General features: G+C 40.5%; 6 protein-coding genes across 9 annotated transcripts in view; 2 read left to right on the top strand and 4 right to left on the bottom strand.

The window, feature by feature from the left end:
• keap1a (kelch-like ECH-associated protein 1a) overlaps positions 1-694 on the bottom strand; it is a 17,841-nt gene extending 17,147 nt beyond the window's left edge. The window contains exon 1 of the mRNA XM_015006854.2: positions 369-694. The gene's annotated coding sequence lies outside the window, so the exon portion shown is untranslated. The remainder of the gene's footprint in view (positions 1-368) is intronic.
• Positions 695-12,365: 11,671 nt separating this feature from the next.
• On the top strand, positions 12,366-34,724 carry crlf1a (cytokine receptor-like factor 1a). Of its 2 annotated transcripts, none has more exons than XM_015006858.2 (9): positions 12,366-12,951; positions 21,082-21,360; positions 23,232-23,361; positions 23,526-23,695; positions 27,879-28,036; positions 30,096-30,170; positions 31,455-31,548; positions 33,539-33,721; positions 33,882-34,724. In XM_015006858.2, exons 1-9 carry the CDS (start codon positions 12,879-12,881, stop codon positions 33,896-33,898), a joined length of 1,179 nt encoding a protein of 392 aa, XP_014862344.1. In that variant the 5' UTR covers positions 12,366-12,878; the 3' UTR covers positions 33,899-34,724. The 2 variants fall into 2 exon arrangements, with proteins under 2 accessions (XP_014862344.1, XP_014862343.1); XM_015006857.2 differs by having other exon boundaries at positions 12,367-12,951; positions 33,539-33,717.
• Positions 34,725-38,186: 3,462 nt separating this feature from the next.
• Positions 38,187-41,426, top strand: odf3l2a (outer dense fiber of sperm tails 3-like 2a). Its single transcript, XM_015006862.2, has 5 exons — positions 38,187-38,244; positions 38,848-38,958; positions 39,120-39,242; positions 40,379-40,520; positions 41,081-41,426. The coding sequence occupies exons 1-5, from the start codon at positions 38,196-38,198 to the stop codon at positions 41,424-41,426; spliced, it is 771 nt and encodes a 256-aa protein (XP_014862348.1). The 5' UTR covers positions 38,187-38,195.
• Positions 41,427-41,444: 18 nt separating this feature from the next.
• On the bottom strand, positions 41,445-47,998 carry ebi3 (Epstein-Barr virus induced 3). Its single transcript, XM_015006863.2, has 6 exons — positions 47,762-47,998; positions 46,638-46,752; positions 46,441-46,543; positions 44,706-44,823; positions 44,378-44,541; positions 41,445-41,873 (listed from the first exon to the last, which is right to left on the bottom strand). Exons 1-6 carry the CDS (start codon positions 47,853-47,855, stop codon positions 41,718-41,720), a joined length of 750 nt encoding a protein of 249 aa, XP_014862349.2. The 5' UTR covers positions 47,856-47,998; the 3' UTR covers positions 41,445-41,717.
• Positions 47,999-48,117: 119 nt separating this feature from the next.
• LOC106929740 (rab GTPase-activating protein 1-like) lies at positions 48,118-55,290 on the bottom strand. 3 transcript variants are annotated; one of them, XM_015006860.2, is made up of 8 exons: positions 54,821-55,290; positions 52,820-52,894; positions 52,612-52,722; positions 52,026-52,130; positions 51,849-51,932; positions 51,662-51,733; positions 51,300-51,545; positions 48,118-48,528 (listed from the first exon to the last, which is right to left on the bottom strand). In XM_015006860.2, the coding sequence occupies exons 1-8, from the start codon at positions 54,929-54,931 to the stop codon at positions 48,295-48,297; spliced, it is 1,038 nt and encodes a 345-aa protein (XP_014862346.2). In that variant the 5' UTR covers positions 54,932-55,290; the 3' UTR covers positions 48,118-48,294. The 3 variants fall into 3 exon arrangements, with proteins under 3 accessions (XP_014862346.2, XP_087858590.1, XP_087858591.1); XM_088002464.1 differs by lacking the exon at positions 54,821-55,290 and adding an exon at positions 53,874-54,746; XM_088002465.1 differs by lacking the exons at positions 51,662-51,733; positions 54,821-55,290 and adding an exon at positions 53,874-54,755.
• Positions 55,291-58,454: 3,164 nt separating this feature from the next.
• LOC106929739 (protein FAM163A-like) lies at positions 58,455-62,038 on the bottom strand. The gene is made up of 2 exons (XM_015006859.2): positions 61,274-62,038; positions 58,455-59,531 (listed from the first exon to the last, which is right to left on the bottom strand). The coding sequence occupies exons 1-2, from the start codon at positions 61,364-61,366 to the stop codon at positions 59,160-59,162; spliced, it is 465 nt and encodes a 154-aa protein (XP_014862345.1). The 5' UTR covers positions 61,367-62,038; the 3' UTR covers positions 58,455-59,159.
• Positions 62,039-70,201: the final 8,163 nt, after the last annotated feature.

Raw genomic sequence — 70,201 nt, 5'->3', positions numbered from 1 at the left:
TGATGGAAAGCACAGGTTACAATTAGTGTGTGTGTGTGTGTGGGGGGGGGATAATAATGGAGCATTTGTTATATTATTTTAAAATTAATAATCTAATCATTCATTTATGGGGACATTTGGAGCCACTTATCTCACTGCAAAGATTGTTTTAAATCGTCAACAAACCGGAGTGAGTAAGTTTCAATTTTTAGGACTCTACGCCCGTTCAGGAACCCCTCCCCCATAAACTAATAGGATTTTAAATGTGGGATAAGAGTTGCTATGAGTCGTATCACGAGTGCTAACACCCGAACTGTCGTAATTTAACACTGATTTCTGGTTTTCTCCCGAGCGTCAACACAGTGTGTGAAGCAGCTGTAGAAACTCACCAGCTGTCAAACTCCCCGGGTCACAACAACAAAACGCGGCGGTCCGCATTCACACCGAAGCAGGGTTCGGGTGGCTGTCCGAGCGAAGGATGAGCTCTCCTGTGGCAGGCAGGTTGCCGCTTTCTGTCCCCTTTTCTCTCTCTTAGAGGAAACTGTCCGTCCCATGCTACGTCAAAAAAGCAGAACTGTGCTCGGTTCAAAGTGCAGCAGCAGCAGCCGTAGTTTCTGAGGGCAAGCCGTTCGACGGGATGCGTTAGAGGGCGGGAGGAAATTTCTACACCTCCATGACTCTGCAACTTTTCACAATGAGAGAACAGCCCGCAGTAGGTAAACAGACCGGGGCAGCATTCCTCAAACTGAAACTGAACTGCGCACTAAAGACTTGGCCATTCGTAGCAGCTACACGGCTGGCAAAAGCGGATCATGCAAAGGGGGAAAAAAACCCTTGTCCATATTACACTCATTTTCCACGTTTTATCGAGCAGGAAATTCAAAACAGAATCCCAGACGAGACTGAAAGACAAGCTTTGGAGATGACTGTTTGAGATATTCATTTTCCTCCAATGACTCATCATGACTCACTTTTCTAGACAAGGAAATCTTTTCAAAACATAAAATGCAACAAAACATTAAGATGAATAACTAAAGACATTGCAATACCCATGTAAGTTTAGTATAAACACACTATGTTGCTTCTCACTAATATGTTCTAATAAACTGCAGTAAAATTTGTTGTAACATGATAAAAGTGTAATAGTTAAATAGGCGTGAATGATTTTGCAAAGCCTTCGTGTTTGTGTATAGTGTCGTCTTTTCCTTCCTGTGCAATTCTGCTCGAAAAATAGAAACAAACTCGCTTTCAGCACAGTGAGCCTCCTCCACTTGACTCTGATTGTCTCCGGTCGATTTTTTTTAACCGGGCCAATCGGTGAACAGAAGGAGACGTCAAACGATGACGTCAATTTTCTGCGCCGTTTTAGAATCGTGCTCTGCCTGTAGTTTTAGCGATGGAGTAAACCATTGTCAACGCTTCCAAATATTGAATTAACATTTAAAGTCGCCTTTTCGAGAGCCTAGACCTTCTGCCTGAAGCAAGGTGCTGTTTTTTTTATTTATTTATTTATTTATTTATTTATTTATTTATTTATTTATTTATTATCAGGCCAGTGTGTGTACTGACTTAAGCAGCATACACGTTAAAGCTTTTCGTTACTACACAATTATAACTCATTCCTATTGTTTTGTCTGAACCATTTCATCCTGAGCAAACCCCCATGGTACTGAAGTAAACAGAGAACAGAGCAAACAAATTAATTGGGAAAACAGGAATAGCTGATAGCAATAAATCAAGCTTAACAAGTTAAAACACAGCTTCCTGTGTAATCATAGTTTTTAATTTATGATGGATTTAATCAATGATCTAAGCGGACATAACAAACTTTGAAGTGCCAGTGAATCTTGCCAGGGCACGTTTAAATTGTTTGGCTGTACATTCAGACACCTAGCTTCAAACAAACCCGACTTGCAAGACGCAAAGTACAGACCAGGCTTGAGCAGTTACTTTGATATAGTGCATAAAGGAGTTTGCAAAAAGGCTCAAGAAAAAAAAAAAAAGAAATTACTACCAGCTGTGAACATATTTTGTTTGGCATCAATACATTCACATCACTGTGATGGAGCATTTAAGCGCTAGTGAAGATGTCAGATGAGCTGACTGCATATTTCTGCGTATAAATTCGACTACATTTTTCGTAGAGTGCATTGAGATGATATTCGTTGTAACACTGTGCTACACAAATAGACTGAAATGAACTAAAATAATAATAAAAAAGGCTTCGATTGCATTAGACTTATATTGCAATCGCGAACCAGCTCCTTCTTGTTTGCCTTGAACACAGAAACACACGTAACACACGTCCCTCTCCCGCCCACCTATTCTCATCTTACCCTCTGCACAATGGGTGCAAGACAGAGGTTCCTCAGAATGCCTCACCTACTTTGTGCATGTGAAGCATTTGTTTTAATGTTTAGCAGGCATGTATTTTGTCAATGCAATGTGATTTTAACACAATTTAGACCATTTATTGATTTGAGGCAACTGTGGCTCTTTGGGTAGAGTCGTGGTCTTGTGATCGTGACGGTTGTAAGTTCGATTTCAGCTTGTTCGCGTCAATGTGCCCCGGGGGCACGAAACTTGACCCCAAGCCTACTGAACTGTGTATCAGTGGCTAAATGTGTGTGTGAATGGTCACAATGATTGGGAAAATGCTAGATAAGTTCAGTAAATGTACAAATACCGAATTTCAATGCTGGCAAACTGCATGAGTACGATTAAGCATTTTATTTGCTTAGTCGTGCAACTCTAGAAGCGGATCTTGCTTCATGTGTCAGAATGAAAAAAATAAACAAACAGGTTCGATCGGATTTAGCTCCCATGAACAACCATAACACCAGAAAATATTTACTTCCCATGCAAGTATCAGGATGGTTTTGAAAGTCAAATTTATGCAATCCAGAGACAACCAAGGGGAACTCCAAATTTAATGTTGTTATTTTTTGCTGGCTCAGATAATTATCTGTAAATATTGTCCTCTTATGAAACACTCTTAAGCAGAAGTATCTGCCCTGCATATTAACCTGTGGTAACAATTTCTGATTTCCAGTAAAACTTTTATAAAATGGTCATCAGCTGAGATGCACAGCATTTATTACGCTAAAAATAAAACTGTTTTGAACTGAGCCCTGACTGCAAAATAAAAATATCTCCACTTAATGTCAATATGGAGAAACATCTTTATCTGATGTTCCATCCTGAAGAGAAAGGTTCATATCGGGCTGAATTTAAATTTCACAGGTTGGTCTTTTCTCACAGCAACTTGTCCTTTTAACAGCTGTTTGTGGAGCAAGAGGGGGAGGGGGGGGAACAGAGATGTGTTGACAATATTCGTTTCTATTTGTTCCCAAACAAATGGAAACGCACATAAAAAAATCACTCTCTGGCATTATTACTCAGAACAAACTTACCGGCTAATTGGTTTCACCTTTAACCAGGCCGGGGATCTTCCTCCTCGCTGCGCCACACCCTGTGAGTCAGGCAGGCAGACAGAAAGAAAACCCTTTCCAGATAAGATATCAGGGTGAGTTGTAACTTATCTGTGCGTTGAGATATAAAGCTTTTCATCTTATCGTGGCCTCTTTAATGCAGCTTACAAGGCTGCATGTTCCTACTGACCTGATCCTCCATTATCAGAGTCCGGTGTGTCCTTTGGGGTGTACCGGGACAGGCCTTCTCTTGTACATATATGAAAATATCCCATGTTGATTTAACTTGTGACAGCTCCCCGAGAGTAACTCTGGCGTTTTTCTATGAATGCCTCAGTGATGAGCCACCTCTCACCAATCAGCCTGGCTACAGTCACCAAAGGTGTGGTGCAGGAAACGTATCGGTGTGCACACACACACACTCCCAAATATCTTTGGTGCATATTTTTTCTGGGTCCGGTAGACTCGAACGGTCAGACTTCTTACTGACTTGGCAGGTTTCAGATTTATAGGGCAAGGAAAGAACCTCTCAGCAAAATACAACACGTGAACGAGGCGCACAACAAACACACATGCAACAACGTGATTGATAAGCCGATAACGTGTTGTTCAACAGTGACACAGCAACTGTGTTCTATTTTTTTATTATTGAGGAAGCATGCGAATGCAAAATTAACCCAATAAAAACGTGTTGACTTGCACATTGACAAGGACAGATAAAGGATTAAGAGATTCAGCATAAACAAAACAAAAAGCAAACAACAGCCACGCTCTCAATTTTATGCAACTCTCTCAACTACTTTTCTAACCGAGTGTTTTCTGTTTTATTATTTTATGCATGTGCTTTAATTTCAATTTGCACTATTTATGAGCAGGTCTGTGTCCAGTTTACACCTGGAAATTATATAAAATCTATTTTAGTGGAACGGGAAGGGAAGGGCAAAGTGCAACTGCACAGTGACACAGCACTATTCACTTCTGTCATGTACACAAAGGAGAGAGAGAGAGAGAGAGAGAGAGAGAGAGAGAGAGAGAGAGAGAGATCAGATCTGGTCTTCCTGCTTGCCTTCCTCACACATGAGCGCCATAATCCTCTCATTCTGTGGGAAAGTGCTGCCCTCTGCTGGTCAAACAGGGAGTCACAAGGAAACGTGGGGATGATCACATAAAAAGACAGATCTCACAAAGCCGTGATGAAACAGGAGCACAAAAGCTTGAATCTCTCGTGATAAACATATTTACTCTGTTACTTTTCTGTAGTAGTTACAAAATGTATATATTTTTTAACAGTTTTGGCTTAATTGCTGCTCTGACTGCATGTTGTTCTTCTTTAATGTCCTTATTCTCCAGTTAACGATTAATCAGTTTCTAAATGAGTTGACAAATAGTTCAGCAATTGCTTAATCGAATGAATTGTTTCAGGTACAATTTATGTATTTATTTATTTTTCTCCACTGTTTCATGAATCATTTATTTTATATTATGTTATGTGAGAAGAAGGTCATTGTACTGTCGCAGCGACAATACAAAAGCTGCCATACCTGTTAGAGATTTACAACCTGGAGGATCGATTGAAGAAGATTATAATTTTCATTTTGTGATTTATTTTTTTTTTAATTCTACTGATTCATTGATGCTCATCACAAGAAAAACAACAACAACAAAAAATAAAACAGGACATTGGGTCCAGATGAGACGAGGCTGAAAACAAAGGATAGAGAGGGAGAAACGCAGACGAAGAGATAGAGTAAGAGCATGGTTGATGTACATCTGTCATGCATTATTGCAGCAAATGCCAGCGCTGCTATCCTGGCTTTAGAAAGTATGTGAGGAGGGGGTCGATGGGTCCGTCAACCCCCCCGTCTAATTCCTCCTCCTGTCTGCCGCTTCTTTTTAATGATTGGAGGCGCACAAGCAGCAAGCCAAACGCCTTCTCTCTCTCTCTCTCTCTCTTTCTCTCTCTCTCTCCCTCTCTCTCTCTCTCTCTCTCTCTCTCTCACACACACACTTAAAAAAACCTCAGTGCTTTTTCTCTTGCACATAGAACATACTCGCACATATACACACTGTCTATCCCCCTATGAATTCCTCAGGAAGGAGTCGGCCCTCTTCATTCCTCTGGACACGACTTTCCCTTAACAAGGTACTGATGGTCTTGACCTCCTCTTCAAACAAACCCTTCCCTTCAATCAGCGAGGATTGTGGAGCTGGGGCTCAGCTGAGGCCTGTGGGTATTGCAGAGGAAACGTCTTGATTCTCCTTGATTACTCCCTCCCTCTTTCTTTCGCTCTTTCTGTCTGTCTCTCCTCAGTCCCTCGCTTTCTGCCCCTGGTCTCTCGGCTCAGACATCTCAGCCTCGGGGACCGCCTGCTTTAGCTTTCGCCTGTCTAATAACCTTTCACTGTTTTCTCCTGCATTTCTCTATCTCCACCCTTTTCCACATCCAGGCCTCTTCGAAGTGTCCCATTTGTCTTGGTGACACACACGTCTTTTGTTAACAGAACGTACTAGACTCAACAACTTGGTCACTTAAGATGAGAAAAGTTGTATTGCATCCCCTGGTACTTTTCGTAGCGTGAGCCAACTTTAAATTGAACCTTTTTAACTTTTCAAACCCAGAACACTTTTGGAAGCCAGCCGGGATGTTTTTTATTTTTTTTAATTTAGATTCAATTTCCCATAAAATGCTTCAGTCGGATAGCAAATTAAATTTATCGACACATTTGAACTAGTCTGCTATAAGCAGATTGGGCAAGACAACTTCAAATACTTAAGTAAAGGAGCATTCCAAAAGTTGCATCCAATTCAAAACTGCAGTCCATCTTTAATGACTACGGCAAACTCAAAAGTACATCATAAAATTCTTTATAGGGGGAAATATTTGAGAATAAATCCAATCCAGCCAATCGACGACTTTGATGATGTTTCACTGCATGTCAAGAGAACTGAGGTCACTGCTTTGGACAAACAAAGTTCTTCACTGTTCCCGAGCTACAGTTTGAAGATTAGTTTCCAAATGTAAAGTTAAATGAACAGTGACTACGCCGGCTGGTGGCAGGAAGCAGATGGTCAAAAATAATCAAATGTCTGCAAAAAAAAAAAAACAGTTCAGAAACGCTTGGTTTCAGTTTCCACATGCAATGCAGATGGACTCAGTGCCTAAACTCTAAGGAATCCATCGCTGCTCGTCTAAAAGCATGGGAACAGTAAGCTGCAATAAAGAACATCTGCTGAAAGGAGCACCGTGAGTACAGGGAAGCATGGTGGTGGCTCAGTGATGCTCAGTGATGCACCTGCTTGGCTTCCTCTGACACTGGAAACCCGCAGCATGCAGAATAAACCACTGGATCTTCTCTTTGTGTCTGAGTGGCGTTTCAGCCCAGGCCGGTACCGGACTCCGGTCAGTCTGACCAGCTTCAGCCAGCAGTTTCATCACATCTTTCACGTTTGTTCTAGGCTTGACATCTATGTTCTCCTCGTGAATGTGTAAGAACAGCTACTCCAGCATACTTAAACATGTTGAATTTTACTTGCTTTTTAATTATTATTTTGTTGTTGTTGTAATTCTTAGCTTAAGAGGATCGCGTCATATTCCATAGTGCATTTTATTACGTGAAGAAAAACCCAAATCGACCTGCCTCCAGCGGTTACCAAGGCTTGTGAAACTTTCACAAACTTCCATCCGACACTGTCCAGGCCGTCCGTCCCCACAGAGCTGCGTGGCAGAGAGACGAAGGAGTAATGAAAACGTAAAGCTTACATAAAACCAGAGGAAGCTGCTTTCCTTTCCGTCAGGCTGCTGCTTCTCTCCGCTACATCTAGTCTAGCTCGGGGCCGTCTGTAAACACAGATCAAAACACTTCATCATTGCTTCATCAAGCGATGACGATAGCTAATGAGAAGCTCCTCATTTGTTTTACTTGTTTCGTCTTTAATGTTTCTCACATGTGGATGAAGGGAGAAGCTTCGAGCGCAGACGTGTGTTTCGGGAGGGTATATGTGCTAAAGTCATACTCGCTAATATCTAGGCTTTTGTGTGTTTCTTAAAAGCCGTGTAAACTGGAACCTTTTTTAAAAATACACACACACACACACACACACACACACACACACACAAAATCGTACTCTTGACTACTTGATGCAACGCATCTCCTTACAAAAACATTCGTGCTTGTCTCAGTTTTATTTTATTAAACTTTTATGTGACAAACCAACTCAAAGTGTGAATTGTGAACCGGAAGGAAGCGTTACATTGGTTTTAAAGTCTTTTACAAATCAAAACCTGATAAATGTACTGTGCCTCAGACAGTTCAGTCTGAACAGAACTGTGCAAAATCCAGCCGTAGGAATGAATTTTTGACAAGCCCCAATTACAATTCAACAATTGCTCAGATTTAGTCTGCTAGAGCATGCTTTTATTTTTTGTGGTAAGACTTTCATTGACTAATTCAAATCTTCTTAAACTGTAAAGTGTTAGGTGTAGCATATTTGTCTTTTACTTGCCACAATGTTTGTTTTTTTTTGTTTTTTTTGCCAGTGTACATTTAAAAAGCATTCATGGTACATTTATTTAATCTGGCTGAGGAGTGGCCCATTTCCTGTTTACGTCACATTGACGTAAACACTCACTTACAGATGAATTTAATATTAACGTCTGATAGCTGTGTTCGTTTTATTAAATATTGTATTTTTTGGTAGATTATGCAATAAGTTTTCACTCGAGGACTTGAACCCACCATTGAGTTCAAGCCTTAATTGTCTCTAGGTTTTTCCTTGACCTGTCTGCTGTGTTCCTCGGTTTTTATGAACAAACCCAATAGCAGCAATTGATTTTTGTTCAGGGTAAAAAAAAAAAAAAGACAACAAACTTCACATTTTTTTGTTCTCTTTTTGCAGAAATAAATGAACTAGTAACTATTTTCAGTTTCCATTTATTCCAAACGAAATACGCTGAGGTTTGCATTTGTAAAGTGACATTATTATACGAGTGCTTTTGTAAGGCTCTTTAAATAAACTCTTTGTGAGAAGTTAATCAGTTCACCGCTGAACTGATGAATCTGGGGTCCAGTAAGAGATTTTACAATTTACAAATTTTCATAGAAGGGCGTCGATTTTGTGTTTAATCGAAGTGACAAAGCTGAGAGTTTAGATGTTGTTGCTCATAAAAACTACCTCCATTTTCAACAGGTGGCTTCAGAAGAGGCCTATTCTCAGACGCAACGTGTCCCAAATAGAGAGAAACACACACATTTACCCTTCGGTGACAGGCGTAGAGAACAAACCGCAAAGAGCAGGGATTGAGCAGAGGACTCAGCAGCTCTCCGCAGGGCGCCTGCATCTCAGACACGTGGTTTGCAGCGAGGCTGCGCTCAACATGCTGTCTGTCCAGAGAACTGACTGAGAGATTCACTGTCCTCACATGACTTTCATTACGCCGGAGAAGGCTTCATCATCGAGATTCGGCTCTCGCTGTCTGACTCCACCACTTATTCCTCTCAACACTTTGTCCTCCGCTCCCCGTGTGATGTTTTGAATTAAGGACTTCCTGCCGTGGCATTTAATGTAGCACTCTGCCGGTTATTTTTTTTGAACGTTTCAATACGTTTGAGACGTTGGATGGGTTTGGTTTTTGTTGTTTGTTTTTCAATTTGCAGTGCGAATGTGAAAAAGTATTCACACCCCTTCGATATTTCTACTTTGTCACGTAGCAACCACAAAGTTTTTTAGGATTTCTTGCGATAGAACAAAACAAAGTAGTCTACAGCTGTGGGAAGGAACAATGAAATACTGCATCCCACAACACACACTCTTCACAAATGTCACTCTTTGACCTCAAAGAGTGACATTTTTGCCTTATTTTACCAACAAACATTCTTCCACACACACACACACACACACAAAATCCTACAGCATAATGCTGCCACCACCATGCCTCAGCATGCCACTGTGGGGATAAATATCTACTTTCCTGCCACATGCGATGTGAGCCGCATCAGAAGTTAAAACTTGATCTCATTCAACAAGAAAACTTGTCCAAGTAGGACTTTTAATGGCTTCTTTCGACTATCATGACATTCTTCTTGCCACTTTTTCATTAATTTTGTCTTGTTGTGCTCCTTACCCAATTTGTCAAGTTTGACCCTGATATAGCCTCCATATTAAATTAATGCCAAGGGGGGTCAAATGGCACTTAAAGCCAATGTTGGGGTTTCAAAATAAGCAAATGTATACCATAATTGTATGCAACTTGTATTAGGTGTGTAAATAGTTTTGTGTGATACTGTTTCCAAACCAAAAAGTGGGATTTTTATTTTCTTCTTTTTTAAAGAGAGGTTGTTTTTTTTTTAATTTGAGGCATAAATGAGGACAGCAGCTGAGACAGGGACACACTGGCCCAAGATGGCGACAAATGCTCACCATGAGTCCTCTGTTCTTTGTACGGCATCGAGAACCGGAAGAAAGAGCAAAAATAACGGGAAAGCGACAAAAGAGCCATGACGACGTCTCATAAATCCTTTCACATTTACTGTAAAGCAACAGCCGGACGCGAGTGGGAACCACTAACCCCGACAAGAGCGTCCTTTGAGCGAGGAGAAACGGGGGACATTGTGGGCCGGGACCTAAAGGTCACCACGGCTGTGAGTCCGAACGCTTTGCCCTGGACTCCCGCTGAGTCACCGCTGCCTTTCGCCGACAGACGACGACCAGGACTAATTTGAGTTTGCCCGAACTTGTGCATCAGTCAAATATTAGTCACAGCTTTCCAGCTGGAGGGAGAACATGAAGAGAGCTCCTGTTGTCCGGACACAGTCTGCATTTCTCAGTCGGAGTGTGACGTGACATGACTGTGCTTCCTCTCCCCTGCTGTGTTGGCTGGTTGGCCCAGGACTCCCACAGCGATCCTGACTGGTTTCCCCTGAGCTAAGATATTAAAAATAAATAGATAAATAAACTCTTCTTCTGTGGAAAACAAAAGTTTCCTCTGTGAAAACAAAAGTTGTCTTGTCTTCTTAAGATTTTTATCACAGGCACCAGTTATTATCTGATGGAAAAACAAGAATGCTTCTCTCCCCGTTGCTCTTCCCCCCTGAGCAACAACCCAATATTTCACATCTAAGTCAAACCGAGGAATTTACCAGCTTGGCTAAAAGCTTCACAGGGAATTGGCCAATAATAACACAGTAAAAGTATTTAAAAGCTTAGGTTTTTTTTTTTTACCTTTCTCAGGTTATGACCACTCTCCAATTGATTTAATTGGGATTTTGTGAGAGAAAACAAATGAAAAGTAGTGTAAATGTCGAGATAGGGTTGCACAATTTAAATATATATATTTTTTGTCATTTTTGGCAGAACTACCCTCACTTATAGCTAAGGGTCTTTTGCGGTACATTTTTACCAGCTTCACACACAAAAAGAAAAAAAAAAAAAAGCTCAGATTGGATAAAGAGAATCACTGAACATAAATTCTCAGGCCTTGTCAAATATTCAAATTTTTTGTGCAAGGTTTGGACTTTGACTGGGACATTCTTACACCTTAACAAGAATGTGCAATCACTGATTTGTTGCTCTGTTACAGTCAAACTCACTCCACTACTTATTTAGTTGTAAGAACATAAATAGGTAAACATATAAAAGTGTAGCTCTTCTTTTTCAGGAAGTGGTTAGTTTAGACACAGACTGACGTTTTCAAGCCTTTATTTCTGTTAAATATGATGATTTAAGATTAGAATATTACATCAGGCCAACAAAAACATTTTAAGATTAATAAAAAAATTGCATGATTAGTGAAAAGTATGTTTAATTGCTGCTTAGAGGTTTTTATTTTTGATCTGACAAAACGTCCCACTGGAATTGGAGAGAAAAAAGTGAGTAATCGTGTAAGAGAGTGTTTCCTCTCTAAACCAAACCAATCTGGCTCTTTTGTGTAAAAGTGATTACTCCATACGGATGACTGACTGGTCATCAAGTGTTTTCGATAATTACTGTTGCAGAATTATTCTTTGCAGAATTATTCAGTCACTTCGGAGGATTCGGAGGATTTGCTGATGTGCTCTGCATCCTTGTCCTGCCGCACGACCCAAGCGGGTTTGAACTTCAGGTCACACACAGACTGAACATTCTTCTTCGTCAGTACTTTCTGGTAGAGAGCAGATTTATGGTGCTGCGGTCTACCGACTCCCAGTGCCTTAAAATGGCTTCATAATCCTTTCCAGAGTGGTAGATGTCAGTGTTTTTCATTTGTTCCTAATGTTTTTTTTTTGTTTTTTTTTAGATCGCCGCCTGATGTGTTGATTTCTAAGATCTTTTGACCTACTTTGCGTCGTCAGAGAGGATATATTTAAGTTTCTTGAATGTAATCATAATTGGTTTGATGGTTTGAAACGTATCAGGGGGATGGAGAAGCAGGAAGAGAAACAGTGTGCTTGGCAGGACATATTATTTTCAAATCACTCTAGGCCAGGGGTGCAACTAGAAACTTTCTGAGGAGTATGCAGATACATTATAGCTATAACCCTAAACCTCTGTTATTGATCATATTTACACATGCAAGTTGCAGTAAATACAGAAATAATTCTGGCACCCCCTCTAAAGCGGCATCCTTGTGCACATATAGGCTTTTTTTTGCGCCTATCTATAGGAATGTGATCATAAAGAACAACCCATTTTGACAAATTAGAGACTACATTTGTTAGAAACTGTGGGGGTTTTATACTGTTTCGAGTTTTAGACCAAAAATAATCAAAGGTGGCGATATTCCTGTTAAACGTCGTGACTCAACAGCCTCCTATTGTGAAAAGGTGTAGAGCAGAGAGAGACCCGAGGCTCGGAAACTATCACAGACAGAGTGATTCAGTGAAAGTGAATGGTTCTGACTCCTACCCATCACTGAACTGGGGGTGGGAAGGGGGGGTGGGGAGGAGGGGAGAGGCTGGAAAAAAGGGCAGGGAGAAGGACGGGAAGAGCGGGGGAATGACTGGTGACCGTGAGGGAAGAGAGAGAAAGACACAGAGGGAGAGAGAGAAAGGGGAGGGCTGTATGATTTAGCTGCAGGAAGCATTAAGAAGGAAAAACACTGCAAACGGGACGTGCAGCTTTCACTCTTTCAGTGTAGGGACGGGTTCCGTTCTGGCTCCTCAGAGGAGAACTTTTCCCACCGGGTCACACTTTGTTTCAGCTGCGCTCCCTCCACTCTGGAGACTTGTCTTCTTGATACAATCCGGGATTTATTTATTTGTTTTTTACTGCTTTTCCCCTCTGCCCCTCTCCCCTCCTCCGTCTCCCTGCGCTGGGTGTAATTTGTGTGGAGGCTCGGAAAAGAAAAAGAAGCAGAAGAAGAAGCAGAAGAACAAGAAGAAGAAGAAGAAGAAGAAGGCGACACCACAACAACAGGAGGACACGGGATCGCTTCGGGAATACCGCTTGGAGTTCTGGAGAAGGGAGGGAGAGAAAAAAACACAACCCCGCATAATGAAAGCCGCCTTGGGATTCTGCTTGATTTTCCTCACGCTGCACTCTCCCGGTGTGCTGTCCCTGTCCACACGTAAGTTGCACACAGATGTCCACCGATGCGCAAAGTTCCGCTCCTGTAGCGGGGGGTTTCGGCTTCTCTCTCTCTCTCGCTCTCTCTCTCTCTCTCTCTCTCGGGGCTGCTTCATCCGGATCCGCTCATGTCCAAGTGTGGGCAGCAGATCTGAGCTTGAAGCGGCACCGCGAGGAGACTGGGTCCTGAGAGCCAAACCTGTTGCAGAACTGGATTACTGCGCTGTTACATCACATGTTAAAGTCAGTAAACATTGGGATTTCAGCTGCATTTCACTGACGTGGAAAAGTAAAAATATATATGATTATGCAAGACGCCCACTTTCAAATAGGATTCAATATTTTGGTGATAATAAGTATGTATTTGACTGTTTTTCTTTATCAGTAAGTTATTATAATAATAACAGTGTTTACTATAAGCATGAGCCAGTTTGATAAGCTGTATGATAACCAAAAAACAGCATATATGTAACGGGAGAAAAAAAATAGGGTAAGAGTGGAACAATACATCCAGGTCAGACTGTACATGACACCTGGTGAGACAAAAATATCACAAATTTTTAATGGAAAATGAGGAATCCCAGTTCTTTTTCAACATTAACAAACTTTTTAAAAGTACAAACTGTTTTTTTCTTCCTTTCTTTTAAAAAAAATAATTTCTAATTGTTTTTATTAGTACATATATTGCAGATCAAAGGCATTCTGAACAACAGAAAAGTATTATGTTCTGACAAATAAGATAAAGATGAATCCCTATTTTAAATCTAGATTTTAAAATGTAGAATCCATTGTAGTCCTTTCTCAATGAAAGCTGTGCAGCAGCCCTTTAATGTGATATTAATCTGGACTGAAGCAGATGAAAAATGATCCACCTTCCAGTGAGGATGTTAAGCATCTCTGACATCCTTGTAGCCATAGATGCAGAAGTTTCAATTTAATTCACGTCAGTTTATTGCAGGACCGACACACAACACGTGTCATCTCTGGGGATTTTACAAGAAAAGGTCAATTCAGTCTAACTACACACACAAACTGATCCTAGCTATGAAATCACTGCCTCAAGATCAGTTCAGTATTCGAGTTGAAAAGGTTTTCTGTGGAAGGAAACCTGGCCAGCCGACTGCATTGAGTCGTCGGCTTGCAGCATTCACTCCTCCTGGACGAATGCATAGCGCCAGCTGAAAACGGCTCGCCCTGTGTTGTTGACTTTCCTGCAAACACAGAGCGCCTAGACTAGACGCAATGCTGGAAATATTCGATTTGCAGATGATAGAGAGGCAAAGGGGTGATCCGAACGAGGCCCTCTCACCAGAAACACGTTAAACTCATCAAAATTCAAGAGGAAGCATGCAAAAAGCTGGTCAGCAGCTATAAGAGTTTAACTGGTGTGATAGCGAATAAGGAGGGTAGAAATTATTGTGGATGTCCTTTTTTATATAGAAAATGTGAATAAAAACAGATTATTATACATTTTTAAAATTGATCGTCCTTTTATACTTTTTTTCAAAAATGTTCATCTCATTTACTATTAGAAATTAACTTCTTGGTCGAATAAAAATGATTATAAATGCATAAATAAGTCATAACAATACAGACTCGTTGCTGGAAAGCCTTAAAGTGATTTTTTATTTTTTCATATCAAAAAGGTGCAGAATTCTTTTTAAATGGCTTTTTCTTTTTTTTTTTACTATCTTGTCCAAAGTTGTATTTACTTATTATTGAGGCATTTCAATGAGTTTCACTGTTTTCAGGGACTAAATTGACCCGAGTGAGAAACAGCAATAGTTACAATTCAACACTGACCTTGTAGATAAAATAACTCGTAGCAGCATATCGAGGCGGCAGGTGCAGCTCCAATTCTTCCCACCAAAATAATCCGACACGATGAATAATTCAGTCATAATAATGTCATATTTGGCGTTCATAAGAATTTAGATTTTTTTTTTTTTTTTGCTTTGTGCTTTTTGCATCGTACTGGAAGAAAAACAAAAAAAAAAGCGTCACAGCATCCTCCTTTCAGCCAGCTGACCAACAGTTTGCAGCAACAGGCTCCTTCACTCAAGGCTCCAGCCAGCTGGGGAAAAGTCGTCACCGAGGCAGTTTCTCTTAACGTCCGATTTAAAAAAAACAAAAAAAACACTAAACCATCCGGCTGAAAATTTTAGAGCTACAGAAGTTGCAACTTTCGAAACAACTTCTTAAATTAATCGGCCCAGGCCTCCTTGGGACCCTTCCTGCCTGCGCTCCGTTTGATTTGTGGATACGTTTGGGGGGCTGAGGTATGGGGACAAATGCCATTCTGTCTGCCTGACAGCCCAGATTATTGATGTTCTCCTGCTGCAGTTGCATTGCTTGTATCCCATGCGGAGAGCGAGCTCCCCTCCAGGGAGGCTGGATTTCAACAAGTCAGGCCATAATTCGTTTAGCACATGGCGAGCATGGGGGCTTTACGGACCGCAACAAAGCGGTGACATCACTTGCTCGGGATTTTGGAGAATGCGGGAGCGCCAGCTTAATGCACAATAATGTAAATAAATCATAGTTATGTCCGGCTCAGCCGCTAAGAGGCTGGATTAGCTTTAATGGTGAGCTCACTAGCAAACAGCAGCTCTTCAGACCCTCATCCCTTTTTTTAAAAGGCACAATAAAAGGAAGGATTCGGGGCTTTAAAGGGAATAGCAAGCAATGAATGTAACCTTTGCCTCTGCTTATTCCACAACGTTAATGGTCGTTAGCATTTAACACTGTTATAAAGGGCAGTGAAGCCCCGTCACACAATCTGCTACCAGCATTAAGTTGTTTAAATGTTCGTGTTTTATTGCATCCCAGGGCTGAAGAACAAATATCGCAATTATCACAGTGCCTCGCAAAAGTAATCACTCTACCTACGCTTTAAAAGCACCAGCTTCAGTGGATTTTATTGGGATCTAAACCAACGCAAAGTTTTTCTTTTTTCAGTAAAAAAAATAAAAAATTATTTAGCTCCCTGAATTAATGCCTTGCAGATAAATAAAAAAGAAACGGTGATAATAAATAAAAAAGAAACTGTGAAAAGCAATTAAGTCCAACCAAAAATTCCCAAGTCTATTCAAGCTTGAACTTTGACTAGGCCATTCTAAAGCTGAAATGTGCTTGTTCTCAAGTTACTTGCAGCATCAAACTGGGTTGCTATCACTGTGTTCCTCAGTCTTCAGGATTATGTGGACTCTATTTACTAATCAGGTCACTTCTAGAGACAGCTGGGTGCACTGTGTTTTATTTAGGGGTATCATAGTTAAAGAGCTCAAATACAAATGCAAGCTGCACCTTTCCGAGTCCAACAGACTGAAGCTATTTGCCGTTTTTCTTCCATTTTAGGCATTATTTTGGTCCATCTTATGAGATTCTAAGAAAGGGGGGGAAATGGTCTCAAAGCAATTATGTAACCGAAATACGTCACATTTTGTAAATTTCTTTCGCCTCAGGTTAGAAATAAACACCATTATATGATTCTGTAAATCAAGAAGAAATCAGCTCTGCTGCTCCTTCCTCAGCCTCTTCGCAGACAATGTTGCATGGCTCATTGTTACCAAATGTTGCGTGACTTCCTCAAAAATCTCCAAACGGCTCATGTGCATCGGTTGTCAAAGAGCCCAGAAGAAAGCTCCCTTTCAGCTGCTGGATGGACGAGCGCAGAGTCGCTGCTTTACTGGTGGGAACAGCGAGTACGACGTACCTTTGAAGACCACCGCAGACTAGAGTCTAGCCACTCGGGACTAGTGCAGTTGGCAAGTCGTGGAACAAAAGCAAAGGCATTTTCTCATTTCTCAGCCTGAATTCCGTCACCCATTATCACGATGTTGGACTCATCCTCGGGCGTGATGAGAGCTTCCGTCTCTCCAAACAAATCATTTCGTACAAGCCATTTCCTCCAGTGAACGTGTCGGGGAGAGACAATAAACAGCAGTAATTGTGTCTCGCTTTGCAGTGTTTGAACTGCGAAGGAGAGGGGTGTTAAGAGGGCTTCGCACTCCGCTCCGGGGCAATGTCCCGTCCTCAGTGCCTGGAATACATAAACACCGATTGTTATTCAGCTGGAGCGGGGTATTACTGGCTAATCATGGCCGCCTTTGGTCCACTGTATCCAGTGACAAAGACAAACAGCCCCTTTGCATCGGCTTGTTTGTGTTCGTGTGTGAGCACGCATGTATGGAAGCGTCGTGTCGAAGGCCTCGAGAGGCGGCAGTGATACTAACAGAGGAGTGGAGTTACAGATGAGCTGGTGTCTTCAAAGGCGGCTCCGCCATGAAAGACCACACAATGTCTGTCAGCGTAAGGTGGCTGGCTGCTGAATAGACGTGGCCTCGGGTGCAGATTTTGTAGTGGTCTGACAGTGTTGACACTCTCGCTTGCAAGCTGCTCAGTCATTTCCTCATAGAAACCCTCTCAGATGCGTTCGTATTGGTTTCTGCATCGGTTGGAAACTTTTTTTCTTTTTTTTGTTAGAATATTGCTGCTTTAGAAAATAAAATCCTTTCTTCTCATCTTTTCTCCTTGATCCTTCCTTTTATCGGGCGGTTCACCTGAGAGATCAAAAGCTTCTTTATTTTAAGTGCGATTAGGATGTGGGATTACCAATTTTGAGCTGGACTCTCTTTAAATGTGAACCTAATAGTACTAAAGAAGTTGAATGACTATGTTTTAGCACAAAATAGTTCACTTTTTGTGCTTAGTGCATCAGAAACTGCTGATTTGCAGTATTATGGTTCCTTCCTCGTGTAGCTTTTTGAACAGTTCTGTATGAAGAGATTGGAGTCGGACAGCAGAGAGTTACTGCTCACCGAACCTTAATGCGTGGGTCTATGGCAGCCATTTTCCTCATATGCGTTTTGGTATTTTTGTCCCTGACGCAATCTGAGTAATTTAACGTAAAAATGTTAATATCAATTCCATGTGTACAACTTTAAAAAGCTAGTGCTGTGGTGGTGCAGGGGTTAAGCACAGCCCACATAAGGAGGCCTTGACGTGGCTGTTGCAGGCTTGATTCCCAGCCTGGTGACCTTTTCCACATGTCTTCCCTCTTTCTCTTTACCTACTTTCTTGTTTTAGCACTTTCAAAAAAAAAAAGGCCACTAGAGACAAAAAAGCTAGATTCAGAATATACTAAAATAAGACTAAATCTCATCACTTACACCAGGGTTTACCCCAGTGTTTTATAAGCCTGGCGGGCCACCAGGCTTTACTTGTTCCCCCACCAGGCTGAGCGTTGCTAAGTTGTTTTTAAATGTTTGCATTTTTTAGGACCTTATAATTGGTGTTCAGGTATTAATCTTCCAATCTTTTAATAACACATAATTATCAAGTGATTTTTTTCAAATTTCCTGTCAACTTTAAACATTTTTTTAACTCAAAAAGACAACGGCCCACTGGGTTTAGCAAGTTTTGTGGGGGAAACCTTGTTTACACTTTCTTATCAATGATGTTTCTGTCTGACGTCTCCTATCTGCCATTTTTGACAGATATTTTGTCATGTGACTGTAGTTTTTGCAAGGCAGTCTCAAAATGTCAAATGTCTTTTATGTCAGTGGTTTTGACAAAATGATCCAAATCAAAGGTGTTTTCAGTTTTTCTCTGACATATACGTCATATGTTACGTTCTTGATGAGTACCATGTAAAACCAAAGATTGAATGAGGTCTAAATGTTTAATTCTATGGTTTTTTTCCCCCTTCACATCATTCTGAAGAAAAGATGTTCATTAAGAACAACAGAATGGTGAGTCGGGGTTTTTTTTCATTAAAAGACGCATTTCTGCAGGTGATTTCCAGTGGATAGTAAGACCATCTTGAATTGCCTTTCAGCTGGAAGTTAGTCTGAAAGTGGCACACACAAGAGGTGTGGACAAAGTGTTATTGGTATTAGAGGCAACTGTGAAAACTTTCTCTGCAGGCCAAGCTCATCTGCATTCAATAAGAGGAGCAAAAATCACTAACAGAACCGTAAAACAGATGACCGGACTCTCTATGATCAGGACTTGTCTGTGTGTCTGTGACAGCAGAATCTGAAAAGGTCCTGGGTTATGTTATGTTCCCACCAAAGTTAAACTTCTGCTAGTAGGTTTAACGCCGCCGTCTAGATCTTTTAGTGTTTCAGGGGCTGGACTCCCGCTAGTTTTTGTGACCAACCTTGAGTGCTAAAGCAGAACCAACTTATAAAGACATTGCTTGGTAAAGCGCCCAGGTGTTCCCAGCATTGCCTTTACTACATCATTTGGTGTAAATGGCCTGAAGATGAGTGAGTCTAAAATTTACAATTTACTTTAAATTGGTTTATTTTAATAGACACTGAGAAGTATGTTGAGCAAAGATGGAATCTTGCTTTAATGAACAGCAGCAGTCAAGTTTTGGGTTGTTTAAAGCTTTGGGATTTAGTCACTTCCTTCCTGACGAGGCATGCTTTAGCCTAATGAGACAAAAACCAAGGCTGAAAATTAAATGAGTCATAGACTTATTTAAGAGGAAGATGGTGTCATTATCTCCATTATAACACCATTTCCTCTTTGCCTTAAACACCGTTAATAGTAGATGAGTGATATATTAAGCCTACTTAAAACATCATAACATGCTGGATTATGCGTGTCCTGGCCAGAAAAAACAGAAAAGAGCAAGCAAGATGTAATTTCTTTGCTGGAAGCAAACTACTTAATAGACGACTTCAAGACTCGCAAAGAAATCAGCGTGGCCACCACTGGATCGATGTTGATTGTCGCCACCATTTCCATTTTCACAAAAGGTCTTACCTCAGGTGATTCACAGGTCCAAGATATAAAGTGTACAAACCAGAGCCACTTTTTTGTCAGATAAATGGAAAGTTATTAGCAGAAAATCCAGTTGAATTCAGAGACGTTGCAGTCAAAAACACAGCAGCCTCTCACTTCCCTGTTTACCTGCCTCATATTTAGTCATATCTTTAAAAATCAAGTCTTGTCGTTCAACTTATGTAGTATTAACTGGGAAAAGAAAACCCCAAAAAACCAAAACAGTGACATCCTTGTTTCATTTAAACCATAGCAAGATAACAGCTGTGCTGCGTGGTCTCAGTCTCTGCACACCACATTATGTTCACACTCCCTCCATCAGGTTGGTCAACTGGTTGCCTCATTAGCATTTCCAGGTATCTTCCATTACAGTAAGTCTGACATGATTGAAGGTTTTCCCCAATTTCCACTGGAAACTGTAAAAACTACACCCCTGCAACGCAGCAGCTGAGAAAGTGAAAGGCTAAAGACACTAAACCCGCTGACCGTGTCGCCGTCTTTCTGGCTCAGCCTTAACAAGAATCGATTCGGTTTCTTTACAGAGTTCATGGAAAAGTTGACGTTACTTTATGGTTACCCTAAACGATGATGAAAACCAAAGTCTAAAAAGCTGTCAATTAGACATAGACTCCCTTTTGCTATACCATGTAGCTTAGCTACCAGTAGCATCGAACTTCTTACTTCTACTTTTAGCCGCAACTCAAAGGCTCATGACTGCCACCACCTGGGCATAAAGAGTTGTGTCAAGGACGTAATAAAAGACAGAAAAGAAAACTCTTCATATGGATTCCCATAGTGATGCGTTTCTGGAGTCCAATTTCTTTTCATGTATTCACGTGGCTGAATACATGAAGTCAGGAGGAAAATTCAAATGATAGATGGATAGAAGTACTTTATTCATCCCAACCGGGAAATTACTGTGCAGTTGCAGCATACACATACACACAGATTAAATTACAATATGAAAAATAAAAATAAGATAAATGCATAAAATATAAAATGTAAGATGTAAGATTCTGTACAGTATGAACAGTGAAAATTAATAATCTGTACAGTCCGTACAATAGTGCTTTGTAAACAAATGTCGGTTTACGTAAAATTTGGGCTAAAACATCAACTTATTTTTTTCTGAGCAAAACAAAGGATTTGTCAACTTTAAATAGCCACAAAAAAAAAAAAAAGATTTCCAACGACATTCTTTGAAGGTTTATTATAACAAATTGACTCTGTGTTATTTCATGTTAAGTCCAAAGCCTGTTCCTTTATCGCCCCAACACAATAAGCTGTCTCCCTCCTAACATACACTAACACCATCAAACTGGCTTCTCTCTTGCAGATGTAGCAATCGTTTACCCCCAGGACCCTGTGCTTCGCATGGGGTCCAACCTGACCGCCAGCTGCTGGGTCCACCCCGAACTCGGGGTCCACGCCAACTCTCTTTTCTGGACGCTGAATGGTCATCAGCTTCCCAGCTCCCTCTACCGAGTGCTGAGCCCGACCAACCTGAGCGTGACCCTGGCCGGGCTCAACGCCTCCAGGCAAACCTCTGGCGACAACCTCGTCTGCCACAACCACAAGGGGCACATATTAGCTGGCTCCTGTCTCTATGTTGGGAGTAAGTTGAAGTTTAAGACGTGTAACATTTGAACAGTTGTGTCTACATCTGTTTGTTTTTTTTATTATTTATTTTAATGCTTCGTTGTATCTGCAGAAGATTTCTAAGTAAAATGCTTGGTGGATGAAGAAGAGAGCAGATTACTGGATGGAGCAATACACAGAAGAGATGAGGGGAGTGAAGAGGAAATGGGAGTAAAAGGGAGAGCGAGGAAGTAGTGGGTAGATTTTTAAGTGTCCCTGCACAGCTGAAGTAAAATTTTATGCTTTTTATGACCACCTTTAGACCCAGTAAGAGGCCTCAGTGATGCTTTGACCATCTGTGTGGTCCACTGTTGCTGCAAAGGCTTGACAATTTACGGACGAAGAAAACCACTTGTACTTTTGCACTTGTATGAGCAAGCACCTATCAACCTTTCCGGCACTTCACCTCATTTTCTCATTTGCCTCTTAGGAGGTTTAATGTACAAGCAACATTTGAGCACAAAGAGATTGACGCTGTGATGGAGGGGGGATGTTTTTAGGTCAGTTAAAGAGAAAAAATATGTTCTCTTAGTTGGACAAAGTCACGTTTGTGTGTCCTGTAGTGACCAAGGTAAACAGCCTCGTCGGTCTGGATGTCTTTGCTCTACAGAAACGGGAAAATGAGAAATGTCTCCTGTTGCTCAGTTGACTTTGTGAAATAAATGCTGAGACAAGCAGCAGCTACTGTTTTGAAACACCTTACTTGTTGAGCTGCAGATCATTTCGTCCTGTTACCATCTGATATTTTGGCCATGCATGTGATTTTGTACCTGAGGAACAAGGGTTTAGTGTAATACTTTGTAAATCTACTACTAGTAACGCATTAGAAATAAATGAAGTTAAATTAATACCTACAAATGTGAGGCTTGGTTTAGTCGTTGATCTTAATCTCTCATATTTCCCCCTCAAGGGAGGTGCGACATAAAGTCTTAACGAAATATTCAGTTAAATTATATGTCATTTATGAATATCGACATTTATCTCTATAATTCAGCCAAATACTGCACTTATAACGGTAAGAGAAAGGTTGATACACATGCTTAAAATACATGTTTATGGGTAAGAAAAGGCAAATTTACTCAGAAGTCTCGTTTAACATGCATGTATTTAAACATTTTTTAAAATAGCTTTAAATGTCTTCAGAAATCCTTTAATTTGTAGGCGATCGTGCGACTTCTCCCTACGTCGATGCCCGTTTGTGCTCCTTTCTACCTCTTTAAAATAGCTTTCTTTAATATCCAGTGTTTTAAAGGACACGCCTTTTTTAGGGAAAGAAGAAAATTGAATTGTGTTTCATTGTAAATAAAAAGTGAATGTGAAAAACTATGGGGGACACCAAATGATCAAAGCAGCAAAGATTCAGAGTATCAAACTGAGCAGAATCTGTGCTACAAAGACAAATTAGACTTATACATTTTTCAATCACTGCAGCTGGTGGTTATTTTTGCCGTTTGATCTGTGGATGTAGTAAACTGCGGACTACGCTGTCATTCCTTTGTTCACGGTTTTCACTGAGGAGGAGGAGGAGAAGAACGATGTCGGACTCACACAGCTCAGATATCCACTGGCTTTTTCTCAAACACATTAGCAGAGTTGAAGCTGATATCATAATTTCTGAGTGACACTGGCACTCCGTGTACTCTGTGTTCCTCGGAGAAGGTGACCATAACTCTGATTTGGACAGTGCACATGTGTGCACATGCGTCCACACACACACACACACACACACACACACACACACATGCACTAATTAACAAAGAGGAGTTAATTTTACCTCTTCGCTGACTCGTTTATCCTCTGTTTTATCTCCTTTTCTTACCTACATGTTCGCCACTTCCCGTCTTCCAGTGCCTCCAGAGAAACCAGTCAATCTGACCTGCTGGTCCCGGAACACCAAAGACCTGACGTGCAGCTGGGCGCCCGGAGGAAAAGGAGAGACAAACATCAGCACGCTGTACAAGCTAAAGTACAAACTCAGGTGCAGAGACACACTCAAACCTCACTGATGATGACGAGATTCAGAAAGTTTGCCTGAAAAATGCAAACTACATTGAAATAAAAGTCTCAAAGCAACTTCTTAAAAGTCTCAGATGACGGAGGAAATAAAAAAAATAAAATCCCGTATCATCACTCCCCATTCAGATGGTACGGCACCGAGAAGGAGTGCGAGGATTACAGCCACACGCAGCCGTACTCCTGCAGCATCACGCAGGACCTGCACCTCTTCACGCCGTACGAGATCTGGGTGGAGGCCTCCAACCGGCTGGGCCGAGCGACCTCCGACGTCATCATCCTTGACATCCTAGATGTGGGTGAGTGAGAGAAGCGACACGCATTGACCCTCTTGCTTTGTCTGACGTTGTCTTTGTGCCGTCTAGCCTTACGCCCTAGATAGCAGAAAAGCTTTTTAAAGTGAACAATATCTCGCTGCCTTTCCTCTCTGCAGATGCTAGATGTACTCAAATAAATCATTGGTCTCCTGTGGAATAGCATTTTGTTTTTCCCCTCTGGGTAAATTTAATCAATCATCTTAATTACCTGGTAACTCTTAATTAAATTAGGTGAATGATTAAAGTTGATTGTCTAAGTGGGAGTGCCTTGTTGTTCCATGAGATTGTAAGCGGTGCTAAATAGAGTCAGGGCTCCAAGCAATCTGAAACCTCCTCTTAGCACCTGCCTCATGTTTGAAATCATTACAAAATCCGAGGTGCAAATACGTCTTAATGTTATTTGCTTGTTATTTGTTAATAAGCCGGCAGCGATTTGAATGCTTTCACCCTTTAACCTCGCCTCGCCTAAGCAGTTAACTTGACAAACCTGAGAGCGAAAACGTTGTTTTAACTTAATGTAGCTCTTAACATAATTGTACAAATGAAAGATGTGTAATGATGTAGTTTGCCTAAAGGGCTTCTTTTCTTTTTTTCTTTTCGGCAGACATTCAGAGGAATGTGAATGAGCGTTCTCATTTGTCTTTTAACTGCCTGGAAAGCTTACAGCTCTGCGTCATGCAAGGCTCTTAAGAGCACCTTCTTGATGCGTTTCATCAACTTGTGCAATATCAAAAAATGCTAAGTAGTGGTGCCAGTGACGGGGGGGGGATGCTTTAGTACAGCTTTTACTTGTTCTAGAAATGATGTCTGATCCTGCTGAAGTATCGCAACAGCAGCTGTGGTCCAAAGTGGTTGGAACGATTTTAGCTTTGGAAATGAAAATAAAACAAACAAAAAAAAAAACTAAATGAACCTGCAGAACTTATTCTTTTGATGTTCGTAATTAATTTTTTACTGATACTTTTATGGACAGTAAACGATGGTAGATTTTTACATGCGGGCGGGGGGAGGGGGGGACTGAATTCAGTTTTAAACCTGCTGATCAGCGATCAAACATCTCTAATTGATTGGGACAATAATGTGGGACATCTTAAGTGTGTGTCCATTTCATGATTTCCAAAGATCAACACATGTTTGACTCATTTTAATGTCGTTTTGTTCCGTCTTTCTCATTTGAACGAAATGGCCATATTTATACCCCAGGGGAACAAAAAAATAAAAAATTAAATGTCCTGAACATCCGGATCAACTAAAAAAGTGACGTTTATGTGCTTATACAGGGAATGTGCCATTGAGGCATTTTTGTAAAACATTTTTTTTAAACACAGGATTAAATAAATGTAAGTAACTTAAAGGGTGGATTTAAAAAATGTTTTCAGTGTTAGATTATTCTTCTGTAATTTGCTTATTCTTATGTATCTTTATGAAGGGTGAACAACTGAAGGCATCCCATTTATTTATAATTCATCAGATCTGTTTTGCTTTAAAAAAAATCAAATATTTTAAACACAAATATGATCAGGTCTCCATAAAAATATCTTTCAGAATTCGATACCAAAATAATTTCGTTAAGTTCATACGAGCGGTAAGAAAGGAAAACAAATCCAACTGCTCCGATTTTCCACATAACGTTAATATGTTGGGGCACATCACATCACGTCACGCCGTGATCTGATTTCTCATAAAGTGCAGCATTAAACGAGTCTCTGTGGCTGCAGTGTCACGGCAAAGTTTTCATCTGACTTCATACTGATGGGAAGTGAGTTGCATTCCCTTTTAAAGCTATGCTATGTGGTCAGTTGCCGAGCTTACAGGAGCATGCAACAGGATCAAATGCTCCCACCGTGCCAGGCGTGCGCTCCGACCTGGACATTCATGCTTTTTTTGTTCTGACTCTCGTCAGAAAAAACAGCAAAATCCGTCTCGTCTCATTGTAAAGCGCCCGAAGATGACTTTTTGTTTCGCGCTGGCTTTGAACTCGATTCAAAGCCAGCGTCTCTTCTGACGAGCTCATTTTCTCTTTACTCATGCTTGGTGGACATAAACACAGAGAAACACTCGCGCACCCACGCACCCACACACACACACACACACACGCACACGCACACACACACACACAGACTGATGGAATGTTCCATGCTGATCCTCGAACCTAATCCTGTCTCCAAGGCAGCTGCAGACCCCGAGGCCTGAGCAGCCCGGGCTTTGAGGCTTTAGGTCTTGGACCTGAAATAATACAACCTGATAAGCTTGGAATTCCTCACCTTGTTCTCTGCTGACACTCTCTGAACTTTTCTGGGAAAAACGTCCTGAAAGAATACAAAGTTTCTGGGCCGGACTTGCCAGCGGCAGGGAGACGAGCGTCCATCAAACGTTAATCCTATTGTTCTTGTTAATGTATTCAAGCACACACCTGTTTACACGCCTCGAGGGCTGGGCCGGGCCCCCGCACAGAAACAGAGGGGCATCCTGGGAGTGGGCGTTTTCTCGATTCGTGTGAGTGAGTGCTGTGTTTGGGTTGTCTCTCGTGTCTCGTTTACCCAGCCTTTTGCTTTTCATTCGAGCGTCTTCCACGGCAAAAGCAGGTCATTAGGAAACCACACCTGCGCCGAGCTGGCGTGAGTCACTCACACCTACGGTCGGGTCCAATCAGTCCTGAAGGCGAGGTGGAAACTCCTACGGGTTTCCCGCATTCCTCAGTCGCCGGGAGATAGAGAGCTAGAGGAAACTTGCACACGTATAACTTGGAAATGATGACGTGTTGCGGGGTGACACAACATATACAAACACTGATTCATCTCCAGTGTGTCATGTCTCAAGTATCTGCATATACACTTGCACGAAATTTGCGAGGTTTTGGTAATATCTTACCTGCAGTAGATACCTCTCTTGTCAGCTTTGGTCACTGTCTCATGTTCTGGAGGCCGTAGCTAACGGCTCTGAAGAGAAATACCGGGGTGAGAATTTGCCTCTAACTTCCTGAATCAACTCCAATCTCAAACAAACCATGTAAACACTTTTTTTTTTACTTTTAAACCTTTGCTATAGTCGCATTAAGCAGTTATTTACACAGAAATCAATGATTAGTTACACAGGAAATTGAGGTTGGAGGCAGTGCGCCCTCCATGATCTTCCTGAGTGAAACAAGTACCAAGGAGGGAGCATGTTCTGTCAGAGTGACCATCTGATGTAAATGTAACGTTTTGAAAAAAACAAACAAACAAAAAAAAACAATTATGGCGGTTTAAGTAAACTCAGTTTTAGTTGTTCTGATGCTGCAATTGTTCTGAATGGGTCTCTGACTGGACAGGTTTTACGTGCTCAGTTGTGAGTTTTATTGATGGTGTGCAGCAACTTTTTAACTCCGATTCCCAGGCAGAGTTCAGTTTTATTCGGATCTCATCTGTGCAAGCCACCAAAAACTACAGTGGAGATGATAAACGTCGGCCTGTGCCAAAGCGAACACCGCTGAGCTACGTTGCACATTTAAATTTAAATTGAAATAGTAGTCTATTGTGCCGACCGCCTCTGGGCTGTACATTAGAACAGTCTTTATGATTAAAAGTCATTCTTTATAATATTCAAGGTTTCAGGGGGAAAAAAATTGAGAGTCTTTTTTATGAGACAAAACATTTTTGGGTCTCATTAATCTTCAGAAAAAGAGTAATGATAGCGATTTTAGCTCATTGATTGAGTTCATAGTTTCTGCGTTTAGAGACATTTCATCCATTCATTTTGAGAAAATCTTTCTTGGCAGGCTCAACGATTTATACCTTAAAAATATGCCACCAACATATTCATTTAACAGAATACACAATTGTTTGTTCTCAGATTAACTCATGCGTTGAGCATTGTAATAACATGTTAATATCTCAATTCACATACAAAGTCCTGCTGGTTTTGTGAGCTTCCAGCTATGCAATACACACACACACACACACACTTACACACACACACACACACACACACACACACACACACACACACACACACACACACACACACACACACTTTAAGGCCTGTTTCTGCAACAGCTGTAACCAGATCCTGGTCAGATCGTAGGGATTCTCCAGAGGCCTTCTCAGCTCTCTTCACGATCATTTTCCTTTTTCTTGTTAGATGCTGACAGAATAGTTATGTTGTTCTCCGTTTTCTCTCCTGACAGTGACCACAGACCCTCCGTCAGGTGTGACCGTCAGCCGCTTGGGCCAGCTGGAGGACCAGCTCAGCGTTCGCTGGGAGGCGCCGCCGGCTCTCAAAGACTTCCTGTTTAAGGCTAAATACCAGATCCGCTACAGGCTGGAGGAGAGTCAAGACTGGAAGGTAAAGAACATCTCACATTTTATATATTTATAAAAAGAAAGCTGCATTCAAATTACGGTCTGTTTTGTCTTATTTTACCAACAGAGCAGTGATCATTATCAGTATAGACATGTATTTGTATTTTTTTGTTTTTATTATTATTAATTTAATATTATAAATACTATAGATAAATATTCCTTTTGGGTGCGTAAGACTTAGTAAGATCAGATGAAGCAGTGCAGGACTGTTGGGTGTTGAACTGAAGCAGTGAAGGAAACAGAAATCTGTGTAATATTGGTAGATATCAGTTATCAGATGATAATATTGACCCCAAATGAACAAAATCATCTTATATAATATTAATTTTGTAACATGCTTGCAAATTTTCCCCATGTTAGCAACTTATGCATCCAAACCCTGGCAGATTTTACTTGTAGTTAAGTATTTGAATGAATTATGGATGTAAATCACCTCAAACCCCGGCCCACAAATCTCACATAGTTTAATTGAACGCATGTGAAATATGACAGAGTGTGAAATCTGTTCAAACCAGAATAACTCTCGACGATGTCGTGTTTAAAGTACGACATAAAAAGGTCAAATTCACGTAAAACGTTGTCGAGGCAGATACAAACCATCCCCAAATGATAAATAGTCAGTTTTAAACTCCTTAAACAGTGTTTTGTCTGGTAAAATCTGATGCCCTAAGCTGTAGAATAGAATAGAAATATCCATTTACATTTTTGAAATTCAGGTGTGCAAACAGGAGTTTACAGACAAACAGAAAACAAAAGAATGAAAGATTGTACAATAAGGCAAGCTGATCAAAGTTAATGTAATATATCTTGTATGAATTACCTCCAGCTAATCCTAAACCTCTGGCGATCTCTGCTGTATTACAGGAATTACATCAAAAATTTTCCCCAGGTTTATTTTCAATTAAAAAATACTCCTACAGTAATATTTATTTATGTCTTCATTCCAAGACGGATAAAATTAAGGGGCATTTTTTTCACGTAAGCTGCATGAACTAAAGGGCTCAGGGCCTTTTTTTTTTGTAGAAATTGCAGCATTGTTGTTTTAAAATGCTGCAAAATGTGCGTAAACAGGCCCAAACAGAAACGCAGCGGCACACTGTTTTTGATGCGGGACGGTTTTGTAGAGAAATCATTTTCCCCAGGATAGGAGGGAAGATTCTCCTGTAATTAGGGAGGAATTACAACGCTGTAATATAAGCAAGTCGGTACCTGCAAAGTGGAAATGTTAAAAAGCAAAAAAAAAAAAAAAAAGGAGGCGGAGGAGTGGAGAGGCGCGGTGATACCGATACGAAGGAGGAGGGAGGAGGAGAGGCCCGAATCCAAGTGGCTTGAAGGGCTGATGGTGGAAACAAAGCGCCTCTGAAGCGGCCCTAATCATGAGGTCATGCTGGGGAGCGGAGGGGATACATCTCAGCTGTTAATGTCTTCAATATGGCTGCAAAGACGCTCAGCTGTAACGTCTGCCTCAGTTGGCCGCCTGTGCGTCACATCATTAGCTCTCCAATGCCTGTAATTTACATGTTCTGCTTTCTGTTGGAGTCCTCCTTAACAAGTGTTTACAGACAGGATGTCAGAGAGAAAGTGGGGGATTATTAGGCCAGATTATTAACTGCAGCATGTGTGTGTGTGTGTGGGTGTGTGTGTGTGCGTGTGTGTGTGCGTGTGGGGGTGTGTGTGTGTGTGTGCGTGCGTGCGTGCTTCTTTCTCCTCCCATTTAAAGTATCTCGCTGTCTTCAGTCCTTGTTTGTGCGAGTACCTGTGTGTGTGTGTATGTCGGAGTATCCGAGTCTGTAATAAATAATAGGGAACAGATTTTAGCCAGCAGGCACGGTTACGTTAAAATACTTTCATAAACATGCTGATCAGGAGCCGCTAAACAATGTGGTGCACATGCATGTTTTGGCCTGTGCATGGTTTGCGGTTGTGTTTTCTGCATCTTGATTCTGCTTTGTGCTTTAGTTTTTGCCCATTGGTATTTAATACTGTGGTCGGACCTCCAGCGCTCAGCTCCTCTGTGTTTGTGCCTTTCTTCCGCTGCCCAGGTGATGAATGATGTCGGGAATCAGACGTCGTGCAGGCTGGCTGGCCTGAGACCCGGAACGGTGTATTTCGTGCAGGTATGGCGGGTTTGTAGCAATGCACTTGTGGCCAAGTGTGAGCGAAACTCTACACATCCTCCTGGTGAAGCTCCTGGTTTTTGGCGACTAAACCAGTCGATAACGCGATACATCATTCATTTCCCCAACTTTCCACAGCTGGTGTCACGTACATCCTGAACAATTCAACTTAAAATCTAACAAATATGTTTGAGGTGGAGGATTTAAAGATAGCTGCAGTAGCATGTCAGCGTTATTACGCACGCCGTTAAATGTCGGGAATTAAGTTAGCGCTTAGCTGAAACCCCTTTTGATTTAATTTCAGCGTGCCACACCACCAGTTTGCAAAAGTTTGTAAAAATCTGTCCGTTTCTCTCTTCAGTCCCACATTTGTCCTGTCAGATTTATTTCTAGACTCTGGTTCATCCAATCACAAAATTGTAATTTCCTCCTGGTGAAGTCATTTCCTTGTTGGTGTGGATGAGCGCTTGGACTTTCTGTGATGCTAAATAAATAAAACCCTCTTCTTCTTCAGGCTGACACCACGCATTTTAGCAATTTGGGTCAAAACTTTGCTGTTGTTTGTAGCTGCTCACAATTGTGAACACTTTGACAAAAACATGCACGTCTGAAGAAATGTAATCCCAAATCACGATGCTCTCACCGCCATGTTTCATCCTGCGTATTGATCATGCCAGAGTCACTTCTAATAAACGCTGCTTGAAGAAACGGTTCTCCCCGCTGAAACCGCCATTTTACATATAATTAAAATATTAAATTGCCAACATGTCTTCTTTTTTCGAACATCTATCATCCAATAAAAGACACCAAGCAAATATACCCAGCCCAATTAATAATCCCTTAAGTGGTATAAAATTTGTTTCTGAGACGGATTTTTTTCAAAGAATAATACCCAAAGCTCTATTTTTTTTTTTTTTTTTTTTTTTTTTTTTGTGGAACTGAACTTTTATTTCAGGTTCATCAGATTCTCCAAATTCTGAAATTAATTCAAAAGATCAGGTTTATTATTTTTTTTCCCTTTAGTTGGTTTGTTTGTTTTCCGTTTCAGGAAATACAAACCAATCAAAATTTAGTTGCATTCAAAAAGCACATCTACGTAACATTAAAGATGGAAAAAAAAACAAAAAAAAACTTTGGAAATGATTTGTAATGGTCTCAGCTTTTCATGTAGGGGAAACAAACTAAACAAAACAAAACTGGATTTTAGCAGGGGTGTGTACGCTTACGAGAGCCATTAAAGGTTTAGCGACTGGCCGTTGTTAATTTGCGTCGTATTTTCCACAGGTTCGGTGTAACCCCGTGGGAATCTACGGCTCTCGCAAAGCTGGGATCTGGAGCGAGTGGAGCCACCCCACAGCTGCTTCCACACCCCACAGTGGTGAGAATGATCACACACACACACACACACACACACACACACACAGGCGCGCTGTCAAGGGTCTCCTCACAAGAGCTTTTTTTTTTTTTTTTTTTCATTCTGTGGGATCATTTTGGCCCATAAAGAAGCAATTTTTGATATCACAGTGTACCGGGCCCCCAGCAGCTCTCTGCGGCCGTCGCACAGAAACAGATAATTGCACTTTCAGTCTTCCAGTCTGTTTTCTTTTGATTATTTTGTCATATTTATTTATCCAATATAGTTTGAGCTCGTCAGGGAAATGACAAGAAACAGACCTACTTACTGCGTTTTAACAAAAGCATCATTTTCTGGCAAAGAAGAGATGAAAACTGTCAGGAATCCTTGAGCACTTGTGCTGTTTGCCATCCTGGATCCAGTTAGGTCGCTCCAGACGCAGGAATACAGTAACTGCTGTATAAAATGTTATCATAAACTGGCCACAAAAAAGACCACAGTTATGAAAACAAAACCCTGTTCATAAAAACTCACATTTTTCCTGCAAGGGTTTCGTCGGGGGAAGGCTCAGAAAGTATTTATTACGGCGCGAAGAGACAAAAAGGTCCTCTGTTAGTGGGAGAAATAAGTTCTTATTGTTTTCGTCTTTAGCCGTTGCTCCCGTCGGCCCCGCTGCCCTTTCCATGCAACTCTTTGCAGCGCAGCGAAATCTTTTTGCATCTAGGCCTGCATTTTTACTTCACTTACTTCCTGACTTCGTTATAGACACAGTTTAAAAGCTTCAGTGACAAATTATTTGAACTTTTTGGATGATTTACCTCAAGTAAAGCTTGTGGCATCAGGGATTTCACCAAGTTGATGCAGACTGGTGGAACTGTCATGGCAATGAAACGAACAGTCACACTCCAGTTTCTGGTTTTGGGAATTTGGATTATTAACCCATTTATGAATCATTGGCAAAAATAGATTTCCTAGTTTTGATTTATAGCATGAGAAGAGCAACTGGTTGGACAGATTTGAAGTGTCCTTTCTTGACATTAGGGAGGTGACAGACTAACAAGCATGCAGGAGGATCTGACAAGAAGTGGGTGAAAGTCAGGAGTATATAATCTGCAGGTATAGGAACCAGGTGAGGTCATTAAATGTTGAGACGGAGCTGCGAGGCTGACAGGAGACTGAAGCAGATGATCGTCACCAGTGGTCACCGCTCAGAAATCTAGTTTTGTCCTTTGTCGACTGGTCACGGATTGCTGCCGATGAGGAATTTTATTTGCGCCGTCTTGTTGCCGGTAATGCAATGAACATGCCAAACTCATGAAATCACTTCAACTAAGATACAAACAATGAATAAAATAAAATAAAAAACCCTGTGATGTTATTCTTGATAAAGCGTGATTTGTACCCAGTTTCAACATGTTTCGACAAATGATTGGTTCTATATGAGCTACTGAGGGCCATCTGCTGCACTCTACTAAACAACTAGAGTCAACATGCAAAAAAAAATGCCTTTGTTTACTTTGGTATCATTATGGTGTGCTGTGAGCTTTTTGTTTGGTGATGATTTAAAATAAAATCAAAATTCAGTCATTCTCACTTTGAGGACATCTAATTTCCTACTTTGTTGTTGTCTAATTTTGATTTTCACACCAATTTGAGGCTAACATAAGTTTCTTACTGTATCTACCATTAGCAGATAATACGAACAATATCCTGTGGTAATGTTGGCATGGTGTGAGATTGTCATCAAAGGATAATTTTATATAAAAATAGCACCATAGCACAGCATTACCCAAGAATGTAAATTCGTAGAACATTGTATAAACAATCATGCCTGGTGTAGCGTTAAAATTTCCCCATAAAAGCAGCACGTTTAAGATCACTCTTTTACGACTTGCTTCAAAGAAAAATAAACAGAAAAATGACTCAATGCAGGCAAGTTTTTTTTTTTTTAAAAGTTGTTTCTCAACATTTAATCTCCAAATCTCTTCTCCTACCCCGATTCCCTGGGCCTTAGAGCGACTGATGTCCTGTGACTCAAAGTCCAGCGGCGACTCCAACTCCACCCTGCGGCGGGAGCTGAAGCAGTTCCTCGGCTGGGTGAAGAAGCATGCCTACGGCTGCAGCAGCATGTCCATGAAGCTGTACGACCAGTGGAGGGTGGACATGCAGAAATCGCCAAAAACTCGCAACCAGGTAGGTAAGCATCGCTAATGCCGAGCAGAAAGCATCCGCAAACACACACGTCCTCCATGTAAACGCGAGCGGGCCGTGCACACATGTCCCGCGTACGCAAACACAAACAAACTGGGAATGATTTTCTAAATGCTGATTTGTAACAGACTGTGTCTTTAATTTAGGTTCTCCAAGGGGATAAGTCGTAGCACATGCCGGCCCTGCAAGCAGAGACGAACTGAACGAATGCAGTTTGTATTTTATTTTTTGTTTGTCTATATGTGTGAATGTGTGGGGGAGGGGGGGGGGGAACGAGAAATAAAAAAAAGCGACTGCATTCTCATATTGGAAATGTAAAAGACAATTTGCTCCAGAAGAAATCCAGAGGGGAATTAAAAAAAAAAAAAGTGGGAGACGCTTCGTTTCTGCATCTTTTCCAGTCGATTTGAGCTCGTCTAAACGGTGGAGCTGTTTTCACTCGTCGCGGACGAGAAAGAAACTACGTGGGCGCAAGCGACATTGTAGCATGAAGATGTCGGACAGCGGTGAAGACATTTGACGTGCATTTGGCCTGAATGTGCACAGGAGAGATGAAAACTAATCCGATTTCCGCTGAAGTGTTGGCTAAAGCGCCTAAACGCGTTGTTAGTGGCATTTGGGGCGCCATCTAGTGGCTAGTCAGCGTCCACTAATTCTCTCTAAATGATCCCTTCTCTCACATCCCAATGTAAAAAGAAACATGAACAGATTATGATTCAGTATTTTAACAAGTGCGTCGCTATGTTAGGTTGATAGTGTGCCAAACTGGTCCACCCAGGATTTGTCTGTTTCTGAGTGCCAGTATGTGACTGATGGTGTTTGTGTCGGCTGCGGAAAGCCTTTATTTTTGTACTAAATTGTACCAGCATATTTAAAGTATAAAGCTATGTTTTATAATTCTTAAGTTAAATTTAGTCAGTAAAGACTGTACAATGACTGAAGTTGTTATCAATCTCTAATTGTGTTCTATAAAAATGTTGACAGAAAAACACGTGGTCTGATTTTTGTGTGCGTGTGTGTGTGTGCGTTCGTGCGTGTGTGTGTGTTGAACGCTTGAAATATACACAGTTCAATGCAGATCAATGCAATTCATCACATTCTAATTTCAATTTCTTCCTCCTTAACCCTGTTTAAAAAAAATACTAACATACTGCTGCTTTTAAACTACTAAATTTAGTACATCTTCATTCTATATTGTTATTTCTATGTATGAAATCGAAATATTTGCAAATAAAATATAATTATTTAACTTTCATAATTAATTTGTTGAATTGCTTTGGGAGCAGCATGAATAGCTGTTCTTAATAAAAGATGTTTGATCATGTTGTGTTTTTATTTTATTTTACTTTAGTAAGTGATGCTCATCTCATTGCCTTGTGAATAAACATTAACTAAAATTTCAAGATGATATTGTAATGGTGCCAAAAATACATTATTGTGTTGTTTGTTTCCATGGTAATAGTGTCTCATTTTTGAATCCCTCCTGGTTTAATGTCACTAAATGATGCAGCTCTGCCACCTGCTGACAGGAAGCGGTACCTGCAGCGTGTCAAAGGTTTTATTCTCTGTTTAATTGAAAACTAAAGCTACATGGACATGGTGGATTGGTTTGGTGCTTTCAGAGGCATGATGGGAATGTGACTCAGTGTGTTCTTATGAGAAACCCTTTCCAGACTTCACTAATTGATCATTTTAATTTTGTAGCACCATTTATGTTAAACTAAGATTTTATATTTGACCCTGGCAACATGACTGTTCCTGCTAGTCACTGCAGACTTGGGAGAGAAGCAATAACAATCCTCCTAATGAATCAAATCTGCTTCTCATCCCAGTCCATTGACCCTGATTTGGGTCGATGGACGGGGAGTCTTTGAACACCTCTCAGTGTGCCGTTTCATTGTCAGTCTGGGAAACCTGAGACACGGCTTGTGTTTTTCCTGCCCCACCGTGCAACGGATTCATCTCCCTCTGCTGACACATTAGAGTCTTGTTACTGCCTCTGTGACCACTCGGTTACTGCTGCCTGAAACTTTAACCTGGATGAAGCTTTGTCTTAACGCTGGGCTCGCTCTCAGGGCTTTACTTACCTTTGTCTTTGCCAAAAGCTAATCCGTTTTGTTGCTCTTCTGCTATCGTTGACAAATGATTCATTTGTAAGACAATGTGAATCTGATTGGTTATTTTCCCATGGATGTTTCTGTATATTTTCAGCATTTTGATTTATTTAAAATGTAAGGTGTCTCATCTGGAGATTGTGACAAAAATCAACAGGAGCTAATAATTACTGTAAGAAACGATAGATTTTACAATTCATACAACTAAGATGTTTTCACTATTAAATCTATACTAAAAACAAACCTTAAAGAGCTGTTTTATACATTATTATTTTAAAATATAATTTTACTGAATAAAAAGACAGATTCAAGATTTTAAAATATAAATCAATTTAAGATATAACTGATAACCACATATGTATTATTTATAACCTTCTGAATGTAAAAATATGCAAATTAAGATAATTTTACTTACTGGGAGGCAACCTCACATTTATTTGAATGGTTTGGAAATCCTTGAATGCCACCTGCTGTAATAAGAAGTTATTTTTAAACTTCCAGGATATTTTGAAGTGAAAAAATGTTCAAGCAGGTGAAAAGTCAATTCTGAGCCATTTAGCTGTACTACAAATTGAACACTCAATTTGTAGTACAGCTAAATTGAGTGTTCAATGAAACACTTAAATGAAAGTTAAATGAAAGTATTAAGTACAAGCAGGTTGCAAGAACAAAACATGTTAAAAATTGGAATAGGAATAATCTTTCAGTGACATCCGTCCATCCGTCCGTCCATCCATCCATCCGGGTCCTCCGGATGGATGGATGAAAGGTTAAGAAACTCCGTTTCTTAACCTTTCTCGAACGCTGAGTCCCCACCAAGGAATCTAATTTCTTCATGTCCTGAAGCTCATTTTTCAGTCCCGTTTGCAAATCTCCTGTAGGGCGATTTGCTAAGTGGCAGTGCGAGGCCCCATTCGCCTCCTAAACAAGACAACTGAATCCTTCAGCTTGAGACAGACGGTGACTCCTGACCTCTAGAAAGAAGTCCGCCTTTTACTAATCTCTTCATGTCACTTGCAAAAATAAATAAATTCTGTCTCGGTAATAGTGTTAAATCACTTGGTTGGTCTGTATTTCAGAGCCTTAGGAAGGTTATACCGACGCTGTTGCTGCTCTTAGGGGTCTTTTGTTTTTAAATAATTCATGTCAGACTAATTGGTTACTGGAGAATTGTTGACACTGAACAAGCAGCTAAATGCAGCTTTTCTTTCCCTCTGAAATTTGTCCTGAAATTCCAGACATGGACAGGAAGCTGCAGGTATTTCATTACTTCCCTGCTCTGGTATCGACCTCACACTTATTTGACTTAAAGTTAGTCAGCATGTATTGCTCACCTGGATGGCGACTCACAAGTTATCGTGCAGTTTAAGTCCTTTACTCTAATATTGAAAACATGATTTAATATGGGTTGCAATGCATATTTGTGACTGGCATGATTGTTTTTTCAGTTTGATTTATCAAACTCCTCCTCATGTCTTCCTTGTTAGCCTCTGCATCTGCCGTGCTGCTGTGCTTTTTGTTTAAAAACTGTTTTATGTCTTGCAAAAATAAGAATAGACCTTGAATGTGATTTTATGAGACAGAAAAGAAAAATCAGAAAACAGTGAAGAAGCAAAATGATACATGAAAAAAGCAAAAAAAAGAAATAAAAAAAGGGCGACCGTTATATATTATTACTCTGATACCTCTAAATAAAATCCAGAACAACCAATTTCCTTCAAATGTAACTCAGTTAATAAACAGTTTCTGCGTATCAGTTTCATATAATTTAAGTTAAAAAAAAAGACTTTCACCCTGAATATTACAACTAGCAGAGTTAAACATGGTGGTGGCAGTGTCATGCATTGGGGATAGTCTTTCTTAAGCAGGAACGATGAAGCTTGACAACAGAAAATGGGTTAAACTCGCTCCCATTTTGGGGATAATGGCAGGCGATTCAGATCTAGAAGGACATCTGGAATGCAATATTTTTCCTTATTAAATAATAAAAACCAAGTATCATTTTTCTCTCCCTCTATTTTGTAAAACCCCCTATATAACCTGGGTGTAACACAGGTGTTAGGTGTCAAAATGCAGAAAATCTCAAGGCTCCTTTCCTTTCATTTCTTTGGATATCAACCTTATATTTCTCTCAGTGGAGGCGACCATTTGTTCTGCGAGAGCCTCAGAGGAAAGGTGTGAGGAGCAAGTTGCGGACTCTTATGAGCCTGCGGTCAAGATAGGATTTCCTCCGCTCCAGGTCATGAATAATTCAACATGGGAGGCCACGACTCGCCTCGAAAGAGAGCAAAAAGAAAGGATGTGTCTTTCTAGTGCCAGAAGGAAAGAGGACGAGGCTGGAGGAGCATGGAGGAGGTGGTGAGGAAACGACCAATAATCTCCGCTAGGGAAAGAGGTCAGTAGGAGAAATCTGTATGCCTGTGTGTGGGTGTGTGTTTGTTTGTAATACCTTGTGGGGATCATTTTCCTGACGCATACCTTGTGGGAACCTTGTGGGACTAAAACCTGGGGAAACGCTGTTTTTGGGTCAGGGGTTTGATTTAGGACTAAGGTGTGAATTGAGGGGGGGTTAGAGTTAGGGTAAGGCTTAGGCTGTAGAAATGAATGGAAGTCAATGGAAAGTCCCCATAAAGATAGCCATGCAAAGACGTGTGTGTGTGCATGTGTGTGTGTGTGTTTGCACCCACATGGGTTGTATTAGGGCCAAACTGGGTTTTGCCGTGAAATCTTTCACAGCATCACAATGTCACTGCTCCATTTCTGATTTGAGATCCTTACGTTGTTTGGAATCCATTTCCAAAACAACAGAGGAAGAATGTTAAAATGCATAACCATAGAAAAATAAGTCAAAGGCCTCCAGATGGGAATGATCAGAAGCAAAGCAGCCGGAGCCACAACTTGCCGGGCGTGGAGGCGGCAGCGACGCTCTGAGCTGGAATCCGTCGCTTCATTTTCACCACTCTCCTCTCCCACCTTTACTCGCGGCCCCGCCTGTCAGGACCGGGCCCCGCGCGCTACGCTCTGCCCCCTACAGTCGGATACATTAACCATGACTTCACCAAGCCCAGCAGCCCTGCGTACTCCTTCCACGGCCGCATGAGCACTGCCAGTAAGTTTAAATCTTACTGCATATCTATCAGGACACAAAATTGAACAACAAATTTAATGATAAAATTAGTAATTTAATGCTCCAGTGTTTTAAAACTGTCTATTACAGTGATAACCACTGCAGCAGAATGAGACAAAGGAGCGTTTTTTTGTATTTTATAGTGATCTCTATTGACTCCAGCCCTGGACCGAGGTACTATGTCGGGGGCAAGCTCACCCGGTTTGGTCGGACCGAGACACCGTCCTACTCCATGTCAGGAAGAGGCAGACGAATCGGGAAGAGAGGTGAAAACAAATCAGGGAAGGCTGCGACTCAGGAAAGCATCAGACAAATCACTTTTTTTTTTTCCTCAGGAAACAGAAAGAGGAAGTGGTTTTTACCAGATGCGTAATAGGAAATTGTGTCATTCATGGGATTAGATAAAGTATAAATCAGAGAAGCAGACAAGAGGCTTCTGGTAACTCTGGATCGGCTGCAGAGATCCACAGTTCAGGAGATAAACCAGTCAGGCTGTACAACAACAAATCTGTCCTTTGTAAATTTTAAAAAAAGTGGTAAAAAGAAAGCCGTTGCTGAAAAATGGACAAAAGAAGAAGTCCCATTTCAAGACTGCCACCAGACAGGAAGGCGAGACTAAAACGAAAGTTTATGGCCTACATGCAAAACTCTTCATGTGATGGGAAACAAACACTGCAGATCAAGCCTGAGGACGTTAACTAAGCAGTGAAATGTGGCGGTGGCAGCATCATGTTGTGGGGATGAAAAGATAGACCTACACACAGGGTAATCCTGGAAGAAAAATCACAAAATACTCAATACTGTGCTGAAGGTTCAACAAACCAGCAAAACAAAAAACAAACAAACCTAGATCTTGTAATGATTTAGATTAAAGCATATCAGTGTGCAAGAGTGGCCACAGTCAATGGTCCGGCCTTTGACTGGGCCACTCAAGCCCAAGATTACCATACCATACCAACTTTATTTATAAAGCACTTTAAAGCAACCACAGCTGATTTGATAACCGATGTTAAGTGACACCCTGTTCTGACGGAGCTTCTGCTGTTGTTTAAAGACTGTAGATGCACACAGCTGGTATAGAAAAACTAAAAAGTCAATTCAGCTTTAATAGCAGCAAAAGGTGGTTTTACAAATGAAGATGAGGAGAATGTCAATCCATGCTGCACTTTTCAGGAATAAGTTTGCAAAAAAACAAAGAAAAGGAAACCATGAATAATTTGTCTTCCACTTCACAAACATCCCCACATAATTTGATCCCAGTGAAATACGACGACATCTGAGGCAAAATGTGAAATACTTCTAGAGGTGTGAATATTTTTCTTAAAGACTGTAGCTTCTGAGTTTGTTTTTGTTTTTTCTCTCTGGTGAGTGAATCGTCTAAACTCTGTTTTCCCGCTCACAGATGAGCCGTTCCAGACTCCGGGTCCGGGGGCCTACAGCCCAGAGCGGGCGCCGCCTCTGAACGCTCACCGCAGGCCTCCGTCCTACACCATCTCCGAGCGGACCAGGTACCGCTCCGTGGATCCTGTTCCAGCGCCAAACAGGTGAGAGCAGCACGAGGAAAACACGGAGGCAAATACTGCAGCTGTGAGGTAACGTTCGTGCAAAAGCTCACTCCTCTGTTTTCCCTTAGCTGGATTATTTTCAGATTTCTTTTCTTTCTGGTTTGGCAACAGTCACAAGTGGCTTTTAAGTTATTCCATTGATACCAAGCAGCTGGCATAAATTATTATTCATTTCAAATATGGTTTCCTCCCAATAAGCGCACAATTGATGACTCTGTAAAAACATTGTTTTGGGAAAAGTTTTTATATCCTAGAATAACACAGCTGCCTTGCATATAATATCTGTTTGAACTGATTAGAGGAGGATTGTGGTTTTGGCATTAATGCAAAATAGCCACCAAACTGTCAGAGAAAAATCATCTTGGACTCAAACCATATCCTTCAAAAGTTTATTGTTGATCAGAAATGTAATCTCCTGAATAATGGGAAACACCTCAGAATATTTTTCTAAGTTAATAGAGGTCCCCTCAACAACCTTATTATTTAACTCAAATGTCGTGTTTCTCTCAACCTGAACAACTTTGTCTCAAATCCACCAGCTACACTCTTCCTGGACTGCTGGGTCCCCAAGTCCCCCACAAACCTGCCAGCGCCAGCTACAGCTTCTCGGGCCGGAGGACAGCCGGCGCTCCGTCCGAGGATCTCTCCAAAACACCGGGACCGGGGCAGTACAGAAGCACCGACCCGGACGTCTACAGGCAGCGACAGCCTTCCTTCACCATGCAGCGCCGGACCAAGAGGCTCAGCTACTCCTCTGCCGCTCCGGGTCCGGGAACGTACAGCCCGGAGAAGACATACGGGCATCTCCACAAGTCCCCGTCCTTCAGCATGGGCATCAGGCACTCTGAGTTTGTTACCCCGCTGGTGGTGCATGTGGCCGATTGACTAACCGGACTCTGAAAATACTGTGTGTAATCTTGTTTTTATTCCGATTTAAACGTTCCTTTTTCAGTTCAAGCAATTAACTTTTTTTAACAATCGTAAAAAAAAAAAAAAGATAGAAAAATAAATGGGATTTCTGCACTGTACAAATATTATTAATACATTTTGGCATAAATAAAACGGAACATCAACAACTCTTGGTTGCATTGTTTCTGCAGCTCAGATCATAAATTAAGAACTGAATATTTTCTTGCAGCAACCTGCATACATGAAAATGTAAGCGAGGGAAAGTTCCTATAGTTTTGTTGTTGGTATTGTGATTTTTACAGGTGAACTCCAGTCGCTGCACTGGCCCAGGCCCAGCATTTCCTTAGCACACACCTGGAACTGGTAGGTCCTCCCTGGGATCAGCCCCTTCAGCTCGGCCTTGGTGTTCTCAAACGGACCCAGCTGAAGAAGAAGAAGAACAAGTCAATCAGAAAGTGTCAGATAAAATCAAGGCATTTCTCTGCTGTAACACATGTGGTCTTGTTATGTTGCACAAACAGATCTTAGACTGATCTGCGTGTCAGCACATAATCACATATCAAGAATCGAAACTGAAACTGCTTTTGTACAGGAGAAATTGGGACTTTCTGATAGAGGCAGGCTCAACTTAGTGCTTCAGCCTTTTTATTTTTATATATATGATGATTTGACTAGACCACTGACCATGTCAAAATGGGAAAGTGTTCACTTTTTATTTGATTCTTTCTAACTCTGAAGTTTCTCCTGAGTTTCTTGATGGTTTATTGCCGATCTAGTACATTAAAATGGGTTTTAGTATTCCTTCAATGACTTATGAGCATCTGATTTAGGTTTGTTATGATTCTTATTTTATTAAATGAAGCGAATGCAGTGAAGCAGCATCAGTCTTCATTCCGGATCCATACCGCCAGAAGATGAACTGATTACACCAAAATGGGAGAAAATGGAAAGCAACAAATTTTCTGGAATGGGATTTCCAGAAATTTTGAAAAATCACACTAAATATCTCTCACAAAATCACCAGTGACACAGCTGTGGGCAATCATTTTGGTCTTTTTCTTTATATAATTAACCAAATATATAAAAAACTAAAAGTCACAGAGTTAGTTAATGACAGAGTTATTAAATATATGTTACTACAAGCTAATGGATTTGAGTCCACATCCTTCCCCTTTTAGTTTTACTTTTTTTTTGGTGAATAAATTTGTTGTGCCACATTGTGTTCATTTTTAAGAGTTGAGGATGTAACGTCATATTTCAACACTTTCCTTCGCTGTTTAGTAATTTGTTTTAAACCTACTGGACTCGGCTTTATTTGCCAAGTTTGCACACACAGAAAAATGTATTTAACTTCTGTCCCAAGTTGTTCTTAATGTGCTGACATTTTACATAAGTGTAACCCCTCAAGTTATATATATATAACTCTTTTCTCCTACGCACCTTAAACATTTTCTTAAATACAATGTACTGTAGGCCTTTTCACCTTAAGCAGTGTTAGTTGCCTTTTACTTAACCTAATAGTTTTACACTCACATATTGGAGGCTTTACCCACTGTAAAAGTCCTTAACATTATAGTACGCACAAGTATTTTCCGTTGTCTTAAAACGCGCAGTAAATGTAGCGTTTCGTTAGTAACTGTTATTTACTACCGCCAGTAAATGCATCGTTTTTACTTGTCTCTACCTTACTGGTCTGGTCAGTCAAGGGTAAAATCAAGTTTAAGCAATTTGATTGGCTGTGATGGACGGGGGTGAGAACGGCACTGGAGGTGTACGTGCCCACTGCTACGTACTGGCAGTTGGTCGGCATCCGTTCATGGACGAGGTTGGATCTATGAATTCGGACACAGCTAATATCGCTGTGGACTGTTATTTTTTAGCTAACCAGTTGGAGCTACGAACTTTTCCCTGGACGCTTTGCCTGTTTTTTGAGGCCACAGAACCGGACCACGCTCAACGTCTTGCTTGGATTTTGGAGCTGCAGACCCGAACCACGCTCGTGAGCCGGAAAGGACTGTTGGACTGGAGTTGGAGCCGTTTTATTACCGTTCGTTTAAAACTGGTAATCCATGGTGGGGTGAGTAACCCATTCCTCGTGCTTGTTCTGGGAGCCGCCATCTTTGGAACTGCTATTCCGAGGACAAATGCTAACTGGGTCCCTTCAGGCCTGCAACGTTTGTAAAGCTAACGGACTGCTTTACTAATTCAAGAGACTGAATGGTGTAAGTTGATACATTCAGCCTTGTTTGCTTATTTTTATGTATGTATCCTGTTTGAAGGGTTGTTTTGTACAGTTCTGAGACAGAGCAGTTGCACTAAGTGTGCTAAATGGTGAACGTTAACTGTGCTCTGTTAAGGTGCATTGGCCTTGTTTTATTACTGACCAGTACGGTTTATTAAACTGGTACGTTTTCAACTTCACCATTTTACCTTCCTTATTTTAGTATAAGCTTAAAGTTGCACTGCATTTAGATCTTAGCTGTAGAACTCTTAGCCTTGCTATTGTGCTCAGTTACGCACTCTATTTACAATTAAGACGCTTATTTCTCCTTGTGAAGTATTTGATAGAGTTTTTGACAGATGCTCAGAGAAAATCTGACGCATCTATTCATTTGTGGATTTAAAAGACTTTTCTAAGACGGTTGACGGAAATCGAATAATTATTCACAAAACACAGACACAACTAAAGCCTCCTATTTTTGTCTTCTACTTTCTCAAGATGGCTGTGTAATTGTTTCAACCACAGGTTTAGCAAAATATTACAAAACTGAGCAAGTCTGTGGATTTTGGAAATGAAGGGAATTTTAGAAGCTCATGAGGTTGCCTTGAGGCAACTTCAACTTTTACAAAAGATATGTGTCAACACATTGCTGTCTTTTACTCAGCATGTGATGTTTTTTTTTTGTTTTGTTTTTTTTTCCCCTTACGTTGTTAAACTTTGGGCTGCCCCTGATTTCCCACTGGTACAGTATCTGGTACTTCAGAGGGAAGATGTCGGTGCTTGTCCAGGTGGGAGGAGGAGACCACTCCACCAGGACGTGTTTGGTAGCAAGAGGGGAAACCCGGACATCTACAGGAGGATCTGGTTTCACTGTGGAGAGAGACAAGTCTTGAAATTTCATGGATGATCGATAAAGATGGCCTGTTTCATGGTATGACCTAAATATGATAGAAAGTATTAAAACGTCTACTTTTGTTTTTGTCTTCAGATAGAGCATAAACTTGTCAGACACAGCAAAAAATGTTCCCTCTCACCAATATCCTCCAGCATGAAACTTGATAGATGAAAGCTGCTTCCCCCAGAATGAACGGCTGTGATGTTGAGAATGTATTCAGTGAGAAGTTTCAGGTTGGGCAAGTGACAGTGCCAGAGCTGCAAAACAGAAGAAAAAAGAAATATATTTGGAACTGTGACGATTTGAGGCAACGCTCTATCTACAGCTGAGAGTTGAGATAGATATTTATATATATAAGAAAACAGAAAAGAAATTTTTTTTATATTTCATTTAGTTTCTGGAGTTTACCGTATTTTCCGCACTATAAGACGCACCTAAAAACCTTCAATTTCCTCAAAAGCCGACAGTGCGCCTTATAATCCGGTGCGCCTTATATATGGACCAATATTGAGCCACAACAGGTCCAGCAACGGACCTTACCACAGGGGCCGCGTTTCATTGGCTAATGCCCATTTTAGGTCACAGTGCAGCTACCACGTGCGTGACCGTCTCACAAACACAAGCTACAGTAGTAAACATATGCTAATGTACATTGTGGACCATCAAAACCATGAATGCCGACTTACCCAGCCTTGCAAGAACAATAGGCATCAGTGATCTTGTCCACAGCTATATTTATGCTGAGGGTGTGAGGATCTGCTGTTTTCCTCATCTATCGGTAGCTTTTAGCTGTGACGCGCACAATGTTGGAGGCATCCAGTTGCTCAAACACCTTGATGTCGTCCAAAAAAGATGACATGAACTTGTTGGTTCCCCTGTCCATTGTCGTGGCTGATATGTTGTGAAAATCCGGCAGAAATGCTACGCTAATTAACTCAGATCGAAATGAAAGACGTCATGTTTACACAGACATGCAGTAGGCTGCTTACGTAGTTGGTCCACTACGGTAAGCAGCCGCCAACTTCTTTTTCCCCGTAGAAGAAGTAGTGCGCGGTGCATGCTGGGATAGTTGTCAGAACACTGGTTTGTTAATAAAGTTTGATAATACATTTAAAGGGGGGGAGGGGCAGGGGAAGAGAGACAGAGACTGCAGCGGCAGCGTGTCGGTTGGTCTGTGTTACCCAGAAAGCAGTTGGGCATAATATCGCAACACCAACACCGTGAGTGAAACAACGACTGGGCCAGCCTACTATATAAAGTACTCGGGGACCATTTCTTTATTAATGTGGATGTGTAATAATAGAGTATGAAGCGTCTATTCTATGCGCCTTATAATGCGGTGCGCCTAATGTATGAAAAAAGTCCTAAAATAGGCCATTCATTGAAGTTGCGCCTTATAATCCGGTGCGCCTTATAGTGCGGAAAATACGGTACATATATTTCTCTAATATTTGGCAGAATTGCTTTTTAAACTACATGAGCTGGGTAAAGCATTTTTGGGAATCGGTCAAAAACATTCTCAACGCAGTTTTCTGTAATTTTGGCCCATTCCTCTTGATGTTAGCAGCCTTGTTTCACAAACCTTTTCAGCTTTTTCCATAACCTGTCTATTAAACTAAATCAGGGCTTTGCGGTGGTCATCCTAAAACATTGACTTGAAGCTGTTTTATGGACCCTCAGAATTCCCAAAACTTTTAATCAAAAATCTGATGAGGGATTTTTTTTTTTTTTTTTTTTTGACAATGGAATTTTTGGGAAATTATTTCAACTCTGTGATCCTGTGGTGGAATGTAATGCTCTCTGCAGATGAACAGGCCTGTTTGGGTTTCATTTAATCTAAGAACAGCTGTGAAAACCCCCTGATCTGCTGCTACCTGCTCAGACAGTGAAGGCGGAGGTTCTGTGGTCAGAGCGGAGGATGAAGAGCCGGGCGGGACCAAGTGGCACGTCTTGGGGTCAGCGTTACCGTCTCGCTCACTGTCAGGAGGAAATATTCATATACCTGAGGATTTATCCTATTTTTTTTATATTTTTTCTTTGCTGGAAGAGCCAAAACATGGTTGTGGTCTACCTGTAGGTAGCGATGTACTGTGTTGGATGGGAGGGCAGAGGTTCTGGCCAGGAGCAAAACGTCACATTGGGATAGCTGGAACACCAGCAGTGCACCTTGGGAGTGGAGGGAGGATCTGAACCAGAAAAAAAACAAACAAAAAAAACAACAGATTTTAATCTTTTTCCATCAGCAAACCCCCTGGTATGGTTTCTGTTTTTCATTCTCTTTCTGTTTGTCTTATGTTGCAACATAAGGGTTTTGTTTAACTCAAAGCTACTACGTAGAAAATCCACAACAAGAAGACACAAAGGACATTTTTAATTATTTAATGAGGTACAAACTAGAAAACTGCAAATCATTCCATAAATCTAGATGCTGGGCAGGTTTGTACTGTGAGCAGAAAAATTTGGCTGTTTTTAGCAAACGATGGGTCACAAATTGTGAATTTTTTGGGTAATCTTCATTAAATCTCTCAAGAATTACAACGTAGGAAACAATGATTTAGTGAGCTACCCTGTATAATAAAAATGTCAGAAGAATGCCTTAAGCAGTTAGCACTAGCTAACACTACCTCTGCTGAACATAAAGAATTGGTCATAAAACAGTAGAAAGAGGTTGAGAAGGTACATTTACTTTGTCTTGTGATTGTTTGGCAATCATTTTTTTTACCTGCACTGGTTTAATTATTAATGCAACTTATCAGTTTTTACTAAAATACAGTGTGACAGCATGAATTTTGGCACACAATCTACAACACAAAGAAAATGTGTTGAGGTTTTTGTCTTTATTCTTGTCTAATCTGATGTTATGAGATAAAAACAGTTTTTACTAAAATATTACCTTTTCAGTATGTAAGATCATAGTGTTTTTTTTTTCTCCTTTGACTCTTATATTGTAGAAAAACAAAGTGCCGTGGGAAATTAAGGTTGTGGCATTGTGTGTAGCATACACTGCCAAATACATAAACAGTTTAAATGCAACAGTATGATCACAAGACAAGCTAGAACACTACATATTCATTTGAACAACAATATCAAAACTTAATCCTGACCCACAGAGAAATAACAATGTTTCTGTGGTGACCCTTTGTAAAGTTCTTGCTACATCACACACAATATTTTAGCCATCAGATCCAGACTCACCTCCTAAAACTGAAGTTGCTTTGAGAAGATCCAGAGCTTGACTTCCAACACCCAAAATGAGGATGATAGTTGTGACGTACACAGTCCCAGCCATCAATATATCCACAGTTTTTGTCTAAATAGTTTAATAAATATGAATTACTTTCTCTATGCCCTATGCTTGCTGGTAGTTTTATGTTCTGCTGTTCTCCTCAGCCCAACGTGGAGATAAGAGATAATGCTGCCTCACCAGCGTTTCTTTTTCTTCTCTGCTCAAGCAGCAGCATGTTTTTTCTTTTAATACGAAAGAGAAAGAGGAAATAAAACCTGCGGCTTATCTCAGGAAATCCACAAGAAAAGGTTTCTTTACGTCACAGTAAGGAGGTCACAAAAATTTTATTAAGAATGTATTTGACATTAAAGAAAACATACGAATATTTACAAGTTACAGTTTGTTTAAAACGATAGAAAGACCCTGTGACATCATCGCCTGTACTCTCAGGTACTTCTCCGTCAAGATGAATGTTATCGGCGCACACACGCAGTCCAGCCATTCAAACGTTTTTCGTATTGTCTTTGTGAGGCCATGACAGCTTCTTAGGAGTAGATCCTGAGATGGAGGAGCTGTGGAGGTTCCAGTTCAGAGTGGGGAGGCCCTCTCGGTGCATGGCAATGCCATGGTGTCCCCCCGCCCCGGTGGTCCGCAGCGATGTCAAGGCCTTGCTGATCCAGTTGTTTTTTGCTTCCTGGAGATCGTTGGCTAGGACTCCCTTCTGGTGCTCCAGCTCCTATGAAAGAAGATGCGTACAAAGCACAATGAAAATGCTGTTGACTTTTTTTTTTTTTTTTTTTTTTTTTTAAAGAGAAAATAAGTTGGTCAAAACAAATATATACACATCTACAGCTCTGGAGAAAATTAAGAACCCACTCAAAATGATCAGTTTCTCTGATTTGACCTTTTATAAGTTTATGTTTGAGTAAAATAAACATTGTTTTTCTATCCTATGAACCACTGACAACATGTCTCTGAAATTCCAAGCAAAGATTTTGTATTTATTTGCAGAAAATGAAAAATGGTCAAAATAACAGACCCCCAAATAATGCAAAGAAAAAATGTTAGAAACAACAATACTAATGTTTTAACATTAGTATTATGCAAAAAGCATACATTGCCTCCTGGAAATTAAACAATTTCCTGGAAAATTGTGAAAATTATTTCTGGAAATCAGAGACATTTACTGTAGTTCATCTTTGACAGTGTCAGGATTTCTGGCTCAAACCCTGACTAAGGTGAAACTATCAACTTCCTCTCTTGGTTTTCTTATGTTGCTGCAACACCATGAAAAGACTACATCTCTCTAGCAGATTATATAATTACTTTTCTTTGTGTTTGCATCTTAAGGCTTTCCTTCATTATGTTTGGTTACATTACGTCACAGATTTTGACCCGGATTGTTGATGTTTCTGTGTAAAGTGATTGTGTGACCGTTTGTGACTTTGTGAGATTGTCATGGTACTTTAACCCTCTAGCTAGCTGTTAGCCTCCCACTTCTCTGTACTTTGTCATCTTCCTACAGCAGATAAGGTGAATATTTCTGATAAGAATCCAAACTACTCCTTGAACAGGAGTCCACCTTCCAGAATATTTATTCTCTATCAGCAGCAACTTTTGTGTTTCTATCTGCGGAGTGGAAATGTGGAAAAAGCGTCAGTGTGGAAATGCAGGAATGCCCAAACGTCACCATCTCATGGCCAATGATGAATCCACCAACGTGACGAAACAAGAACCGTTTTGAGACAGAGGAACTGGATAAGATTACAAGAAATTTCCACTTCTTCCTATTGCATTTCAGAAACCCTGTTGGGGTTTTATACTGCAATCGGTGTAAAATTTCTGTTATTGGCCAGGTCACATTGGAAAAGAGGCTTTTAATCTCGAGTTATTTTTCATGGTTAAATAAAAGATGCATACACACACACACACACACACACACACACACACACACACACACACACACACACACACACGTTTGTGTTGCTATCTTTGTGGGGACTTTCCATTGACTTCCATTCATTTCTACAGCCTAAACCTTGCGTTTACCCTTTTCCTAACCCTATCCATCACATACCTAACCCTAACCAAAACTCAATTCATACCTTAGCCCTAACTCTGACCCCTGACCCAAAAACAGGGTTTCCCCTCGTGGGGACCAGGCTCCGGTCCCCACAACGTAGTACATGTCAGGAAAATCGTCCCCCCAAGGTATTACAAACAAACACACACACACACACACATATATATATCTATATAAAATTAACATTTTTGGTTATTTTAGATTATAGCTTTATTTCTTTTACTGGTTTTATATTTTTTGACCATATTTGAAGCAAACTAATAAAATAAACCAACATAAACGGCCCTTCCTTATTACGAGTAATGGGTTAATTTTTACTGCTCATGTGGTTATTATATATGATATGATATATATAATATATGATATATATATTATATTTCATATCTTTACAAACAACCAATTCTGTCTTTAAAGGGGCGGTAACATGTATTTTCCAGGCACATAGTGCCATTTTACCGCACAATTAAGTAACTACAGGGTGGGCCTTAAGTTTCCATGTATAAGAGAATGTAAAATGTACATTTCTGTTATATTTCAGATACCCAAGAAGATCCGTTTGACAAAAGAGCAAAGAACTGAAATTATATTGATGGCTGGATCGGGAAGCAGTCGCATGGTTGCACGAAACTTTAACAGGAAACATGGAACGAGCATCACACACACACACGACACTGTGGCTAAACTTATTTGCAAGTTTCAGAAAACTGGAAATGGAGTCCCACAAGAATAAAAACGGTTGTCCACTATAAGATGTTTATTTTTTCTATGTATGGAAACTTATGGCCCACCCTCTATATCACCCTCAGTTATAAATTATGTCAAACATGAAATAAAAGAAATCCAAGGTTTCCCCAAGTAAACCTGCTCAGCCCGGTGGTCATTCATCCAGCGGCCCGTCGTGCTTTTGAGTTAAAAAATGTTTAGTTGACAGGGAATTTGAAAATATCACTTGAGTATGTGTTATTGAAAGATTGGAAGATTAATACCTGAATACCAACTATAAAGTCTTAAAAAATGCAAATATTTTAAAGGGAATTTAAAAAAATAAGCAATGCTAAGCCTGGTGGGGTACAAGTAAAGCCTGGAGGCCCGCCAGGCTTATGATACACTGGGGGAATCCCTGAAATCTAACTTTGGAGGTGCTGAGTGGGAGAGGGGCTGATCTGTGAGAAAAAAAACATAACATGATATAAAGCTAAAAACATCTGCTTTACGTAGCCCTTTCTCCCCTTTAACGTAAATCGAGAATTGTCTTTCAGCTGACTGGATGCCGCAAACAACAAATGGGAGAGGGGTGATGCTCCATGTTTCGATCAACCTCATCATGCGTACTACATGGCAGATCACGCCTTAAAGCTTTGATCCTCATTAAAATCTTGACGGCTCTTTGCTGGTCTGCACATGTCCAGACAGTCAGATTTTACCTGAATCTTGCAGTTGGCCTCCACCACCTGCAGCTTGGTCTGGGCCAGTTCCCTCTCCAGCGCTCTGATCTGGGCCTTCAGAGACTCCTTCTCCTGGTCCTTCCCGTTCCCGTCTTCCTGTCGGGGGCTTTCGTCGGACTCCCGCCCGCCTGGTTCGGCCTCCACATGCACCGGTGTGTCAGCGCCGTGGCCTGTGGGGATCGATTCTGCAACGTGTCGACACTGGGAGCAAGCCTCTATTGTGCTCTAGAAGATGACAATTAGAAAGAAAAAAGATTGTACAACTAACAAAAAAAAAAGTATGAGTGCAACATAAAAATAACATAAAAAGCAGACATCTGCAGCAAGAGTGGAGCACTCACCTTGAGTGCATCCAACTCTTCTCTGTGGGCGGCTTCCTGCCTCTCCAGACGCAACGTCAGCTGAGAGCAGATCTGAGAGACAGATCGACTTCATCAAATGAAACCTCCTCCAATCACACCTACATGCATCTGTGAGAACGCTGAAGGACACTCTGATTGCACAAACGGTGCCATCAATTGCCGGTACCTGTTTGTAGTCGGAGATGATACCGGACGATCTTTTAATCTCCTGCTCAGCCCTCTCCAGCTCTCTGCGAAACACTTCCTTCAGCTACACACAAAAAAAGATTTTTATATATATATATATTTTTTTTTTTAACTTTTCTTTCTTACAACGGCCTGCAAACAAAAAAAATCCTATCACCATGGCAGCTTCTTCCTCTTTGCCTCTTTTCTCATCTTCAGTTGCCTGCAGTCGATGTTGGATCTTAAGGAGCTCTTTGGTTAGCTCGTCTACTCTGTCTTCTGCCTGGAAAACATGAAAATACACTCAGATCCTCGCCATTACATGCTTGTTTCATTATATTGGTGATGCCTTGTAAAAGCGTCCCCCTTTGCTTTTTCACATTTTGTAGGGATTCTCCTTCGATATGCAGTTTGACACGGCACACACGTGGAAGAAGGTGCTCTTTGTTTGTACCCTAACCCAAAATGTCATGGTACAAACACAGCATCAAAACACACCATGCTGAGAAAGGAAACATGGTGAGAAGATTGATGACGCTCAATACAGGAAAAGTTTTGTAAGAAAACCCCCTTTTTCTATAAGCTGATCCATCTTGTAAAAACAAAGCACACGGAAAGCTGCGGCTGTACCTTGACAAACCCTCAAACTTTTGACTGCTGCTGTGAATACGGCCGGGCTGCATTTTAGATAGCTGGGATGCGATATAAATGAGGTCCTGAAATGCAAAACCTTAGCCTTTCTTAGTTTGACCTCTTAGTAGTACCTCGTCTAGAGAGTTCCTCAAAGCAACCTTGCTGGTGATTAGTCTGTGCGCCAAGCTATCGTTTTCCTGCTCCAGGCGAAGGCTGGCCTGCTGGAGCTGACGGTTTTCTTTCTGCAAATTGCAGGAAAAAAAAGCATTGGGTTTCTGCAGCTGAAGAGAGAAAATCAAATCATTTCAGAAAAAGAGGAAGACAGGAGTTGATTCTGACCAAGTATTTGTCCACAGGGTCATCGTCCATGATCTGAAGACGACTTTCCCCGAGTTTCACTTTCTTTGTGGGGACCTTGGAAGAAGAAGGAAAAAAAAAAAGACACGTCTTGTTAATGTGGAAAACCTGACACGTTTGGATGAAATGGAGAAATCCATCTCTCCCATAAAGAGATATGTAGGATGAGCTTGACAAATCAAGAACAGGCCTCAGAACGAGATCCAAACAAGGATAAATCAAAGATAAGATAAAGCTGAGTACATGGGGGACGCGGTAATCTACAGCGCATCTGGGGAATTATGGGGGACGGAAGAGGCTTAAGGCAAAGCATGAAATGGATTTTCGTGTCTTAAATACCTAAAAACGACGAATCCAATATCTTTTCAGGGTGCCGCGAATCAGAAATCTGACTTGTGGAGGAATTGTGTTTGGCGTTGGGCTTTATGCTTTGTCATGGCCAGTCAGCGACGGCTCACGTGAGGAATGCAGAGAGACAAAGTAAACTGAAGCGCTCTGCATAAATGTGATCTTTCCTGTTCAAAATGAAACAGTGGGTCAGAAGCATTGCCTTTCATCTAAAGCGAAACAACAGCTTCAAAACAGGAAAGCATGACTTTGTTTAGGAACTTGAGAGCTAAAAAAGATCTGTACTTAAAGGGAGTAACTTATCTTAACTCTTATAATCAGCAGTAAAAGCAGATAAGTAAAAAAAAAAAAATAGCATGTTACATATGAAAATTTCTCCAAAGACGCTGAAACAGAGAAAGCTACTGTAAGCTTATTTGTTCTTATGTTTGATTTAAACATAATATGGATGGTTTTATCAAACTGTTAGACTGGTTTACATATCAAAACCTCAAGATGCAAAATAAGTAGAAGTGCTTGGATCAGAGGCCCTCACTGATCAACCTCAGCAGTTTTGAGGATCTCAAAATGGGAGATGCAAACCCAGAAAGAAATGGAGGAAGATCCAAAAGGATCGAAAGAAAAAAGGCAAGATATTCAGCCAATGGTTGGTCAGAGAGGATCTGGAATGATCAGGTTCCTCACTTACCTGTGAGTACAGCAACAAACAGTTGTGAAGCCAAGCTATCATTGGTAAAAATCCACCAAAAATGATGTAAAAACACATGGTGACGAGCTTCCAGTGCATATTAGGAACTGGAACACAAAGAGAGGATGCACCTTTATCTGGACTCATGAAAGCAAAATGCTTCCTTTGGCATCTGGAGAGAGCAGACAGTTTGTCAGACTGTGAAGCATGGTGGCTCACGTATGATGGCATGGGGATTTTTTTTCCAATGTTGTGGAATAATGTCTATTTTTCACATACCAGGAATGATTGAATCAGATAGTCGAACGTTTTACTTAAAGAAGATGCCAAGTTCCCTTTTAGGACAATGCAGTGAAGCAGGTGTCACAACAAAACGAGACCAACAAACCCGGCGGTAAAAGCGTAAAATACAAGTGGTCGTGTAACTTAATAATAGTTTAATGATTCACAGGAAAGCTTAATCTACCAATATTTTTCAGTTTATGCAGTAAACGCTTGAGCTGGTCAAGAAAACGACGTAATTTCTGTTGGTACATTTAATCCAAACAGATGTTCCCAAACGCAATTGTGTGTATAAAAATAGAGATACTACAAAAGTTTAATTTAAAGCCACCATTGTTATCGTGAACACGTTTGAAGGACTTTATTATGTTTCGGTGATGTAATCCTCAAGCCTGTGATGCAATGCAGATGTTGGACTGAGAAAAATATCAATAAATACTTGATATTAAATGACTCAAACTGGCATCAGAGATGGAAATCTTGATTGGAGTCAGTGTAGAAAGTGATCAAGTCGAGGCAAAAGGAAAACCCAGGGAGAGTAAAAATATTTCACTAAATTAAAATATTTAAAACCTGCAAGAGATGAAAAACCTGTCCTGTTAACCAAAGTGCATTTTCATGCATTAACACCACAATACAAACATTCCAGAGGGAATGAATCTTACATTGAACGTAGGCCCTGTGTCAGCGACCAGACAGGCGAGGATCTCCTCTTCACTCATCTGCTCTATAGCGCTGGCGTCGTAGGCCGTCACCATGGACACCTCCTGCATCATCGCGCCCGGATTTCCGAAACAGACCCCAACAGTCACAGCGCTTCTGCGTGAAGCCCAAGATTCAAAACCAGAAAAGCCAAGAACGTCCACCTGCAGATGCAGGAGAGTGACTGGAGAGGTGTGAAGCAAGTTCAAAACGATTCTGACCCCGCCGCTTTAACTCGCTCTGAAGACACAGCCGTCCACACACACACACAAACAAAAGATCTTAAAAGGCCAGAGGTGAGGTTGAAGTTCACGACTCCCGGAAGGAAAGAAACTTTGTTTGCAGTCCAAAGGTGAGAAATCTTCCCACAGCAACACCAGAGACAGGTGAAGTGTGTGTCACAGTGTGTGTGTGTGTGTGTGCAGCACCAGGTTCAGCAGGGATTATATACGACCTGAGAGTGTGAAAGGAAACACAGCCTTGGACACGCCCACGGTTGTGTTTACATTTCTTATCTCACCTGTCCTCTTCTCTGACGCACAAATCCAGCTGTTTACGACCTGTAAGTGTCCATTTAGCCGAGTTAAATGGTTTAAAAATCATTTATATAGGTTTAAAGAGGAAACAGTTTTTTTGTTGTTTTTCACATGCACTTTGTTTTTTTTTACCCCCTTATTTTATTCACACTCTGACACGATGCCGTGTGAACCTGCTAGACTTGTCGAGTCAAACCTGCCGTGCGTGTAAGAAGTAAATGATGTGGCATCTGTGATATTTTTCCCAGGGGGTGTTGGTGCAGTAGCTCTATTATAGTCATGGGCCGAGCGACCAGACCGGAGAGCAAACAGGCCCAGCAGGTAGGGCGACGCATACCGACGCAGAACAACAGGAAAGTCTCTGCCACGCCACCTGTACGCACCCCAACACCTTCATCCTGCGTGCTGCAAAGTCCCACCTTAACGTGAGTTTCTCTTAATTTCTCCATTTGACTGTGAAGTCTGTCATTTCTCTCCAGGACAAAGCCACTTTTACTCCCCCCAAAGTCTCACTTCTCTAGTTGATTTTCACTTCTGTGTTTGAGTTTACTGTTTTATTTTTTGTTCTTTTTTCACATGTTTATACCTTTGTGGTCAATTTGTGTATATAAATATTTCTCCACTGAAGCTGTGACTTCAGTCCCCTCTGAGTCACAGTAGTAAAAGATGCACACACAAAAGAAAAAAAAAAGCCAAGGGAGACATATAAACATTTATTTTCTCCTCAAAATAATAATAGTAATAGTAATAAAAAGGTGTGAACAGGTGATGGGTTTTCTCACTCTAACAGGGCGAACCAAAAGATAACCCATCAATACCGCTGAAAAGAAATCAGAGAAATCTGAAAATAAGAGCAAACTGATGAACAAAAGCTCAGAGCTTCATCTGCCAGAGAAAAGAATGACATTGTGCTGAATCATGGAAATACAAAAGCGCATTTGAAACAGCAAATTGAAAAGCTCTGCGTTGACAATGTGATGCAACAGGAGGCTGGCGCCTTAAAGAAAAACAAAACAAAAAAACGCTTTCATTCACATGGAAATTTTTCCACATTTGTATTTTGTTGAGGTTTTGTGGAGCAGACCAACACGAGTATTTTACAAAGAAAAATGCTTATATGCACTCATTCCCCTTTACTCTGCTACCCTGAAGTAAAATCTTCTGAATTCAGGAAGTGTGGAAGAAACCCCAACAGTGAAACATGGTGGTGGGAGCATCATGCTGAGGTGGTGCCTGCTCAGGAAATGAATGGCGCTAAACACGAGGCGACCCTGGAAGAAAAACGTTTTAAAAGCTGCACAACACTCGAAACTGGAGAAGATGTTTCACCTTCCACCTGGATAAAGACACAGCCAGAGCTAAATGAACGGTTTGGATCAAAGAATAATCGTGTATTAGAATGACCTAGTCAAAGCCTGAACCTAAATCAAACTGATAATCTTTGGGGGTGTGGATGTGGATTAATGTTATCCACCTAGTTTGACAGAATTTAAGTTATTTTGTAATATAAAAAAGGGTGGGGGGGACCCAAAAAAGTTTGGAAGAATAAAACTGATTAAAATTTTCTTTAAGACAAAAATGGGAGTGACTGCAGGGGCTTATGAAAAATGCATGTGACATTTCTCACGTTTTTAATAGTAAAACCTTTGTTTGCTTTTTCTTTCTTTCACTTTTTCGCTCTGCTTTGTGTTGGTCTACGGCACAAAACCCCGAAACTGACAGGAAAGTTGTGACAAAATGTGAAGGTGTTAACGGACCATGAATACTTGTGCAAATCACTTGTTTGTGACAAAATAACGTTTCTTAAATAGACGTCTTGGCAGCGGTATATTTGTTTATCTGAGCACAAAATTGTTTATATTTTTTTTCCATCTCTAAATATAAATTTTCTGTTCCTACTTACAGTACCGCAATTTTTCTGACAGGAAAAAAGAAAAAAAAAAGAAAAAAAAACATAGTAATACAAAGAGAACATAAAATAGAAGAGTAGGAAATAAAACAATAATATTCACCAGAAGCTTCACAGAAATACATATCAATTCAGGCATATACTGTGAAATAACTGCATCTTGTTACTGTACTGTGGCAGACAAGATGGCTTTTTTAAATCACTAAAATATAGCACGCAATCTTGCTTAATGTTGGATTTTTTTTTTGCGTTATCACTTTTTTTAAAAAGAAAAATGGATTGTCCGTTTTCTTTCGTCTGAATTCGCAAACAAGAAAAGACTCACAGCACCGCCAGCTTTTACACTGTGAAACAAACACTTTTCATTTTAATAGTCTGGCTTCCCTACATTTACCAGAATAGAGATCATAACTAAAACACAGGTGAGACTTTCTTTGTTGACTGAAACTAACAGAAAAAAAAACACAAAAAAAACTGCAAGATGCACAGAATTGCATAAAAACTCCCCTTTCTGTTCTCTGTTTCACCTCTGGACAAAACTCCACGGTGAGTTTCTATTACTGGCAAACAACAACGCCTAGTAGAAAACTGGCAGCCCTCGTGTGCAATAGGCTGAAAGGCCGAGGGAGGGCGGGGTTCACGCTGCGAGTGTCTGGGTTAACATCCGGGAAGAGAAAGAGAAACAGAAACTGAACCGATGTGGAGGAAAGTCCTTTATATGAAGGAACTAACACATGAGCACAGATCGATCATGTGCCTTCATTGCTAATCAGAATTTAACTCTCGGTTCCCATCTGACTTCCTGCTGATATGAAGGGTTAAAAAAAAAAAAATCCATCAGTCACTTAAGCTTGAACTGAGAGTCAGAAATTCCCTCGACTCTTCATGCTTTCAGTTTGACAGAAGAAGAGTGACGACGATCTCAAGTGACATTATTTACATAAATATGGTGCAATGTCATTCCTAAACCACAAAGATGGCTCCCGCACAGAAGGTTTCTGCAATCGGCGCGATGATGATGATGATGACGATGATGTGCACATACACCTCTAGTGGCAGGGGAAGCCCATGTTTTTCAGCACGATGCAGAGGTTACTGGTCGTGTAGCATATTTTCTACCGGATGCCGCAAAAAAGTGACTTTAATCTCAACTGACAGAGGTTTGGCGAGCCGTGTTGTTTTCCTTTAAAGGGGGCTGTTATGTAAAATTGGCTTCTTCGTTTGAGCTTTACATCATGTTATAATGTTATTCCCTCATCAAAAATAAACACGGAGCGTTGCTTTGATTGTTTCGTGCATGTCTGAGAAATCCTTTCACCTCCACCGTTCAGAGCACCACCTTTTCCATGCCGCTCCTCCTCGAGGCTGCAGCCTCCAAGCCAAACTTCTGCCTCCTCAGCTCCTTCAGACTAGCAGCAGCATACTAAAATAATAAACCTTCAAACAAATGATGCATTTATATGTTTTACCCTATGTTGCAATTTACAAATTCTTGGATTTCGTAGTCTGGAAACTCGTTTTTCCTTACTGGTGCAGTGGTCTTGCCTCTGATGGAGTCACCGGTGACTTAGCCCCATAGCTGTGGAAGAACAGTCTGCCATTTACTGGAGAGGAAAAGAAATCCTTGCTGCAGCGTTTGTGAGCTGCTGCATGATTTCGTTGCCCACACAGGAGCTCTGTCAGTGGGCTGAGTCTGTGGGTGACTGTGACTAAAGTCGGAATGTGCAATAATCTAGGTGTAACTGTGCCGTGTTTTAATAAATTAACTTTTGTTGTTGTTCTTATAAACGGCTTGTGCAAGAAAAGTTAAGTGTGTTGGTGTGAATGTGTGTGAAGAAGAGTCCAGTGAGGAGAGAGTCAGACGTCGGTGCTGTAGGGGCGCGGCGGGGGAGGGAAAGCATCCGACGGGTTGTAGTAGCTCAGAGGGGACGGAGTCGGGGGGTTGACGGGCAAAGGGAGAGACGCTGACGGGTTTTCGTAGTAGAAGCCCAGTCGCTCCCCTCCGTTACGCATGTCGTCTGTGAGTCCAGAGGGGACGGGGTACGGCGAACACGAGGGGCAGGGGCTGTGGTGCGAACCCGAGTCCAGCTGGTCCAGGGAGACGGGCGTGATGTCGGTCCCGTCCATGGCCAGGGCGTTGCAGGCGTTGCAGGGGAAGTGAGACAGAGGATCCGCTCCCGCCACCGAGCCCACGTCCGCCTCGGACTCGTTCTTCTTACAGCAGTAATACTGGCGCAGGTCGACAGAAAACACAGCGAGGGAGAGAGAGAAAGAGAGAGAGAAAGAGAGAGAGAAAGAGAGAGAGGGTCAGACACTTTCCAAGGATGTTTTATGCAGCGAGACTCGGCGGCTGTCGAAGAAAAAGTCGGAAATTAGCTCGTTCATTTTCATTCGAAGATTATTTTTGGGGAAGATAAGCTTGTGTGTTGGAGAAAACATGAACACAATCAATTAAGATTTTTAGTAACGAGATTCAGAAATTATTGTAACAATCCCACTTTTTCCTCTTTTAGCGTTTAATGTACATCACGACGCACAAACACATTAAAAGGCTGATATAAAATTTCAAAATATGTTTCTGAGATGGGTTCATTGGCGATACGACTGGTTAGGACACTAAAAAGCTAAAAAAAATGCTTAATCTTTTACTGCAGTAACAATCTCAGACTGAAAAATAGTGAAAAATCCACCTTGTAAATAATACTATAAGATATAAAACTAACAAATTCACCCCTAGCAATCCCTTTTTATAATCATAACATTAATATTTAATTCATGCATATATTTTTTTTCTTTTATGGGGACGTCTAATTAGCACATTAATGTTGTAGGTTTGCACATAATGCAGAATAATAAGGCAGATAATAATCTATAAGGTTTATTCTCAGGGAACAAGAAAACCAAGCAAGTAAACCTTTGTATGTTACTTAAAATATATTGGGACTGCCACAGTGATTTATATTTATATATTATTAATTATAATGGATTTTAGGTCAAAATCCATATAAACTGATTCATTTTCATTCTTACCTGCAGATTGAAACAGAAAACTATGAGCTGGTGCTGGGAGATTAAACGTAAAGTGGCAGGTTTGTGGGAAAACGCGCCGCCTTTGGTCAGTGACCTCAGCTGGGTTGTTTCGACACAAACGGGAAAAGCAGAAGGACGTTGATGAGCTCCTGCGCTGGTAGCCCTCGCGGCTGCTAGCGGCGGCTAGAAAAGCCGATTCGCTCCACAAACATGTTGGAGCCTCTGAGAGACCGGCGGTGATATTTATGAGGAGCATAAAACTGTCAGTAAAGCTCCCGTTTCCACAACAGCGAAGTATTAAACATGCCAAGCAACAGGAGGGCTGATAGCTGTTTAACTATTAACGGCTTATCGCCAGCCCCATTAAGGCTTCAATCTCCTGCAGGCATAAATTTATGAATCGTGGGCATGACGAACGTTTAAAACTAGTAGAACTACAAACAATGGGGAACAATAAACAGGCAAAATAAAAAGCATGTTTGTCCCTCAGCAGAGGATCTGTTAGGAACCTTGTTGGGGAGCAACAAGGTTATTATGGGTTGTTCAAAATGCCAGAAAACTGAAAATGTGTCTTTGTTGAGTCTTAGCCAAAAATTGAATGCAGGTAATTTAAATCAAAAGTTGTCCTTTATCTTCAATTTTCAATGTTTCTGCAACAAAACAAGGCTTTATTTTAAGAGTTTTCACATAACTATCCAAATTTATCTATATATTTATCTGTTGCTCATGGTGACTTTTAACTTTTGAAATAACATTTCATGACATTCACAGATTTTTTAAAAAAATTATTATTATTGCAAACCTTTTACAGGTACAAAACACTCCCCAAGAAGTTTTATTTAAAAAAAAAAACAACAACTTAAGAATAGCTCCCCTATTTTAAATATTTTCTTTGTTTTTAAAAAGCGAGAGAGACAGATTTGTGTGCAACTCTCAGGTACCTGGAGTCTACAGTAACAGAGAACTGCTACGATGCACAGCAGTATCACCCCAGCAAGGATTCCTCCGGTTATCACGATAGTTCCCGCTGACATTCGACCAGCTCTCCATCCAACCCTTTGAAGAGACAGAGAGAGAAACGGAGCTCGTCAGAGTACAAGGGAGGAAAAAAAGCAGCAACCAACGCCAGAAAACGTTGCTGCAGCAGAGCATCTGTACATACAGGAAAGCAAAGCTTTCTGAATTCCCAGTAAGTGATGGAGCATGCATGCTGTAAATATCAGGTTATATAACTGGAAAGAGACGATTTCCCCCCCACCCCTCCTCTTTTTATGAGCATATATGAGCGATGATGTCTGAGTGAGCCCCCCCAGCTAATTTGCAGAAAAGTGCCGATAATGTACGAGGATCATTTCTGTAGTCTGCTGGCTGAGACGAACAGAACTCAGACGAAATGTTTACTGTGTCTGAACGAACTCTGAGGTTACGGCTGTGAAACGCTGCTGTCTAAATGAGCTGAAGTGAAAACAATGAACTCACTGGAGTTTGAGCTGGTGACTAGGAGCTAAAACGCTCACTATCAAGAAAATGTTTGCTTTTCTTGAGATGAATCCTATTTCCGTGTCAGAATGATATAGTTTTCCAAACTTGCAATCATGTTATTGTTGGATATTTCAACAGGAATCAGATCAGAAATTAATCTGATCTAAACATGGACATAATTTTAGACATGCTGAAAAATCTAAAGATACTGTATTGTTTTTTTTGTCTTTGTGCCAATGTCTCTGTAATAAAATATATAGGTAAACAGAAACACACACACAAATCTGTGGTGAGCTCTTCAGATTTTTTTGCGTATGTATTCACACATGAAAAATCTTCCTGCTTAGCTGCCTGGAAAAGTATCCTAAAAAGTCTGAAACGAGCGTCGCAGATTCCTGTGATCTCGCCTGCAGATCCTCCCTGGAAATGTTCAGAGCTGTAGTTAAAACTGGCTCAGCTCTCTACAGCTCACCTCCCCCACGGCCGTCACCCCGGCTATGCAATCAGCGCTAATGGTCACTCTTGCGACGTCACCTTTTCCACTCTGGTCGTGTTGCCTTAACAGATCGGATCGTTATTTGTGTTGGACGGCTTTTGAAACATAATCATGAGACATTAATGGATAATCTGATGACGAAAAAATGTAACGTTGTTGACTATGCGTCCTATGACTTTGCATTTTTGTGTTTTTAAAGATGTAAAGCACTTTGAAATGCTTTGTTGCTGAAATGTGCTATAAAATTGAAACTTGATTGATTGAAATAAATGTATTATAAATGGGAATGTTTTTTCAAGAGCAGTGTTTGTGGTGGCCATGAAAAAACAGCCATAGTTATCTAAAAAAAAAAATTATAAATAATTCTTATCGTCACTTTTATTCTTATCACAAAATATCTTAATAAAACTAAATTTAAATCACCCACCTGAAATATATTTTTTCACTGTTTTACAGGTAAATAAGCAAAATATTACTACCGTTTGCTCCACACGCTTTTTTCCAACCGGTTCTCTCAAAAGCCTGCAAACCTGCAGCCGCTGCTCTGCATGAATCAGTTTTGGTTCATCCCTCCCCATAAAACTATGTTTGCAGGAGCCGTTCAAAAATTACAGAGTTTATCGTCAGCATTTAAGCTACACGCCTCGTAAAAATAACGTCACTCAAGCAAGACCACTGCAGGCCTGAACACAGCTGAAAGGAAAACTAAAAAAAAAAAAAAAGAAAGATTAAATATGGCCTTAAGGTATGTGCTTGTAATGGAATTCAAAAGTATAGAGATGCCCTGCAGCTGATTACCTTCGCCTAGGAATATTTAAAAGCCTCAATTACAATATGTGCTTAGTCTTAATAGAATAGCTTCGGCTGAGATTAACATGCTGAATGCATCAGCACCAACTGTGCTCATGACCCACGGAGCACAACGTTGCATATGCATGGTGAGGCGCCAGGTCCAGCACAGCAACTCTGACAAGGACAAACTATTGAACTGAACAGAAACTGATTCTGAAATTACTGTTCCTGAAAAAGGCTAAATCAGAGCAGGTTTGGCTTCTGGCACCATTCAAAACTGAGCTTTTCTTTTTCTTTTCCTTTTTTTTTTAATGGCTTTGAGAAAAGCAGGTTGCAACGAATGAAAAGGTGAAATCTCTTCGAATGAATGAATAGTTAAAGCAAACCAAACCTCGTGTTGCATTTCAGCAAAAACGTCATGATGAGTCATGGAAACAGTCGACACAAATACGTTGGAATGGATTGAAAGTGTCCGTTAAGTAGGTATTAAACATACTTTTCATTAAGCCCACTTTTTTTGTATTATATAACGTTGTTTTTATTGGTGTGATGTAACATTTTAATGTTTTCATCAGCTGCAAGTGGAAAATTATCGTCAGCAACAGAAATAAAGGCTTCCAAGCATCAATATCACATGTTTCTCTTAGTGATAAAGTTCCTGAAATAAATGACATTTTGGAAATATTCTCCTTTTTTTCTGAATGGGTCTGTACAGTTCCACAACTCGAACCAGTTCTTTTTAATTTATATGTACTTCCAAGAAAATGCCTGTTACTGTTGACACTCAGCTGCATTCATCCATGCGGCCTGGTGAAAAGAAAAAATAACAACACACACACACACACACACACACACTTTGCCATGGATGGCATTACTTTGCCTTCCATCCCAAATGAGAAACCTTGAAGTTGAAACTTGAAGTTGTTTACCATCAACATAGATTATGTTTCTAGGAAAGATATTTGCAATCAACTACACTTTTTATCTTTTATCCATGCATCTTTTGAGTGCAGTCCACTCATCCGAAGCTTTCCTCTGCTTCCCTAAGATGACTTTCTATTTGTACGAATAAATAGACCCAGATTGGCTTGAATTAAGAATAACCTCTAAAAGTTGTGCAGAGAGTTCCCATCATGAAATTTTTTGAAAAGAAAACGCTGGGCTTATAAATGAGACAAATTTAGTCACAGCCATCTGAAAATAGCCGCGCTTGAATTTTGAACACCTGTTTTTTTTTTGTTTTTTTCTTCCTTCTCCGTATTCCAGGCAAGTCTTGAACAAAAAGCTCTGATTGGCAGAAACATATGAGGAAAAAGAAAAAGGAAGCTAAATCAAGTCATCCAAACTGTAATAACATCCAACAGAGAAAGCAAGTACACTCAGAAGATTATCCAACAGCTTGTCTATCTAATCTTTATCGAGTTCCAAGACTATAGGGGAAAGTTTCCAGTGTGCAAGAAAAGCGCAGTGCAAAAGTAATCAAAGTGCTTTTACTTCTACACATTTCATCATATCAGAGCCACAAGCCTCAGCATGAACATTTTGTTTTCTTAAACCACCTGTAGCAAACTTCAAATGTCCCTTCACTGATGTTCACTAACAAAACCGCGGCGTCGAACGACAATACACACTTTCCAGGCTTTTATTTGCAAAGAACACTTTTATTACTATATGTAATTTTCCTTCGACTCTCAATCTGACAAAACTTTGCGTCGATCTAACCCTCAACATCCCAATAAAACACGTAGAAGTTGATCGCTGTGACGTGAAATCATTTTAAAAACGCTCATTGGGTATCCAGACTTTTGCAAAGTGGCTGCTGTGAATTTCTCCTTCTTGCTTCTTACTAGAAATGAGAGAAGCGTCAAATACCCATAAACCATCTCAGCTCAGAAAACCAACACAAAAAAACACTTGCAGAGGACAACCCGTTAAATCAGCATGTAAAACAAATGATTTTGACACTAATTTGGAATGATTTATGTGGCTCACCTCATGCAGAATGATTAATTTTAAACACTCCCATTATAGTAATTACAACACCAGGCAGTTTTGTTTGTCTACTGTTCAACTTGATTAACTAAAACACGCAGAGATTTCTCAGCTGAGGAGCAACATTTAATTATATTTTGATTATATAAAATCTCCCTCTCTGAGTGCTACTTATGCTGTTTTTGTGCCCTGAGTAATCTCCACAGAGCATTAATTTGTAGGGAAATTAAATTATTTGTTGATGTGCTAAAAAATTAAACCTTCAAACACTTGATTGATAAACTGTATTAGCATTTTTTTTTTTTTTGATAAATCAAAGTGTTTGTGTGACTTAATGAACTGATTGGCTCTAAGAGACACGTCTTCCTCAGCTCGAGAGTCGGATAAAAAGGTGTTATTATAATAATGTTTGTCTTCCTTTTGAGCGGTCAAGACAATGTGAATGAGCTGCAGCTATTAAAAACACTCAAGGTTTATGATTTTATTTGCATCGTAACAGATGCGAGCATCACCTGAAAGGTGATTCATCCAAGTGAATCAATTAAAAAATAAAAATGAAAAAGTGTGAAGTCCGTCTATTAGCCAGAGTGATATGTTCATATTTACTTCTGCTTATTTTGATTACAGTTTTGCGTTTCCCAGAACAAAACTGAAGTTCTCAAAAACTACGTGTTCAACCTTCGCGTCGTTCCGTCACGATTTGAGAAACGCGACTGAGAAAATGGTATTTATGGCCTTAAGTAGTAATGAAACCAAAGTCTAGCTGTTCACTGGCGTCCGTCCGTCCGTCCAGCGTGGAAATAAGACGTCTAAAATTACAACATTACATCGGATCAATAAAAAAAACAAAAAAAAAACAAGACTACTGATCTACTGGGAAGATATTCCAGGAATCCAAACCAAAGAGATAAAGTCTGTTAGTCAAGACGCCTGTGTGTGGCTGACAGTCTCAAAGGTCGATGAAAGTCTAACGAGACTAAAACAGTAAATTCCCCAGAGTCTGCAGACATGCCGATGTGACTGGACAAATCCCAACTTATTAAATAACCAGAGAAAATAAAAATGAAGCTAAGCTGTACTGAGTGGAAATGGGCATGCACGCCTCCCTCATGCAGAACTCTCCATTGTGTCACTGTGCTAAATGATGCCACGGTAATGTTGTTAGAACTGCAGTGAGGTCATTCTTGCTCCACGTTTTTCTCCTTCCTCCCTAATTTTGTTTAGTCCTTATTCCCTTTAAACTCTTTTTCAGCACAGTGACCGTCTTTCCCTTCTTGGTCCATCGGTTTGAATCTGAGACTAGTGTAAAAAAAATAAAATAAAAAAATCAAGTGACACAGTTTTACAGAAGATACGGTCCTGCTTGACGTTCATCGACGCAGGCAGAGCGGTGAAACTGTTTCGGAGACAAAAACAAGCGATTTTGACTAACATGCCACCAGACTCAAACGAGAGAATTTCCAACAGAACGGAGAGACGAAGACGCCAAATGACACACAATTCATCTGCAGCCAGCGTCTCTGAGCCAAAGTTAGTGTGTGACTTTCAGTGGGTCCCATGTCAACAGGTGAAATATAAGAAAATACTTATATTTAAGTCCCCCCCCTCTGATGTTTCTGCCCCTTTTTAGCTCTTCGTAAACTTCGACCCAGGCTGCACAGCAAGCGAGGTTATTTTGGTTTTTACTATTAAAAATATGTAACCTGTGCAAATCCAAAAAGCAATTTTCAAATTATGGCTGATGAATTAAGGGAAAGAAGCAAACCAAACCAACCTGGACCTGTGTGAACAAAGTAACCGTGATTAACTTTTGATTCAAAGGTGCTTGCCTCATTCATTACTGCCACAAGCAATCGCTTCAACAGAGGCTGTCAGGCAACACGAAGAAGGATGAAACGTCTCCAACAACAACGCAGCAAACTCCAATATAAAGGCATTCGAAAACAGACGAGAAAGACGACTGTCTGTCTAGAAAAATGGATGCAATGCCGTTTCCAGGCTTTTGCACTCCAGCAAACCACAGTAGGAGCCATTATCTGTACATGGAGAAACACAGAACTATTGTTAACTTTCTCAGTAGCTGTCAGCGTAACAAGGTGACTCCAGGAGGGAAGGAACAGGAAGGCACAAAAAAAAACAACTATTCCCTCCATTCCCTCAGTAAATTACTGTTCAACAGTAATGAAGAGGCTGGAAAAATGGTTTCCATGGGGGGAGGAGAGGGGGGTGGGGTTTCACGGCCACTGCTGGCCAAAAAGAACACAAAGTCCCACCTCACATTTGGCAGAAATGTCTTGATTTTCTCCAAGAGAGTGAAACTTTTTCCACACGTGACCAAGTTCATTTTGAACGCCTTTGTCCCCCTCTATCAACTCAAGCTTGGTTGAAACATTAAAGCATAAGAAGAGAAATCTAGAATGGACGGCAGCACTTTTTCTTTTACGTATTTAACAATCTTTTCTTCACAAAAAACAACTACATGAGTTGTCTGTGTTAAGAACTGAATGCATTGGATCTGTTGCCCTTTGAAGTCTAATTAAGTTCTTAATAATTCATAAAAACTAATTACTAAATTGAACAAATATCTAGCGCTCCCCGAAATAATTAAAGGAGCCTTGGGTATGTCTGGCTCTCTGGGTTAGTGTTACAGCAGATGAATTGACTCCATTCTCTGTGTAATTTGGGGATAATTACTATTTGAAACGACAACGAAGAATCAACCTTTTTCTGTATCATTACTGCAAACGCAAAGGGTTACGCGTTTTTTTTTTTGTTTTGTTTTTTCTGAGTCACCTAAGAGACTTGATGTACCTGCCATCATTTTTAATGCAATTGTGCTCCTCCTGCTAGGAAATCAGTTGGTTTCATCGTTCCAGTCCTTTCTCTCTCTCTCTCTCTGCACCATCACAAGAGTAAATACACTGAATTAAAACGACCCCCCTTTTTTCGCTCTTTTCTCTCCTTTTACTCCAAAAAGGCACACATCACGTTGTTTTGTGAGACGATTAAACCTTTGTTCAGGTTGCCACGACAGCCTCTTGTTTTCGGCTGCCACATACCCACACGAACGCAGAGCGAGGTGGAGAGGTTTCACACTCCACTTGTGGACCTATATTTAGCGGCTTTGTCATCCCTCGACAGAGTGAAAAGCAGCAGATGAGAGGCAGCACAGAAAGGTGTCATAATTTAATTCGTTTTCTCTGTGGGAAATGAAACAATCCTTGCAGCAGTCGGCTCACAAGACCTCACATGTGGCTCACACACACACACAGCCACAAATGAATCAAACAGTGAGGGGGTAGAAATAAAAAAGAAAAAAAAAAGAAAATAAAATAAAAAATATCTTCTCTGATACATTTTATGTGGGATGCTGATTTGTGTTCTGAAATTAGACGCTTCTTCTCCCAGATGATCCCTGAGTGAGCCATGGAAATTACAGAAGCTTTGAAATGAAAATTTAATTAGGAAACTCAGAGATGCATGGGAATATTCTGACATTTAGGTACGAAATTTGTTCAAACTCCTGCTGAGAGAAAGGTAGGAAGAGATACTGTGTTAGCTTATTAAATATGGAAAGTGTCATCTCTATTAGCCTCACAAAAGTACAAGAATCCCCATTCCGAAACTTCTTAAATAATACGACAGAAAATTCAGAAGGATCCGGTTCTGTGTTTCCGATAAAGGACAGAATGAAAAAAAAAAAAAGAAAATAAGAGAAGATACTGTCTGAAGTTGGTAAGAAAATGTCATTATTCACAATGAATACCAACATGGGCTGGAAAATTACTCCAAAACAAACATTTAATCAAATTACATGTTGATAAAGTGCTTAGGGAATCATGAAAACTTGGGAGAACGGTGGAGGGAGCGTGATAATGTGGGGCTTTTTTGCTGCAGGAGGAACTGGAGCGCTTCACAAATAGATGCTGAATCAAACCCTGCATTTTTTCCACCAAAAATAAAGATTTTTACAGACCACAAACTGTGTTTTAAAGCATCTACAGTAAGTTTGACTACAAAAGTTTGATTAAAGCTTTACATGTAGGTACATAAAATCCTTGTTTTACGTTACTATGCCTAATTAATAATAATTATATTCCAGCATATGAACAGATGTGGTGAAATATAATCACTGACAACAGGAGGTGAGCCAGCAGAAAATGGAGACGGACTGAAATAAATGTTGACTTATTCAGAAAATTGTGCAAAGTATTAATAATTTAGTCAGCAATCCAAATCATCATTGGTAGCAGCTCTAGGTTAGTTTCTATTTTATCGCTACTTTTATTTCGCATCTTTTGAATCATTTTGTAAAACCATGCAGGACTTAGAGGTAATTTAAGGTAGTTTTATTAATTTTATCATAAATTGGACCATGAACTTCTATGACTATTATTCAAAAGCACATCTAGTTGCATCAGTTCACTAAACTTGACTACATACAGCAAGCATTTGCAAAAATAAAGTGATATAAATCCCATATTTGTTGCTAAAGATAGACAATTTTTATTGATCAAATAATAGAAAAAAAATTGACCACCCAAAAAGCTCAGGACAAAAATAAATAAATAAATGAAAACCTGGAACCTTCAAAAGTTACAGATCCCATTTCAGCAAAAGCCTATTTTGGTCAGTTCATTGAAATATTACAAGCTTAGTTTGTAGTTGAGCATGTAAAAACTAAATATATATGTATATATTTTACTAACTTTACAAAATTTTTGGACCCAACAGGTATGACTTGGTGCACGAAGCATGTTGTTGCAGACAACTCTCCCAAACTGCAAAGATTCGAAATGAGCAAAATAAGCAATAAGAGTCTTGATAGTTCTTGGAGAAGGCAATAAGTATCTCAGTAATCTCAAAAACGAGAGTAATAAGTCAGCCAAGCGTGTGTTTTCTATACACCGTTTTTTAGCCCGTGATAGTTTCTCAGTCACGGATGAGTTTGCTGTTCATGTTAGCAGCTGGAAAGGAGATTATTTTGAAAGATGCGGGTCTGTAGGTGAGCTGCAGCTCAGAAAAGACATATGGGAATGTATACGGTCTGCGGTGCAGCTGAAATGTGAACGAAGAAGAATAAAATGTGCAAAAGAGACAAAAGGTG

This window comes from Poecilia mexicana, unplaced genomic scaffold (assembly GCF_051168715.1).
Source record: "Poecilia mexicana isolate PSO_F unplaced genomic scaffold, ASM5116871v1 scaffold_22, whole genome shotgun sequence".
Lineage (NCBI taxonomy): Eukaryota > Metazoa > Chordata > Actinopteri > Cyprinodontiformes > Poeciliidae > Poecilia > Poecilia mexicana.
The sequence above is the reverse complement of the archived record's forward strand: the minus strand, read 5'-3'. Positions and strand labels throughout refer to the sequence as shown.

Excerpts from the sequence above, each read along its gene's own strand:
- odf3l2a (XM_015006862.2), top strand. The coding sequence starts at position 38,196 with ATGGAGGAGGTGGTGAGGAAACGACCAATAATCTCCGCTAGGGAAAGA. Across the intron at positions 38,959-39,119 it reads CGGCCGCATGAGCACTGCCA|TGATCTCTATTGACTCCAGC; the intron begins GTAAGTTTAAAT and ends TGTATTTTATAG. Across the intron at positions 39,243-40,378 it reads CAGACGAATCGGGAAGAGAG|ATGAGCCGTTCCAGACTCCG; the intron begins GTGAAAACAAAT and ends TCCCGCTCACAG.
- ebi3 (XM_015006863.2), bottom strand. The coding sequence starts at position 47,855 with ATGGCTGGGACTGTGTACGTCACAACTATCATCCTCATTTTGGGTGTT. Across the intron at positions 46,544-46,637 it reads CAGTACATCGCTACCTACAG|TGAGCGAGACGGTAACGCTG; the intron begins GTAGACCACAAC and ends TCCTCCTGACAG. Across the intron at positions 41,874-44,377 it reads GCAGCCCAAAGTTTAACAAC|CTGGGTCCGTTTGAGAACAC; the intron begins GTAAGGGGAAAA and ends CTTCTTCTTCAG.
- crlf1a (XM_015006857.2), top strand. The coding sequence starts at position 12,879 with ATGAAAGCCGCCTTGGGATTCTGCTTGATTTTCCTCACGCTGCACTCT. Across the intron at positions 21,361-23,231 it reads CTCCTGTCTCTATGTTGGGA|TGCCTCCAGAGAAACCAGTC; the intron begins GTAAGTTGAAGT and ends CCCGTCTTCCAG. Across the intron at positions 28,037-30,095 it reads AGGAGAGTCAAGACTGGAAG|GTGATGAATGATGTCGGGAA; the intron begins GTAAAGAACATC and ends TCCGCTGCCCAG.
- LOC106929740 (XM_088002464.1), bottom strand. The coding sequence starts at position 54,104 with ATGCCATCATACGTGAGCCACCATGCTTCACAGTCTGACAAACTGTCT. Across the intron at positions 52,895-53,873 it reads GTTTGTTGCTGTACTCACAG|GTCCCCACAAAGAAAGTGAA; the intron begins GTAAGTGAGGAA and ends TCTTCTTCCAAG. Across the intron at positions 52,723-52,819 it reads ACCCTGTGGACAAATACTTG|AAAGAAAACCGTCAGCTCCA; the intron begins GTCAGAATCAAC and ends TGCAATTTGCAG.
- LOC106929739 (XM_015006859.2), bottom strand. The coding sequence starts at position 61,366 with ATGTCAGCGGGAACTATCGTGATAACCGGAGGAATCCTTGCTGGGGTG. Across the intron at positions 59,532-61,273 it reads TCTGTTACTGTAGACTCCAG|TATTACTGCTGTAAGAAGAA; the intron begins GTACCTGAGAGT and ends GACCTGCGCCAG.